Here is a 72,089-nt window from a genome sequence, read left to right on the forward strand (position 1 = left end):
GACAGCGATGAGGTTGCACGAGACTCCTATACAGGATCCTGGGTTGGGAGTTCAACAAATCCATGCGCAGCTGCAAAACTTATGCTTGGAAATGCAAAGCTTGAAACAAGAAAAGGCACCCCGGTTAGAGGCGCGCGTAGAGGTATGGTGCGTCAAATGTAAGGGACAAGGTCACGATAAGGATCACTGCCCCATATTCACGAATTATCTGGCGGGAGGAGGGTCGGTGCCATTAAGGTTGGAAGTACAAACAGGGCCAAGTGCGGCGCCCGCCCTCTGGTGTGCGATTTGTCAAGTAGGAGGCAAGCACACAACCAACAACTGTCACTTGTTACAGAAGTATACCCAAACTCCACAGCAGCTGTATTGTAATTTCTGTAGGTCAGTTGGGCACGATGAACAAACATGTCGAAGCTACGACTTAATGATGGAGAGAACCCCAGCCTATTGAATGCAGACTGAGACGCGGGGCTTCGACACAGCTGCGAGGCCGTGCGATGGATTTCTAGGACGCGGACGCGGAAGAGGAGGTATGGGACCAGGGCGAGGCCGAGGACAGCTGATCTGTTATAATTGCGGAGGGCCAGGGCACTATGCATGGGATTGCACCAACCCAACAAGAGTATCTTGTCCATACTATGAACAATTTGACCATGAAATGGTAGACTGCCCGACGTTGATCGCCCAAATGCACGAAAAAGGGGTGTTACAACCATCTCCGACTCAAAACATCCAAATGATGAGATCTGAACCCCGCGAAGAAGAACCTAGGGTAAACATGGTGCTCAGAAGTAGCGCGACCACGGGGGAAGACACGATGAATCAGCCTGGAAAGGATTCGCAAGGCCACGAAGTTCCAATAAAGGAACCTGGATCTGAAAAGAATCAGGCAAAGGAGGCAGGCAAGGAAGCTAAGGAGAGCTTCGCAAAGGTCTCTACTCCAGGTAGTAAGGCCCAACTTGAGCTGGGATTGGATCCGTCTATGCTTACTACCTTTCTAGAGACATGTACAAAGCTGCTACGTGACACCAAGGCAGTAAAGGGACTGCAAGAGCTAATCTCAAGATGCTCAGGGTAAGAAGAGCCACACGTGATTCAGAAGTTGGGAAAGCACGCGTTGCATACCAGGTGAGAGATGTGGCTGACGGTGCAAATTGGGGACTATGAGATGGATCAGGTCATCCTGGATTTGGGGTCTGACGTAAATGTATTACCAAAATAGACGTGGGAGCGTATGGGTAGGCTAGCACTGCAGTGGTCCCCGATTCAATTGCGGATGGCCAACCAACAAAAGATCTTACCCATGGGATGGCTGTAAGGGGTAACCGTCGACATTGAAGGTGTAAGTACACAAACAGAATTTGAGGTGATAGAAATTATGGACGACAGTAACCCGTACCCCGCATTTCTAGGTATAGACTGGGCCACGGACATGAACGGGGTTATCAACCTGAAAAAGCGAAAGATGATCTTCGAGAAAAAGCCGCTACGAGTAGTAGTTCCGTTGGATCCCGCTGAAGGTGCATGCTACACCGAACCTGTACGCGAAGAGGACAACGATGATGAACTAGACTGCATCTACTAGATCACAGCACGGGACCAGGACCGGGTGTAGCCGACAGCGGATGGGAAAACCTCATGGGAGTGCAACAGTTCTTGCACAGATGAAGAGATGGAGCGATGGCAGAACCGATTGCAGGAGGTATCCACACTAAGTTGTAATATGATGACTATGTCTCTGCGACATGTGACGTCCGAGGTATGGGAGGTGCTGACCCATGAGGGCACAACATGCATGGCGGAAGCTACAGATCGATGGAAAAAGAAGAGACTGGCACGGAACAGGTACGATGCGCGTCCGGTAGCATTGCGTGCGACCACCGCACCAGGGAGGACTAGGCAAGTTAACGGACACAACACCCAAAGGCGGAGAAACGTTGTGCGAACGCCCACCCGACTAAGGATTTAGAAGTCGATTCTACCGTGAAAGTAGGAATAGCCACACATTCCAGCTGTATGTGGCAAAGTAATCGGGATATTAAGGGGAAGCATGCACAACGGTCGCACACGCAGACAAGTCACTAAGAATCTGCGCATACCAAGGTGTCGATGGAGTCACCCAACCAACCGCACACGACGACGGGTGAAGGTGATGAGACGAGATGGGACTACACAGACTGAAGAACCTTCCCCGCTTATAAACACTGCGGAAGCCAGGAATGAGGAACTCCGACGATTGCTTGAAATCATTCAGCGTGGCAGCAAAAGGCTTCGCAAAATCAACGAAGAATGCACACAACTGGAAAGAAAAAGTACAGAGCTGGATGAGGAAATCAGCCGAATACAAATGGAAGTTACACAAACCGGCCAGGTGAACGCGAAAATAAGAGAACTGGATTTGGCCAGCCCTCCTATCATACTTGAATGCTCTATGACCTTGCTATCATGGTTGCCACCACACCCTCCTAAACGCACAAGACGCACGACGCAAATCAGTTCAACGGTCTGCGAGGGGTGCGCGTAGCCCAGGCTAGCAGGGAAGAGGAAGGTGCACACGAGGCGTGCGCCCACCTGACTATCCGTAGGAGGCCCAGTCTCAGTGCTCCACGTAGTTGAAAGAGGGCGCGGGACTTAAAAGAAGTCTGTAGGCAGGTTGCGCGGATCGGCCGGGGCAAGCAGGGATAGGGGAAACCAGAGACTGGATCCGTGTACCAGGGACTATGCTGCCATGAGGACAGGATGAAATATGACCGTTGTAGATACTATTCATGATAAGATGTCCCATTTAAGACACCGAGGAGTAGGCGGCGGGCCATCATGGCACAGGAAGGAAGGACGTTACCGCCAAATTCGCATTAATGAGCCACGAATGGAGGGAACGGTCGAGTTTAAATTCGAACGTGCATATAAAGCGTGGATCCAAACCACCTTGGGCACTTTGCATCTCCCGCCATACTGTTATCAAACTGACAACAAGACGATGGATGAGTCACTCCTAAGAAATAGCCCGTGGTTTAAAAGGTTGCTGAAAGACATGCAGGAGAGCCTACTTAGGGTGCAAGAAGTGGCCAAAGAGGCACCGCAAAACCCCCCACCATACGAAGCAGCTACCGCTGAGATTCCTAAATCGCCTCAGACACCGCAAACCAGGAAGAACACACAGGCAGTAGGACTGGTCCACACATCCCCACGCAACCCACGAATTGGCAAGTTATCGATGGAAGAAAAAGGCAAGGTTGTTACGATTGAAAGCGATGACGAGGAAGAGGTCCCCGCGACCGTGATTGAAGAAATAGACCCTGAGGAAGAGAGGGAAGAAGTCCGAACTCCAGCGAAACGACCGAAGTATGTTCCTCCAAGGAAAGGGAGGGCCCCTGTCCCTAAAAACTTGGATGACATTAATACCACACTCATCACCCCAACCCTCCCTCTAGGGATCCCATTCGAAGGATCGGCGACCGGACGCATCCTGATCATCAAATTTGAAGACTGGGATTTGGTCGATACAGAAAAATTCCCCCACTTAGAGAACAGTGAACTGATGAAGCGACGCACAGAGGGGGCAGTTACGACACTACAGCCGCGGAAATGGCTACGGGAAGTAGAGGCGGTTGGTTTACTTTGCCTCCTGTCAATTCCACATTTTCATTGGCCCCCCATTACAATACTGGTCATTAGATAGTTACTATGCTTGGTACACGATGGATGCTTGTGGATAGATACACCCGTCCCCATCATGACGGAACTTATTCACATGATTACTCAGCTTCCCTGTGACGGCAGGGATCCCGCAGAGATAGTTGATATGAAAGGTGCCCTGGCAATGACGGAAGCCCTGAAGAAGAAATTCAACCTGGAGAAGAAGCAGCGAGGGTATGCTATTGATAGTATCATGGATAAGGGGGTCCGCGTGGCTACCTAGTTGTTGGCAGGAAAAATAATGAGGAAATGTCGCGGCAACGAGGTCCCAGCAGTGGTCATCGCGTTGGCTGAGAAATGCGCAGCAGGGGAGCGGTTTAATTGGGCACAGTTTCTCTGTGAAGAATTCCTCACCAACTGCAGGGAGGCTCAGGAGGAGGGTAAGACCTTCCACTACCCATGGTTGTTGTTATCCATCCTGCTAGTTACAAGTGAACTACCTGAGGAGTCTCAGTTTCCCTCATTGGATCAGGAGTGGCCGGAGGCCGCAAGATTTGCGTCGCTTTGGGCGACAAAGGACACCAAAAGAATCATCGACATCAAGATCTTCTGGATACTTATGGACACAAGCATTCGACAGTGGATTAACCAGCAACCCCGTCTGTCCATAGAAGTATATGAAAGTGTGAAGAGCATCACCGCCTTTAAAGCGGATATGCACCACGTATACATCAGGGCGCACAAGTACCCCGCTCAAACATGGACCAAACTTCCCTTTATTACTACCGATGAAGCTATTTATGCAGTAATGGAGTCTTGGCCACCAGAATGGCATGGACCAGATGCAGTGGGACGCGATGAGGCTGCTATTCAAAAATAGAAGGCAGAAGCTAAGCGTGTAGCACAACAGAAACGAAACCAACAGCACGCGGCGGAAGTACGGATGGCCCGGGAAACGGCGCAGACGTCCACAGGTAAGGCAACCGCAGGAGGCGCTACTACAACAGGGGGCGAAAGCGAGCCACAGGTAACCCCAGAACATGAAAAGGATGTAGAGATAGAAGGTGGAGCACCATCCTCCACTTGTTTGCCCCTAAAGCGGCTGCATCTGAGAGAACGCACGAAGGCGCGGAAGAAGACCAAGGCCTCCAAATTGGAAGCGGAACTTATCTCACTAACAGAAGGTGATCTGCATGACATCAGTGATACAGTCCGCGATGTCACGCGGGAAGTGCTCGACGAGGCCATGCTGGAGCAAAAGACTGTGTTGGGGGCGCTCAGCGCGCAGCTACAGGAACTGGGAGCACGCACCCTCCAGCCAGGAATAGTCGCTACCCCGGGAGATATGGGTATGTCAGCAGCCGAGCAGCTGGTGCAGGCCAAAATCGCTAATGCTATCGCACTACCAACAGGAGCGGTCACGGCAGACAACCCGACGGACAGAGAGGTCGTAGGATGACTTACAGGGCTTGGACTCAATTTAGCTGCTCTCCCCCGCGAAAGCTTATATTTGCTTCAGGACGGCATCACTAAAGAACTCCGCGCAAGGGAAGGACGGGCAATGCAGGTACTTAGCGAGCAGCGTATTAACATTGATCAGTTGAGTCTCCAGTGAGATGAAGCAGTTGCGCAAAATCGGCAAACGGAGAAAATTGTCGGCGAAGCAGTTGGTCGTGTTCCTGAGCTCGAAATTGCAACAGATTTACCTATCGGTATCCAAATCCATAAGTTGGCTAGTGGGTTCTGCGAGGCAAAGGATGAAGCAACAAAGACCCAGTTGGCCCTCAGCTTACAGATCACTAAACTGCACCTAAAAGTGCAGCCCTCAACGCCCCCAGAGGTCAAGGAGCAGTGGAAGGGTACCATTCAATCCGCACGGGAAGAAATAGCACGTGCCATGAAGGAATGTGCTGGCCTGTTGGAGCAGTCCATCAGTACGGTTACTTCCCTCCAGGAAGACCCAACTCTGCAATGGTTGGAAACTGAGGCAAGGGAGCTACAGCAAGCTTATGATAACGTCAAGGGAACCGCGCAGACGGTCGCGATTACGCAGCGTCTGGCCAAGATGAGGGAGGCCCAGGCTCTCAAGATCCAAGTAGACGCGGCGCGACAAAAGGAGGCACTGATTAAAGAGTGCATTCAGCCGTGGCTTGACGAGGCATTTGCGGTCTTCGCAACTATCGAGAAAAAGGTGGCGAACATGCAAGCAGTATATGAACCCGGGCAAGCTGAGACAGATAGTGATGTATCAGTGGCACGTGTAGAGCAGGTACAGAAGATGGCAGAAGATTTTGGAGCAAGTATAAGCGAAGCACAGACATTGCTGAATGATCTCCGGGCAAAGATTACTGCACCAGCCGAGTGACTCGGGACGAGTCACCATGATTGTGTTGGGGGCTTGTTGGGTAGCGGATCCCCCACGCAAGGGTTTTGGGGCCTAAAGTCCGAAATTTTGGGTAAGAGTAGGGTAAAGGCTCCGCGAAGTGCACAGAGCGTGATATGTAATGGGTTGAGTCAAAGGGTTGTCCACCTAAAAATAGGGTAGAATAATAGAAGTTGAGTCGGTCTGACCATGAGTCGCAGACCATGGAAATGTATAAATAGAGCGAGGCTCTAAGGGTAGAAGGCAGTCTTATTTTTGGATCTTGAATGTATGGGTTATTGGAAGCAAGGGCAAATCTGAGTCTGTAAGTCCGAGTCAGGTTGGATAGTAGTGGGATAGGCTCTGCAGCTGTGTGCGCAAAGGCCTGGTAGAGTCCGCAGCTGTGTGCGCGGACCCCTGCAGCTGAGTGCGCAGGGCCAGACGAGGGATTGTTCTGAAGTGAAGGAAGTAATAAAGCTAAGTGATTCTGAGATATTGCGGATCTGTGTTTATTCTATCTTATGCATCTGTTATGATTTCTGTTTTATGATTATTAATGTGAATCTATAATCTGTTTGGGTACGCGCCCTGGGTAATATTGTCAAATGTTTTCTTAAAAACCCTAAAAGAATAGATCTAATTTGTAATAAACGCAATAAACGGTTAAAAGAGTGATCTGTTCTGGATCCGCGTGAAGGTCTGACATTAGTGCAGTGTGGCACGAAGTTGCAGGCTTAGTCGCGAACATTCCAAGTTCTCATCAAGACATCCCTACGATGCGGAAACCTAGTTCCAACACCCCCCCCCTGCTACCTCAGGTGAGACCTCAGTCCTCGCTCCACGCACTATTGCCGAAAGGGCCGGTAGCATGGGTTTTGCTTGGCTAAATAGCTCTTCTGAACCTGGGTCAGGCCCCAATAAGCCAACACTATCCTAGAAGGTCTGAGGTTAGTCGTTTGCTTAAGGGGACTTCAAGAACTCCTGCTGTACTTAAAGAGCCTTTTCCCTCCCAGCAAACTCAAATGGTGGTCAATCAACCTCAGTCCTCTTCCACTTTTGGCTCCCAAGTTTTCATGGCTGGGACTATCCCTATTCATGTGAGTACTCGATCGAAAGAATATGCTCCATCTACTGGCAAGGAACCTGAAGTACCTTCTAACGTTCCTTCGTCTAGTTCTGGCCCTCTTCATATTGAACAGCCCAGCACCGAGTTTGTCATTAGACCTCCTACTAAGGGAGTTCTCCGTAAATCTTCCTATAACCCCAATGCTCATGCCACGCAGCACTATAGTATTATTGAAGACTTAGCCCAAGCTCCTTCGACTATGTCCACCTTGGAAGTTCTCTAGAGTTGTCCCCCCAATGGAAGTCTCTGCTATCTGCCATTGGTGGCATTGATCCAGCCAATTCATAGTTAATTACATTCGATCTTGAAAACCATGTGCCACAATTGCCTCATCAAATTACTTTTCTCATTCAAGTCATCATTAACTCGAAGAATATTCATCGTACTGTTATTGATGAAGGCGCCTCAACTTGCATCATGTTTGTTGCTTGTTGGAAGGCCATCGGTTCCCCGTCTTTGAGTCAATCTCCTAATACCTTGGAAGCCTTTGATGGAAGAGGTTCTCGTCCATTTGGTATTCTCCCGCGCTTTCCTATCACCCTGGAGGGGAAGACAGTCGAAGTCGAAGTCGAAGTTGTTGACACTAATCTGACTTACAACCTTTTGTTAGGTCGAAGTTGGACATACGTTATGCATGTCGTGGATTCGTCATTATTTCGTGTACTTCGTTTTCCTCATCAAGGGAAGATTTTCACGGTCGATCAACTTTCCTTCTTCGCTTCCTCTTCCTCGGATGGCAATGTTCCATTTGTGGAGCATACTAGTATTCCCTATGAGAGTGTAGGTGCTAGACTCTTTAAATATCCTACCCTTATGGGTGTTTTTTCACTCCCACCTCCTAATGTCTCCTCGGTTAATATGATTTCTATCAATCCTGATCCCTAGGTGATTCCCCCCATCGATCAAGTGGATTCATGGGGTGAGGTTATGCCGTTGAGCCCTGCCGAGCTCAACTATGTTGAAATCGTTTCGGCTTCGATTTCCTCTTCTGATTCTACTTCTTTGAGTAGATCTCTCGACACGTATGTGCAATCCCCTTGGCTTGGCAATATTGCTTCTCCGGATCCATTACAAGAGACGTTTCCTTCTGATGAGGCAATTCTTGAGACTCTGTCTTTTGAGGATCCTCCTTGGCTCGATAATCACCATTGTTCCTCATTTCTCCCAAGCCATGGGGCCATGACTGCCTGTCTAGGTAAGTTTGCTTCTTGTGTTCCTTCTCAGCCACTTCAGATGCCCATCTTGACTCATGAGGTTTTTTCTGAGGGGAATATGGGGAATATTACGCAAACCATGCCCATCAACATCTCTGTTAAACTAGGGATTGTTGAAAATATTCACATTGGAGTTACTTGTTCTCCTGAGGAGATCCAGCTTTACACCAACCTTTTCCGAGATTTTTGCGACGTGTTCGCCTGGTCATATGAAGAAATGCCCAGTATTGATCTGAATATTGTATTACACGAGATACCTACATACCCTGGTGCAATCGTCAACGTTTATGTCTCATAAACCCAAGAAAGGCCGCGGCCATTAAAGGAGAAGTTGAAAAACTTCTCAAGGCAGGGTTTATTTACCCTATCCCACTGATAGACTGGGTATCTAACATTGTCCCTGTGACCAAAAAGCAGGGCACTATTAGGGTTTGTGTTGATTATCGTGACATCAATCACGCATGTCTGAAAGATAACTATCCTACTCCCTTTATTGACCAGCTTATCAACGACTGTGCTGGGAGTGCGATATTCTCTTTTATGGATGGCTTTTTCGGTTACAACCAGATCAATATTTCACCTACCGATCAACACAAAACTGCCTTCATTTGTCCGTGGGGTACTTTTGCTTACAAAAGGCTCCCTTTCGGCCTAAAGAATGCCAGTGCAACTTTCCAGTGAGCAATGTCCTATGCTTTTCATGACATCTGACACATTGTTCAGCCTTATCTGGATGATCTTCCGGCTCATTCAGCTAAACACGCAGACCATCCGAACCACCTCCGCCAAATTTTTCTTTGCTGTATACATTACCGTATTCATCTTAATCCGCATAAGTGTGTCTTCTGCGTCGAATCCGGCAGAATTCTTAGGTTTGTTGTTTCTAAAGAGGGTATTCATCTCGATCCCCTCAAGGTCGAAGCTATTCTGAATCTCCCGCCTCCTGCTTCTTTGCATCAGTTGCAGAGTTTGCAGGGGAAGGCTAATTTCCTACGTCGTTTTATCCCTAACTATGCCGAGATTGCTAAAGGTTACACGCGTCTCCTTAAGCATGACACTCCATTTATTTGGGATGACATCGCCCAAAGGTCATTCGAGCAACTCAAGACACTTCTTGTTTCTACTCCCTTGTTGCGTCCACCTGACTATCATCGTGATTATTCACTTTATCTAGCTGCCGCTGATAGTACTATTGGTATGGTTTTGGTTCAAGACGACGACGATGGTTCCGAGCATGTCATCTATTATCTTAGCTGCAACCTTCTTGACACCGAGACTCGTTATGCTTATGTCGAGAAGCTCGCCTTGGCAGTTGTTCAAGCTGTCCAATGCTTTCGTCATTATATTTTGTTGCACATGACAACCGTGATTTCAGATTGCAACCCGATGACATACATTCTGTCACGTCAATTGCTGGGGGGAAAATACTCAAAATGGATTGTTATCCTTCAGGAGTTTGATTTGGAGTTTAACACTGCCAAGTCTAAGAAGTCACTGGCCTTCGCTGAGTTGATTTTCTCATTACCATCTGCTTCCACTCCCTCTCGGATAGAGGACTGCATTCCAGACAACACGCTTTTCTTGATCAGTACCCTCGATCCCTGGTACGGTGACATTATTGTTTACCTCCAGACGTCTTCATTCCGCCCTAATTTGTCTAAGGATGCTCAGCGACACATTTTCCACCATTCTCAGCCCTATCGTATTGTTGGAGACACTTTATACCGTCTCGGCATTGATTCAGTTCTCCGTCGTTGTCTGACTTTTGAGGAAGCTGAAAAAGTCTTAAATGACTACCACTCTGGCACCTGTGGCAGTCATATGTCTAGCTATGCTACTACCCAAAATATTCTTCGTGCTGGTTACTTTTGGCCCTCCATTTTCAAGGATTTCATTCTAGCTGTCCATTCCTGTCACGCGTGTCAAATTTACCAGAGGAAGATGTGTGCACCACCTTCCCTCTTACATCCTGTCATTACCGTCAGCCCTTTTGCTAAATGGGGCATTGATTTTATGACCTATAACCCTTGCTCGGCCGGGGGGCATGGGTATATCATTGTTGTTGTCAATTATTTTACGAAATGGGCTGAAGTAATGCCTACATTGTCTAACGACGATAAGACAGCTTCGGAATTCCTATTCAATCATGTGATTACCCAGTTTGGAGTCCCTCAGGCTATAGTCACTGATCATGGTTCCCATTTCCGTGGTTATATGATGACTGAGTTGACAACCTAGTTAGGCTTGCATCATGATAGTTCGACGCCTTATTACCCTCAGGCCAATGGCCAAGTCAAAGCAGTAAACAAAGTGTTGGTTACCATGCTTCAGCGTACCATTGGAATGCACAAGTCCAACTAGAATTTGATGTTGTTTTCCGCCCTATGGGCCTACCATACCTCAGTTAAGGATGCGACCAGATTCACACCATTTCAACTTGTTTATGGTCTGGAAGCTACCCTCCCGATTGAATGCGAAATCCCTTCTCTCAAATTAGTTGTCGAATTTCTCCCGAATACTACTCCAGTGGAAGAACGCCTTCTTTATCTAGAACGGCTTGACGAGACTCGTTGAATTTATTCTTTATTCATTGAAGCACAAAAGAAGAGAGTCAAAACTCACTTCGATCAGACATTCAACCCATGTTCCTTCATGGAGGGAGATTTAGTCCTGTTGTATGTGTTATAGACATTTTTGTGCCTTACAGCATTGAGCATGAAATGTCCATAATCTAAGGGATCCAAAGTCCCTAAACATGTTTTTCCTACCCCTAGAGGAACAAGGCTAACAAACCACAGCAATTCACAGAAGTTCTCCACCAGAAACTGCTCAAAAACAAGTCAATTCAGGATCATTTCAGTGGCTACACTAGCTGTTTGCGCTGAATGTCAAAGCCAACACTGGCTACCTGCATTGAATGTCAAAGGGAACACTGGCTACCTGCGCTGAACGAGAGTGGACATGTGGCAAGCTCATTTCTCAAGGTGTCAAAACCCAGGAAGCTTCCAAAATGACACTTGCCTCAGGGAATTCGACTGGTGATGAGTAAGAGGTTCCAAATCTCCAAGTGGAAGCAAGAACCTCCAAGTGGAATCAAGAACTGACAGAGGGAGAGGACACTAGTCAGATCTCAAGCTGACTCATCCTCTCTCCAAACATCTATATATGGATCTCTCCTCCATGAGATCTAAAGGTTGGAATTTTGTTATTGCAAAGAATTGTTGTTGGTTTGAGATTGGAATCATTGGGTGCTTAATGCTTTGAAGGGGGTGAAGATAGAAATTCCATTTGTTGGGAAGGAGATGCTGGATTGGAGCCCTCTTGGTTGTATCTCTTCTTGAACCTTGTTATTCATCAATAAAGCTATCTTGGTTTCTCCTATACGCTGATGTATTTTTGATGTATGAATGCATTAGTATGTTTAGTTTATTTCTAATCCTAAACTAGTTATGAATGTGAATATCTGTCTTTGTGTAGTGTTCTTCTCTTGTCGCAAGTAGCTGTTCTCTTGTGATCTTACAGGAACCTGTTGAAGCTGGGCGAGTGAGAAGGCAAGTAGCTGTGAACTCCCAAAGAGAAGAGAGACCGGATCGAGGGACAAACGGAAGACACCGTTAAGTCTATTGATCTCTCTTCTTTCACATTTCATAAAGGAAGAAACCAGAATAGCTGTCTATGTTTGTTGCTAAGGCACTGTCACACCTTAGGTGGATAGGATCGTCCTGCATAGGCATTTTTCCCCACAACAAATTGGCGACTCTGCTGAGGAGATTTGTTTAGTCATTTTATTTGTGTTTCTATAATTGTTTGTTTCATAGACTCGACAGCAACAATCGAACTGCATCTGCTACTCCCAGATGCAAAGTAGACAGTTGTTGCTTTGATCCAATCACTGGACTTGTCTATGATCTGAACAATGGACTCACAAATGATTTGATGATCCTTGTGATAGATCTTAGTAGCCCCTCAAAGCATCCCTTTGATTACACCTTGCTTGTTGCTTTTATTTGGCCTAAAACAGTGAATTAAATAGCAATCTGTGACCCAGAACCTGTGGGAAACGAGAGTTTCTCCTTCAGCGCAGACCCAGTGAAGGGATTCTGCATTTCAATGCAGGTCCCGTGAAGGCTACCTGCGCTGAATGTCAAAACCCCTGTGTTGAGGTTGCGCTGAACCAGTTTGCCCTTGTGCAGCTGGGGTTCTCTGCTCTGTTTTGCCTTGTTTTGATCTCTGATTTTTGCAGCCTGTAACCAACATAGGTACCAGTCTGATAACTCCTTTTCTCTGCTTAGATTCCGCCTCCTTTTGTACAAAAAGACTGTGAGTGTTTTTATGTGTTTGTGGCGTCATTTACAGTTTTCCTTTGCATGAGTGAAATAGTCATCCTGTAGCCCTTGATTCAAATCTGTTGATTGTGATCTTAGAAGAGAGTTCATTGGCTGTTTGCAGATTGATTATACATTTACTCTTGCTTATTGGTTTGAGTTTGTCTCTTTTAAGTGTCAAAACAAGTCTTCATTTCGAAAATCGTTAAGTGTTGTAATCTCTTCTACCCTCTCTGATTTCGAAAAAAGTAAACTTGTTTGTATTTGTCATTTAAAAGCAAATTCAAAGTTGTACAAAAAGCTTTCTTTGTAGGCATCAATACTAATAAAGCGGAAAACAAACACCTGCATTGTGCATTTGCATTTTGATAGTTTGCATGTCTGATTTAGGAAAAGTGCATTAGAGTGTGCTGATTGCTCTTTGAGAAAAGATGGTGTCTTTCTTTTCCCTTAGTAGCTAGGATTTTCAAAGTTGAAAAGATATAAAGCTTTCTTATCATCTTTAAACTGCATTTAGGAATTGTATCATACATCTCGTGGTGAACCTCAAAAGGAAAACTTCTAAAAATATCAACCTAAAATAAATTGAATGAACTTAACAGCGCTTTGCAACATAACCCACAACATAGAGGTCTAGGCTAGAGACGTGTTCCGGCGTCGTAAAGCCTGGTGACTGTCGATCTCGTTGATGGTGGGTGATTCCTCCTGAGAGACGATAGCGCCAGTACGAATTGTGCTCCCACGTACCGTCGCGTATATATTGGGAGACCCCTATAGGCATAAAAGCTTTATCCTTAGGAATCCGTGTCAGCCGCCCTACTGATCGCAATGCACTGAAAACATCATTCAGGAAGATCGACCGCCCGTACCCTAAAAAGTATTCTGCGGTTTTGCGAAAAGTTTGGCACACCCTCTGCCTAGAACTCCAGAGCAGTTCCTTTTGGCCTTTTTCAAACTCTATAACGGAAAAATTCCATCCGAGCATTTGTCACTTCGGGCTCGTTAAAACATCGAAGGAGACTAGAGTCATCTTTAGCTTTTTCTCGACTCTTTAAAATTGAAAAAGCAAGTTGTGTCTAAAAGCGTCTAAAAAATTCATTTAATTCGGAAATACACTTTCCCCTTTTGTATTTTGGTTGATCGAGTAATCCGCAATCGTGGAAGAAAGTCAATTGAAACCCCGTCGTTCGCGGAGGCTTACGAGTCAACCATCTTTGTCTCCGGAATCGAAAACAGTACGTACAAAGCGAACTCATTTAACCGGTTCGAAATCTCCTATCAAATTTAGAACAAGTGTTCCAACGACATCTGAGATTCCGGTTACTCCAAACATTTCTGGAAACCCTGCCTCTATAGAAGAAGTTCAACAGCCACAGAGGGACAGTAACACTGATCCTAGTCTGGGAGCAAATACTTGCGTTACTGAACCAGTTCCATCTGTAACCGGTTCAGAGAGTCTTGCTCCTCAAACAACTGTTGCTGTCGATTCAACCCCTTCTTCGGCACCAGAAATATTTTACGGACCTGACGGTCTTCCCCATCCACCAGGTTTGATTGCGATAGAGGAAATTGTAGAGGATCCGCAAGTAAGTACACCAACACATTTTGGGGTCGGGGTCACTCTATTTCCTTCGACATCAGAAGTTAGTCCATCACCAGTGGAAGTTCCTGTAGAATCGCTAGGCAATCTATTGGATAGACTCAAAATGTCTGAACAACCGTCAACATCTAGGACTGTGTCGGATGACACAGTGACAGCAGAACTCCCTGCCGTCACTCCGACAATGTTTGCCGGCACACCATCTGTCCCGACTAGCTCACAACCGCTAGAAGGAGTCCACCCAGAGACTATTTCGACAGTGTGGTCCGTTCCAGTTTGTTCCTCCGGAACAATATCCGGCAACTCCTATGTTGAAACTCGCCAGATTGATCCATTTGGAGGTCAATTTGGGCAATCCAGTCCCCAAGGACAAACAATACCCTTGAATTCCGGATTGCTACCGTATGAAGGGCAGTATGCCCTTTCATTACCCCCTCCGGGAGGATATCCATACGGGAGTTCACAACAGTATTCAGGCTATACTGGGGTTACATCAAGTGGTTGGGTACCTATGCTACCTCAACAACTAAGGGTTGTATATTCTATGCAACAATGTGTACCTATGTCGAACATCCCGACCACACCGGCTATTGTGACAGTGTCGCAAGTTCAAACGTTGCCTGTTGTATGTCAACCTCAGATTTCTTAGGTTGTAATGCAATAGCCCCTTGACCCTGTGACACAACCACAATCGCCAACTGGTGGGGCGACACAGGTCCAAACGGGTACAATCACCCCACACCTTGGTCCAACAGTTAGTATAGCGCAACAGAACATGGCTTCACAACCGTAGCTGGTGCAATACCAACAACCACAATTCCAACAAGTGTACCAAGGTTCTGAGCAGCAGATCTTTGCGAACAGTGGACAACCGTATATTCAAAACTGTCAAAACCAACCGCTTTACAATGGTCAAGTCCACCAACCGTATCAGTCATACCAACATCAGTTGCATTATGCTGGTATGCAAAGGCCAACTGCTCAGGCAATTCCATCGTACCCTGGGTATGCTTCACCTAACCTGAATCAACAGTTACCATTCGTGGCAACTTTAGAGTTACTCGATTTACACCAGTTGACAAACGATCCAATTGCTTATGCCCCTTGGCGGCCTGCGATTCCTCACAAACTTCCATCGGACATTCCTAAATTTAATGGAAATCCAGGTGAAGACCCATCGAATCACGTGATGACATTTCATCTATGGTGTTCATCAAACACCCTAAACGATGATTCGATAAGGCTTCGCCTTTTTCAAAGGACGTTAACTGGTCCAGCGGCAAAATGGTATATTGAATTGCCTAGAGCTTCGTTCAACAACTTCAGTACCTTAGCCACGACTTTCTTAACCCATTTTCAATTATCGATAAGGTATGAAACGGGAACGGAACTCCTAACCAACTTCAAACAGACAACAGCCACTCACATATCTGATCATATACATGAGTGGTGACGTCGTCGTAGGATGGTAAAAACGTACGTTCCCGATCAGCTATTAGCTGAATGGTTTATCAAATCCTTACTTCCTACAATCACGGAAGATGTGGCAAAGGGAGGAGTCGTAACGGAAGAGCAATTCATCGCTCGTGTGCAATATCTGTACTTGGTCTATACTCAGTCTGGCACTCTCTACGACAAAATACCTGACGCCCCTAGACCAGAATTCTCAATTCCTCCTCCTCCTAAATCAAACAATGACTCTCATGCCATCGATGGTGTGATTGGCACGACAGACACGAAATCGACAAAGGCTACATCTAAAAGGGCCCGTAAGATTTCCAGTCAAAATACAAATGAGGAACTTCTTGCCTCGGAAGTAAATGCCGCGTCGACCGACAAGGGCAAACAACTGAAGCAACCAGGGGGCAAGAAGAAAAAGAAAGGGAGAAAAAGGAAACCCCCTGCGGGGTGTCATATATGCGATGAGGATCATTGGATGAGAGATTGTCCACATATAGCTGAAGTTAAGAAACTCTTTAAGAGTTCAAAAACCTCAGCAGTATTGACTGATCCGTTTCCAAGCCCGGGTACCAAACTGGTTGCTAATCAAAATGCTTCCAGATCCCAAGTGCTTATGTTGTCTATCTCAAAGCAGCAAAATGATGCTTTGATTTCGACAAGGAACAAAGATTACGGGAATCCGCAGCTGTCGAACGACAAAGGTAAAGATCAACCTATTAGTTCGACAACAACTTTGACCAAAGTTGGGCCACCCACCATTCCTGAACAAATGATAAAGTCTCCAAAGGGAGTAGTGTACAAGTCGACATTTAATCCTCGTGCAAAAATAGCACAGAATTATAATATAATAGAGGACCTGGCCCAATCGTCGTCTGCTATGTCGACGCTTGAGGTACCGCAAAATTGCCTCTCCCAAGAGCAAGCTTTATTATCAGCAATATGTGAAATTGACCCAATGGACTCCAATCTTGTGGCCTTTGACCATAAAGGATATGACCCTCAGTTACCAGCTCAACTAGCTTTCCTTATTCAAGTGAAAGCCCTCAACAAAACTGTTCATCGAACAATTATTGATGAGGGGGCATCTACGTGTATTATGTCGATGAGTTGCTGGAAGAATTTAGGCTCACCACCCTTGTCGAGATCGTCAACGACGTTAAAAGCATTTGATGGACGATCATACACTCCATACAGGATTTTAAGTAACTTGCAAGTTGAACTAGGGGGCAAAACAGTAGGAATTGATGTTGAAGTAATTGATGGAAACCTCGATTACAACATCCTACTGGGAAGGCCCTGGATATATGCCATGGCTGCAGTTGTGTCGACCTACTTCAGGAAGATTTCATTTCCCTTTCAAGGAGGAATTACAGTCGTCGACCAACAAACTTTCCTCCCCGACAGTTCACAAGTTACGGGAAGCATTCCAATGATCCATGGAAGCAATCATTCGCTTCAAAATATTGGAGTAGGTCTCCTAAAAGACCCTGCCTTAATGGGTACTTTTGCCCTACCGCCTGCAAGTAATCTGGCGGAAGTGGCCACAGTGGAAACCTACAATATGAAATCTTCTATATCTAATGGATTCGGAAGATTCCTAAACATTTTGTCAGCGTGGATCATCGCCCTGATAGAAATACTGTAAATACAGTGGGCTCCGAGGACGGTTCTAATCTCGTGTCAACCTCGTTAAAAAATGAAACAAGGAGTCATGAGGATAGTTCTTTTACTGTGTCAACCTCATTAAAAAATGAAACAATCTTCTTTCCAAATATCAAAGGTAAACCTTCATTCCAACCACCAAGTTGAATGCAATGAAGCTTGGGGGGCATACACCTTGATTTGCGTTGTTATGCTGGGGGCATGCAAACTTATCATCGAGCAGTTTTAGCACACAGTTCATGCTCATTAAAAAATAAACGCAAGATCCGAGCAGTTTTAGCACATAGTTCATGCTCGTTAAAAAATAAACATAAGACTGAGCAGTGTTTTTCCCGCGTTTAAGCTCATTAAAAAATGAACTATCCCGGTAAATAACCACTGTGAATGTAATATCATCAGCCATTAAAGCCTTGGTCGTGTTTGCACCGTCACCTCCACTTTTCCATTGGCCGATCGTTCACCTCCATATGATTGTTTACCCATTTTGAGGAACAGCTACGAAGAGTGATTTCACCTAACCATCCTTGTGACACTGCCGTGATTGGAAAATTCCAACCTGTACCTGGAATCAGCTGCTAACCCTATTTATCACTCGTTCCTCAAAAGACGAGTCTTCTTTAAGCTCTTTTCAGCTAACTCGTAAAATATGAAAAGATTGCCGAGTCCTTGGCCTTCCAGCTCGTTAAAGGGACAGGAAGAGCTATCCCTCCTCTAGATTTTAATCTTTTTGGACCTGAGGGATTATTGCACAAAAATATCGAGCGCTTGTTTTATTCGGCTCGTTAAAATTATCTAAAACTCATCCCTTCTGTATTGTTTTATACTTTTTCGGACTTATGGGATTAGATGACGAAAAAGGACTTTTGGAGTTAACTTTATGTACCGTTTCAGACTCTCTAAAAATGAAAAGGACCGAGTTATCCTTGTCGTTAGATTTGTTAAAACCATTAAATAGCGACAAACTTGTCTTTAGACGAGAACGAGTTTCACTATCGCTAGGCTCGTTAAAACATAGCGATGGGCTTGCCCGAAGGGCAGGTTATAGAACAAGCATATGTTATCCTCCTCAAGCTTGACAAAAATAAAGAGGTACTGGTCAGCAATGACTGGGGAAAAATTGGGAGAAACTAAAGAAAACTTTAATGGTAGCAAGTCGCTCTTGAACATGACACTTTTCCTCCGTACCACAATCGGGTTGGGTTGTTTCATTCACCGGTCACATCCATGGTCTCGCCATACCATCCATATTTGGGGTAATGCTACCAATCCATCGTATCAGTGTCGCCATATGTTCAAGAGAAGTCATTCAGAAAAGTCAACCGTGTCCCATCCACTGCCATACATTATCCTTCATCATTTCATGACCGCCACCCTGAATCATATGTCACAGATCGTTTTCACCTCCATTAAAATCATTAGCTCCGTTCCGTGTCACTGATGTGGGATTCATTAAGGCCCTCCTTTGACGAATCGCTTCTTGTCGACATCAGCTCATTATCCAAGAAGTTGATCTAGGAACAACCCCTTCAGTACTTTGAAGCTTGCATGCCTCAATGGCAAGTTTCTCACTTCCGGCGATAGGTATACATCAATGACCTTCGACCGAAAGATTTTGCGTGGTGTTCGACGCCAAGTCCTTTATTCACACCACGTGAATTATACTGCAGTACCTTGAGGGTCATTATCATTATCGGTGATTCCTCTCGCGCTTGTTAACGGTTTACATCATTGACGGGTAATCAAGCGATGTCTTTCCATGTTCGACTTCAGAACATTTCTCACATGGATCGACTTGTACTTAGAGTGAAGATCAAACGAGTTTGAAGACCTCGGATCTAGTTTCATCCATCCGGGCTGCGATATATATTCAGGAAAGATAAAGACATTGACATGTACATCATTGCAGCAGATAATCATCCTACTCAAAGGATGATAATTTCATCAAAATTATCAGTCTACCATCAGACGATTGTCTGTTCTATGTACAGAAAAATGAATTTATAAAGTTGAGCATGGGAATGCCCGCCTCAGCTAGATCATGAAAGCAGTATGAAAAATAATGTATTGTATTGTATCTTATTACAGGTCTCCTCTCAGCATTGGATGAACTTCGGATCCCCCTGATAAAGCATTTCACCCGATAAACAGCCTCATACTTTAGGGGGCAACTGTTATAGACATTTTTGTGCCTTACAGCATTGAGCATGAAATGTCCATAATATAAGGGATCCAAAGTCCCTAAACATGTTGTTCCTACCCCTAGAGGAACAAGGCTAACAAACCACAGCAATTCACAGAAGTTCTCCACCAGAAACGGCTCAAAAACAAGTCAATTCAGGATCATTTCAGTGGCTACACTAGCTGTTTGCGCTGAATGTCAAAGCCAACACTGGCTACCTACGTTGAATGTCAAAGGGAACACTGGCTACCTGCGCTGAACGAGAGTGGACATGTGGCAAGCTCATTTCTCAAGGTGTCAAAACCCAGGAAGCTTCCAAAATGACACTTGCCTCAGGGAATTCGACTGGTGATGAGTAAGAGGTTCCAAATCTCCAAGTGGAAGCAAGAACCTCCAAGTGGAATCAAGAACTGACAGAGGGAGAGGACACTAGTCAGATCTCAAGCTGACTCATCCTCTCTCTAAACATCTATATATGGATCTCTCCTCCATGAGATCTAAAGGCTGGAATTTTGTTATTGCAAAGAATTGTTGTTGGTTTGAGATTGGAATCATTGGGTGCTTAATGCTTTGAAGGGGGTGAAGATAGGAATTCCATTTGCTGGGAAGGAGATGCTGGATTGGAGCCCTTTGGGTTGTATCTCTTCCTGAACCTTGTTATTCATCAATAAAGCTATCTTGGTTTCTCCTATACGCTGATGTATTTTTTATCTATGAATGCATTAGTATGTTTAGTTTATTTCTAATCCTAAACTAGTTATGAATGTGAATATCTGTCTTTGTGTAGTGTTCTTCTCTTGTCGCAAGTAGTTGTTCTCTTGTGATCTTACAGGAACCTGTTGAAGCTGGGCGAGTGAGAAGGCAAGTAGCTATGAACTCCCAAAGAGAAGAGAGACCGGATTGAGGGACAAACGAAAGACACCGGTAAGTCTATTGATCTCTCTTCTTTCACATTTCATAAAGGAAGAAACCAGAATAGCTGTCTCTGTTTGTTGCTAAGGCACTGTCGCACCTTAGGTGGATAGGATCGTCCTGCATAGGCATTTTCCCCACAACAGTATGATCAAGCTAATGACAAGCTGGGGGTAGGCAAATTCGAACCCATGTGACATGGGCCCTATATTGTCAAATGTGTGTTGCAAAAAGGGGCTTATGAGATAATTGATTACGAAGGAAACCCTTTAGATAAGCCCTGGAATGGGCTTTATCTTAAGAAATACTATGCATGAATCTTTCGTGCATTGTTGTGTACATAAGTGTGTTTTTCATTTTGTACGTGTTTGGCTTGGTGTGTAAGCATTTGCCACTTATTGTGTCCTTTTTGCTTCTTATGCAGATGTTTGTTGCACCTTATGTCAGTTTCGCTGATGGTGCCTGTCGCAGTACCCAGAATCTTTCCTCCACGGCATGGGTTATCTACGATCCTCACGGTGAGTTGGTGGATCTTCAAGGTGTTTGTCTAGGGTGTACCACAAACAATGTCGCTGAATATAGTGCAGTCATTGAATTACTAGCTGAGGTCGTTGTCCTCAATATTCGTGCATTGGTTGTGAATCTAGACTCCCATCTTGTTGTTCTTCAACTCAACAGGCACTATTCTGTCAAAAATCCTCAAATTTTAAGGTTGTATTTACGTGTTCGTTTACTGGAAAGGAATTTTGATTATATTACATATCGACACATTCCTAGAAGACTAAATACATTAACTGGTGCATTGGCAAACCATGTATTAGATAGACATTTGCGACATTTATGAAATTAAATCATTAAAGACATAATAAGTCATATAGCAAAAAACATAGGTATATATATATATATATATATATATATATATATATATAGCAGGAAAACGATTAGAGCTTACCTGGACCGGACGAATTTGCTGACAGTCTGCTGATCTTTCTCCAGTCGACCATTGAAATTTCAAATGCACGAGGGTAAATTTTTCACTCTGAGGTAAAATGATGAAAAGTAATTTATTTTTTACCAAATGACTCTTTTATAAGCCCTTTTGGTCAAATTAGGGTTTGTAAATTAGGGTTTTTGACTATTTCATGTATTTTTATATCAAAGATGGATCTTACGCTTATTTTTGTGCAGCAACAGGTTTCGCGAACCCTGGTGACTACCCTGCGGGTTATCGGACTCGGTAAAAACACGAAAAAGTCCCTCTTGGAATCATCTTTAAGCTCTTTTCTGACTCTTGAAACATGAAAAGACCGCCGAGCTCTTGTCGCTTTGAACTCGTTAAAGGCTGCAAAGCGTCATCTACCCAGTATACGTTTACCCCTTTTTCGGGTTGGGATAGATTATTTACGAAAAAGGTATACGTTGATCTTTCATGGTCAATAGGTTCCCTTGGATATTATTTTCTACCTTTTCAGGTTCGAGGGACAAATTTACGAAAAGGGACCTTTGGAGTTTTCTTTTCCGTGTCTTTTTCAAACTCTCTAAACATGAAAAAGACTCCGAGTTTTACCTATGTTGGACTCATTAAACCCTGACGACATTGGACTTGTCATCATGACAAGATCGAGCTTCTCCTTCCTAGGGCTCGTTAAAACTCACTAGGTTAGATTCGTCCGAAGGATGAACTTACATTACAAGCATATGCTATCCCCTTCAAGCTTGTGTTTCAAAAATAATTGGGGTACTCACCAGAAATGGTGGGGGAAAATTTGGAAACATTTTGTTGATCATATTAGTTATTACAGCAGCTTGTCGCTCTTGGACATCGATACTCTTTCTGCTTCGTGTCAGGTTGGGATATCCTCATTCTATCATTGGCCTTCCGGGTTTTAGGTTATTCATTTTGCCTCATCCCCTCTAATCCCTGCTGCATCGTCATGACCTTTGATCCCTTAGTACCAAAATGCTGCCAAATTCTGGAGTCGTGTCGCCGATATGTTCAAGAGCTTAATCCTTCTGCAGTTTGTAGCCTTACACACCTTCCTCAGATTCTCTGTCTCATTCACAATCATCTTGTTCCTTTGTCTCGCGTCAATGATGTGGGAAACATTATGGCCCTCCTTCGATCGGTCGCTTCTTGTCGACTTCAGCTCATTATCCGGGAGGTTGACCTAGAGACTCCTTTCTGGTACCTTGGAGCTTGCATGCCTCAATGGCAAGTTCTTTGCATTCGACGACAGGCTTGAATCATTGGTCTTCGATCGAGTGATTTCACAAGTGTTTGACTCCAGATCATTCTTCACACTTTGTGGATTGTACTAGCAATACCTTGAGGACCATTGACATTACTGGTGGTTTCTCTCGCGCTTGTTAACGGTTCACATCATTGGCCGGTAATCAAGTGATTTTCTAGTGTGCTCGACTTCAACACATCTATTCGCATATTAGAAATTGTACAATGGTCAGGTTGGGATTCAAGACCCTGGGCTCAGATTACACAAGTCCAGGTTGTGTGGATTGATTTATACATGACTCTTTTGATTGGATGGCTGCAACCATACCTAAGTCGTTTTTGTGGTCTTTCTGATTGGATGGTTGCATCCATACCACAGACCATTTATATTTATCTTCTAGATGGTTGTGCCCATGCCTTATGCACATGTATTTCCTTTCACTATGTACTCATGTATCAGAGATATCAGTTGTACTTGCGTCTGCAGGTTCTCCACGAGGACGTTCTGTTTCGATTATGGATTCATAAAGCATTTCACCCCTCCCACTCTCTCGGCCTTCATGCTTTAGGGGGCATCTGTTACACAGTAATTTGTCACCGACTCTGCATTCCCTGATCCCGGATACTGCCAGTCCATGTTACTGACATCTGTGTTGTGTCATGTTGCCAATTATGTGTCATTACCTTCCTTGAAATCTCATGAAGAGTGTCTCATTTCATTATCCCTGAAGAAGACCCTTTTTACCTAAGTTTCTAGGTCATTGCGAGTCAAAAGTTATCCCCCTCGCAAAGATGGTCAAGTTAACACTAGCCCTAGCGAAGTCTTCGCTTTGTCCCTATGTTGCACCCGCGACGAGCCAGATTTGGCAAGTTTTTCAACAACTTATCGAAACTTTGAGATGAAATTGCTTCATGGGCAGTCCTAGGGCTAGTTGTTGGGTCAGTTGAGCTCGCCTTTCTCCTCTGGGATAGTTGTTCCACCTTTTGTGCAACCTCCCTAAGAGATAAACTCTTCCTTCCTTCTCTTGTGGGACCTCTCCCTCCTATAAATATCTCCTCCATGAATAACATCAGCTAGCTTGGATGTAATTGGATGATAGCTAGATGTAATTTGATAGTTTCAAGTTTCTAAGAGAGGAGTAGAGGTAGAGAGTGTTATTGGAGTGTGGAAGTAGCCTCATTTGTATTTTGATTTGATAGATGTTTGAGTAGAGTTGGCTTGAGAGCTTTCTAGTATCAACCCTTTTGGACAGAAGAGAGAGTCATATGTTCCTTTGGGAGACGGTTCATAAGTAAATGCTTACGGAGACATACCGATAGGACCCTTCAAGGAGGCTTACGATGTCAAGGCTCGGTTGTAAGTTTTACTTTGATTTATATTAATACAAATTAATAGCTTGTTTCCTATATCGTGTGTCAAATTGTATGTCGATAGCTTGAGGTTCCTTGACTCTTCAAGTAGATTGTTTGGTTGTTTTCTATTGCGTTTGTGGTGTTTCTCTACATCTTGTTTTTAGGTATGAGCGATTAGAAGAACAAGAGCTGGAGAAACACGACGAGGACTTCATCGAACGTCGAATTGAAGGTAGGTCTTCATAACACCAACTTTCTAAGGAAATTTTCTTTGGTATTGTCTGTGCAGTGACTAGACCCACTCTAGGGCTAGAGGGGTTGCCTCTGTCCGCAGAGGGAACTTACCTGTGTCACAACAGCACCAACTACTTCCAATGGGTGTCCTACATGGAGGATTTACTTAGAAGTAAAGGTCTTTATAAAATAGCCTCAGGCCAAGAGTCTAAACCTAAAGATGAAGATAAGCAAGCCAAATGGGAAAATAGGCAAGATCAAACACGTGGCTTGATAGGGATGTCTATTTCTCTAGACCTTAGATTCCATATCATAGAACTTGATACCCCTGATGAAGCAATGAAACAACTCAATAAATTTTTTGGAATTAAAAATGAAATTAGAGCCCATCAACTCGAAAATGAGTTGCTTACATTGGACCCTAATAATTTTTCTTCCATTGAAGATTTTTTGTCCAAGTTCAAGACCCTTAGACTTCTCTTGGAAGATGTTAAGGTTAAGAAAGAAGATTGTAGCCTTATCTATTCCATTCTTACTAAGTTGGGACCAGCCTACTATGTGTTTGTTTCCACCTTCCATTCTACTAGAGAAGCCTTTATTTCTCAAGGACAAGACTACAAGTCCCCTCCTTTGATGCCTTTTGTGATTCTTTAATAAGAGAACAAGAAAAAATCTTACATCTTGGTCTTCTTAATCTTGGAAACTCTTCTAAGAAAGCCTTAGCTACCCAGCAGAAACCAAGTTCAAAGAATCATAAGAAGCAGCATCCTAAAAAGAATGGTCCTAAACCAACCAAGGGTCCTAAGCATTTTCAGTCTCAAAATGAAAAATCAATTCAACAAAATGATAAGGCAAATAAAAACAAAAGGAAGAAGATTGATAGACATTGCAACTTTTGTAATCGTGATTAACACTTAGAATCCAAATGCTTTGAAAAGATGGAAGCCTTGGAAGCAACAATGAAGAAGCATAACATCCATTTGGAGCACTCTTCAACTTCAAATTCATCTTCAGGAATAATACTTTTTGCATGTGGTTTTCAAGCATCTCGGTCTGGTTATGCACTAAATGTATCTTCTTCTTCTCATTCTCATGAGTGGCTCATTGATTCTGGAGCTTCTTATCACATGGCCAAAAACAAAGCCATGTTTTCTTCTTTAAATGATTGTAACACCAAAAATATATACGTTGGTGATAGATCTCTTAGTGTTGTAGGGACTGGAACTATTCATCTAGAAAATAGTCAATTTAATGATGTATTATGTGTTCCAACCTTATACTGCAACCTGTTACCGGGAAAAGTGTCTATTTAGAACTGCTCTATCCCACTAAGGTGTGACAGCTGCCTTAGAAACAAACAGAGAAAACTACTTTTGTATTTCCTTTATGAATTAAAGATAGAGGGGGATAGAAAGAACCGACCTGTGTCTTGCACTAATGCTTTGATCCAATCCCTCTCTTCTTTGACAACTTCCAGCTACCTGCTCCCTTACTTGCCAAGCTTCACCAAGTTCCTGTAAGATCACAGAAGAAGAAAACTATACAAATACATGGATCTATATTCATAAACAGCTTAGGATCAGATTTAAGCTAACCATACAAATGTAACAAGCATCAATGATACACAAGCATGTAGGAAAAACTCAAATAGTTTTTATTGATATACAAGAAGATCCAGGAGGAGTTACAATCGATGATTCCTGACCCAGCATCAACCTCCCAGCAAAGAAGACCCTCTTCACCTCCAACAAAGCATAAATCACCCAATACTCTGATATCTATCTCAAAACCAACAGCAATTCCTTACAATGTGCAAAATTCCAGCCTCTGGATCTCTGGGATGAGTCAGCTTGTGATTTGATTAGTGTCTTCTCTCTGTCAGTTCTTGCTTCCACTTGGAGACTGAAAGCCTCTTACTCATCCTTGGTCGAATTCAGTGAGGCAAGTGTCATAGGAGAAGATTCTGGAAGCTTCCATTGTCTTTCCACCTCGCGGAATGGCACTGCCATTTGTCATTTCCCGCTCAACGCACCCTCATAGTGCATTTAGGTGCGTTGCAACGCACCTATCTAGTGTGTTTAGGTGTTATGCAACGCAGCTAGCCAGTGGAGCAGCTGAAATGATCCTGTTTTGACTTATTCTGAGCAGTTTCTGGTGGAGAACTTCTGGGAGAAGCTGTAATTTGTTGACCTTGTTCCTTTAGGGGCTGGAACAACACTTTTAGGGAATTAGGAGCCCTTGGTTTATGGACATTTCATGCTTGGAGCTGCAAGGCACAAAAATGTCTATAACAGTTGCCCCCTAAAGTATGAGGCCGTTAATCTGGTGAAATGCTTTATTATGAGGATCCGAAGTTCTTTCAATGCTGGGAGGAGACCTGTAATAAGATACAATACAATACATTATCTTCATACTGTTTTTCATGATCTAGCTAAGGCGGGCATTCCCATGCTCAGCTTTATAAATTCATTTTCATGTACATAGGACAGACAATCGTCTGAGTGTAGACTGATGATTCTCATAGAGCCATCATCCTTTTGGTAGGATGATTATCTGTGCTGCAATGTTGTACATTTAATGTCTTTATTTTCCTGAATATATATCGCATCCCGGATGGACGAAACTAGATCGGGGGTCTTCAATCTCGTCCGATCTTCACTCGAAGTACAAGTCGATCCATGTGAGAAATGTTCTGAAGTCAAACATGGAAAGACATCACTTGATTACCAGTCAATGATGTAAATTGTTAACAAGCACGAGAGGAATCACCGATAATGATAATGACCCTCAAGGTACTACAGTACAATTCACGTGGTGTGAATAAAGGACTTGGCGTCGAACACCACGCAAAATATTTCAGTCGAAGGCCATTGATGTAAACCTGTCGCCGGAAGTGAAAAACTTGCCATTGAGGCATGCAAGCTTCAAAGTACTGAATGGGGTGTTCCTAGACCAACTTCTTGGATAATGAGCTGATGTCGACAAGAAGTGATCTATCATAGGAGGGCCTTAATGAATCCCACATCAATGAGACGGAACGGAGCAAATGATTTTGATGGAGGTGAAAACAATCTGATGATATACGGTTCAGGGTGGCGGTCATGAAAGAATGGAGTATAATGTATGGTAGTGGGTGGGACACAGGTGACTTCTCTGGATGACTTCTCTTGAACATGTCGGTGACACTGATGTGATGGATTGGTAGCATTAACCCCAAATGTGGATGGTATGGCATGACCATGGTGATGTGACCGGTGAATGAAACAACCCAACCCGACTCGGACACGGAGTGGAAGTGTCATGTTCAAGAGCGACTTGCTACCAACAAAGATTCTTTGAGTTTTCTTCCCAATTTTTCCCCAATCATTACTGACCAGTACCTCTTTATTTTTGTCAAGCTTGAGGAGGATAACATATGCTTGTTCTATAATTTTCCCTTCGGGCAAACCCATCACTATGTTTTAACGAGCCTAGCGATAGTGAAACTCTTTCTCGTCTAAAGACAAGTTTGTCGCTATTAATCTTTTTAACGAGTTTAACGACAAAGATAACTCTGTCCTTTTCATTTTTAGAGAGTCTGAAAAGGTACATAAAGGTAACTCCAAAATTCCTTTTTCGTCATCTAATCCCTTAAGTCCGAAAAAGTATAAAACAATACAGAAGGGATGAATTTTCGATAGTTTTAACGAGCCGAACAAAACAAGCGCTCGATATTTTTGTGCAATAATCCCTCCAGTCCAAAAAGATTAAATTCTAGATGAGGGATAGCACTTCCTGTCCCTTTAACGAGCTGGAGAGGCCAATGGCTCGGCAATCTTTTCATATTTTACGAGTCAGTTGAAAAGAGCTTAAAGGAGACTCGTCTTTTGAGGAGCAAGTGATAAAACGGGTAGCAGCTGATTCTAGGTAAGCCTTGGAATTTTCCAATCACAGCAGTGTCACGAGGATGGCTAGTGAAATCACTCTTCGCAGATTTTCCTCAAAATGGGTAAACAATCAAATGGAGGTGAATGATCGGCCAATGTAAAAGTGGAGGTGACGGTGCAAACACGACCAAGGCTTTAATGGCTAAAGTACTACATTCACGATGGTTATTTACCGGGGAATAGTTCATTTTTTAATGAGATTAAACGCAGGTGGAAACATTTGCTCATGTCTTATGTTTATTTTTTAACGAGCTTGAACTATGTGCTAAAACTGCTCTATTAATCCAGTCGTATGATAAGAATGTCTCATATAAAACGGCAATTTTTAGAGTTTCGCCCCACATCCTTTCTTTATGCAAGTTACGAAATGACCAATCCTACGGGTTTAAATGGTTAGAGGTCCTAAAAATTTAAAAAAATAAATAGTCGCTCTTCGCTTGCATTCCAAAAGGTTTGCATGCCCCCAGGTATAAAACAGAGTTTCAAAGTTACCCCTTCTTTAGTCCGTTAAAATATTTGTTTTACCGAGAGAGGCCTACCTCTTACAGGTTACCCAAATATTGTTCTATTCGTGGTGCAAACAAAACACTTCTTCGGCGATGTCTACTGAGATAAACAAAGGTGAGTGGCGGCGCTCGCCAACTTACATAACTTTGACAAGAGAATCCTGTACTAGAATAACCCCCTCTTCCACTCATGGATGGGGGTACAGGCTAGGCATATTCTCCCGCGGAAACCTACTCTATACCTGAATTTTTCCTGCCGAAGCAGACCAGGATGCATGCCCCCTGGGTTTCAGTCATATCCCTCCAAATTACTCGCGCTCATCGGGAGGACGGACTGGAAATTGAGACATTTCTTGCGTGAAAAGACCATTCAGGGATGGTATATGACTATTTGCTCTGTATGATCCGGGAAATGAAAGTTGGTCCACGAGCTTGACCACTCTTCCTTTGTGCGGAAAACACATTACTCTAAAGAGTGAGGAGACAATGGCTCTCATGCAATAAATATAGTCTCGTCCAAGGAGTAGATTGTAATCTAGGGGTCCTTGAACTACCATTACGTTCATGCGAACGGTTTTCCCTCTCAATGTTATGGGCACATCGGGAAGGATCCCTAAAGGTTGACTGGTTCCTTTATCAAAGCCTGTCAGATTTCTCGTCTCAGGCAAAAGCGATGGCGAACCAAGTGCTTTCCAAGCATTTGAGGAAAGGATACTCACAGAAGCCCCCTCATCTATGATGGTACCAGCCATAACCATTCTATATATTTGAACGATAATTCGGAATGGTATACTTGCTGGTAAACGGGGTCTGCCTAGTTGATTCCAATCGAAGGAGACAACTAGGTTTCTTGGAGGTGGGACCGAATAGACGGCCGGGTACGACTCTGACGAACTTCCTGCGGTAAAGGAACGGGTATATTGCCCCCATGTTCGTTGGAGTCTGTGTTTATGAAAAGAATTTGGACGGTGTCATCCTTGTTCTCCTCAGTGAGTGTATCATCTGAAGATGAAACCTCTGAAGGCAAGACCGGGTCAACTGCCGCCTCAACCTTTTGACTTTCATCTGGTATGGATCCAGATGGTTTATTTTCAATGATAGGCGCTTCAGCCGACCACTTGAGCGGGCCAGCCGGATTTTCAACTAGTGACGGACTCGGCAAGAGTTTTTAATATCCAGGAGGAAGTCGTAACGGTGAAACCGGACGATCATCCAAAACTCTTTTAGCTTCGTCTAAGAAGGGACAACGGTGGATGGCATGATCGCCTTCACACAGTTTACAAGGAAATCTATATTTTCCTTTTTGTCCTGGGACTTCACTTTCACTAGTCGACGGTGTGCTTTCAACATGATTATCAGAGGTTGACGACACCGAGTTGTGCAATCTAGGAGACCAGTCCCTTAATATCCGAGGGATGCAAGGACAATCTCTGTGAAAGTGGTCTCCTTTGCAAATGACACATGGCGATTTAGGCCTGGTCGGTGCAGTGTGTGGATTTTCGTTAGACGACACTCATTTTCCCCCATTCGCCTTTGGCTCCTTCTTCTTCTTCTCTTTCTTCTTCTTTTCCTTCTTCTCCTTAGGAACTTGACTTTTGGCTTTACCAGCCCCATCAAGCGAAGAGGAAGGAGGAGAGGAAGAATTAGATGAAGTAGAAGGTTGGTGGGCAACTCTGGACTCGTCTAATTACTGATTCGATTGTTCAGGAATAGTGGTGTTCTGAACGACAGAGGTTGAGAAGAGCCATACAGGCAAACCAATTGTCAGTCCTGGAAGCGACAATGTGGCCATATGGGGCGCACCAACATCTCCCCAAGAGGAGAAGGGACTAGGATTTCCTCCAAGGGGAATTCCTTGGTTGGTAGACTCCATTTTCTCAACCCAAGATCAACGTAGGAAAGGGTAATGAATATTCTGTTTAAAATAAATTTTTAGACACTTTGACACAACTTGTTTTTTCAGTTTTTAAGATTCGAGAAAAAACAAAAGATGACTCTAGTCTCCTTCAATTTTTAATGAGCCTGAAGTGACAAGTGCTCAGATGGACCTTTTCCGTTAAAGAGTCTGAAAAGGAACGAAAGGGACTGCTCTGGATATCTAGGTAGAGGGAGTACCAAACCAATCACAAAACTGTAGAATACTTTTTACGGTACGGCAGTCAATCTTCCCGAATGCTGTGTTCAGTGCATTGCGATCGATAGGGCGGCAGACACGGCTTCCTATGGATAAAGGATTTAAGCCTATAGGGGTCTCCCAAAATATACTCGACGGTACATGGGAGCACAAGTCCGTACTGGCACTTATCGTCTCAAAGTGGAGGAATCACCCAACCATCAATGAGGACAACAGTTACCAGGCTTTACGACGCCGGAATACGTCTCTAGCCTAGACCTCTAAATGTTGTGCGTTAAGTTCCAAAGCGTTGTTAGATTCATTGAATTTATTTTAAGTTGATCTTTCTTATGAAGTTTGCCTTTTGGGTTCACCATGAGATGTAGATGTAATTCCTAAAATGCAATCTAAAGATGATAAGCAAACTTTTATCTCTTTTCTGCAATGAAAATCCTAGCTACTAAGGGAAAAGAAAGACACAGTCTTTTCACAAAGAGCAAAGAGCACACTGTAAATGCACTTTCCTAAATCAAGCCAAACAGACTGTCAATATGCAAATGCACATATGCATGTATTTGTTTTCGACTTTCTTAGTATTGATGCTAAAAAGAAAGTTCATGTACAAATCTGAATTTGCTTTCAGGCGACAAACACAAACAAGCTTCTTTTCGAAGTCATAAGATAAAGACGATTACGACACTTTAAGATTTTGAAATAAATACTCGTTTTTGACACTAGAAAGTCACAAATTCAGACCAAAGGCAATAGTACAAGTATAATCGACCATCAACAGTAATCAAACTTTCTCCTATGATCGAAATCGACACTTGCGACAGATCTAAATCAAAGGACGACAGTACGACTATTCTACTATTGCAATGGAAAATTGTAAACGACTCAACAAACACACAAAAACATCTACAGTTCTTTTGTACAAAGGAGGTGGAATAACAGCAAGGAAAAGGGGTTTTTGAACAGACACATATACTGATCACAAGCTGCAAAAATCAGAGACAAAACTGGAAAGAATGAAGCACAAGAACCTCAGCTACACAGGGCTAGTCTGATCAACGCACCTGTAACACAGAGAAACTGGATTGCAGCGCAGGTTTCCCTTTCGGGAAGTGCGCTGAAATGCAGGAACTCTTAACAGTGCCTGCGTTGGGCCAGAAACGAGGATCTGTCCGGGTTCTGGGTCACGGTTTGCAGTTCAATCTTTGGTTTTTGGCCGAGTAAAAGCAATCAGTAATGCACAATCAGGGGGTAGATCTAAGGAGGGTCTAAGAGCTATCACAAGGGCAATCAAATCATTTGTGAATCAGCTGTTCAAATCATAAACAGATCCAGTGAATGGATTGGAGCAGCAGATGTCTACTTTGCATTTGTTGTGGCAAATGCAGTTCGAATGCTACTTATAAGTTTATGAAACAAACAACAACAAGATACACAAACAAACTAATTAGACATTCTCCCCAGCGGAGTCGCCATTTTGTTACCGGGAAAAGTGTCTATTTAGAACTGCTCTATCCCACTAAGGTGTGACAGCTGCCTTAGAAACAAATAGAGAAAACTACTTTTGTATTTCCTTTATGAATTAAAGATAGAGGGGGATAGAAAGAACCGACCTGTGTCTTGCGCTAATTCTTTGATCCAATCCCTCTCTTCTTTGACAGCTTCCAGCTACCTGCTCCCTTACTTGCCTAGCTTCACCACGTTCCTGTAAGATCACAGAAGAAGAAAACTATACAAAGACATGGATCTATATTCATAAACAGCTTAGGATCAGATTTAAGCTAACCATACAAATGTAACAAGCATCAATGATACACAAGCATGTAGGAAAAACTCAAATAGTTTTTATTGATATACAAGAAGATCCAGGAGGAGTTAAAACCGATGATTCCTGACCCAGCATCAACCTCCCAGCAAAGAATCCCCTCTTCACCTCCAACAAAGCATAAATCACCCAATACTCTGATATCTATCTCAAAACCAACAGCAATTCCTTACAATGTGCAAAATTCCAGCCTCTGGATCTCTGGGATGAGGGATCCATATATAGATGTATGCAAGGAGGATGAGTCAACTTGTGATTTTATTAGTGTCTTCTCTCTGTCAGTTCTTGCTTCCACTTGGAGACTGAAAGCCTCTTACTCATCCTTGGTCGAATTCAGTGAGGCAAGTGTCATAGGAGAAGGTTCTGGAAGCTTCCATTGTCTTTCCACCTCGCGGAATGGAACTGCCATTTGTCATTTCCCGCTCAACACACCCTCATAGTGCATTTAGGTGCGTTGCAACACACCTAGCAAGTGTGTTTAGGTGCTATGCAACGCAGCTAGCCAATGGAGCAGCTGAAATGATCCTGTTTTGACTTATTATGAGCAATTTTTGGTGGAGAACTTCTGGGAGAAGCTGTAATTTGTTGACCTTGTTCCTTTAGGGGTCGGAACAACACTTTTAGGGACTTAGGAGCCCTTGGTTTATGGACATTTCATGCTTGGAGCTGCAAGGCACAAAAATGTCTATAACACAACCTTCTACCTGTATATCAGATAACTCATTCAGGTGAAGGTAAAATCGTTGAATTTTCACCTCACAATGTTGTAGTTAAGGACCTAAGAGATCCTAGACATATTTTAGTTACTGGCATCATTGATGATTCTATAAGGTTGTATAAGTTTAACAACTTTGGGTCATCAACTCTTCCCTCGGTATTTGTTGCTCATAATGATGAAGTGAGCAAACTTTGGCATGAGTGATTTGGTCACTTAAACTATCGCTCCCTTCAAAATATATGTAAAGAAAATATGGTGACAGGTCTTCCTATGGTATCTTGCAGAGATGGTGTTTGTTTCGGATGTGTACTCGGAAAACATCATCGGGATAGTTTTGAAAAATGTGCCTCTTGGCACACCTCAACCCCTTTACAACTTGTGCATAGTGATTTATGTGGTCCAATTCCAGTTGTTTCATTCTCTGGCTACAAGTATTTCTTAACTTTCATTGATGATTTCTCTAGATGCACTTGGGTATACTTCTTAAAACTCAAGAGTGAAGTCTTTAACATGTTCTTGGCCTTTAAGGCCTTTGTTGAGAAACAATCCTGACATCAAATTCTTAAGCTAAGATCTAATAATGGCAGAGAATATGTTAACAACAAATTCATCAAATTTTTCACTAAGAATAGAATTCAATTGCAACATATTGTTCCATATACTCCACAACAAAATGGTGTAGCTGAAAGGAAGAATCGCACCTTAAAGGAAATGGTTAATTGTATGCTTCAATCTAAATGACTTAGTCTTAATTTTTGGGCAGAAGCAATTAACTATGCAAATTACATAGTAAATTGCACTCCTACTAAGGTTTTAAGGAATATCACTCCAGAAGAAGCATGGAGCTTAATTAAACCAGATGTAAGTCACTTTCGTGTTTTTGGAAGTGAAGCATGGGCCCATATTCCAGATGAGAAACATAAAGCCTTAGAACCTAAGAGTGAAAAATGTATTTTTCTTGGATATTTTGAAGATGTCAAAGGATATAAACTTCTTCAACCTAAATCCAAAAATGTTATCATTAGAAGAGATGTAAAGTTGTTGAAAATATATTGGCCTACGAGAGTAGTTCGGCAGATGTGCCACCTCTTTCTATCCCTTCTACTTTTGAAAATATTCCTTCTTCACATGATGACAGCGAGGATGACAATCCTGCCCCACCTTCTCGCTATCCTCCTTCAACTCCTTAGCTTCCAAAATGGGTCTATACTACTCGAGATGTAGTAGGTGCTCTTGCAGGTGATCCTACAAATCAACGTCGTACACGTTCTCAATTCGATAGAGCCTCTTCTTTACTGGCTCAAGCTTCAGCGAATTATGATTGTGACACCTTTGCAGAAGCTTTAGGCCATCCAGATTGGGACACAACTATAAATGAAGAATATCATTCACTATTAGCAAATGATACATGGGACCTTGTTCCTCTTCCAAAGGGATGAAAACTTGTTAGATGAAAATGGGTTTACAGAACCAAGTTTGGACCAGATGGAAAAGTTAATAAACATAAATATTGCCTTGTTGCTAAGGGTTTTTAACAAGTTGAAGGCATTGAATATACTGAAACCTTCTCCCCTATTGCAAAAATGAACTCTATCTACCTTGTTCTTTCCCTTGTTGCCTCTTTCAAATGGGAAGTCCATCAGATGGATGTTAAATCTACCTTCTTACATGGGGACTTGCATGAATAAATCTATATGGAACAACCTCTTGGCTTTATACAAACAGACTCCAGCCTTGTATGTCAGCTTAAGAAATCCCTTTATGGTCTCAAGAAAGCCCCTCGGGCTTGGTATGCCAAAATGGATAGCTTTCTTTTAGATATTGGCTTTTCTAGGTGTCATTCTAACAATACTGTCTACACCAAGAAAGTGGGTAAGTCTCTCATCATTCTTGTTATTTAAGTTGATGATCTTATCCTTACTGGAAGTGATCCCAACCTTATAAACCATGTGAAGTCCAACCTTAAAAAGCAGTTTGAAATGACAGACTTAGGACACTTGCATTATTTTCTTGGTCTTCAAGTCTTGCAATCCAAAGAAGGTATTTCCCTTTCCCAACCCAAGTATGCCTATGATCTTCTACACCACTTTCACATGGAAGACTGTAAGCCAGACCCTTCTCCCTTTCAGTCTGGAGCCAAACTTTCAGTCACTTGTACTTCCCCTTAAGTTGATGCAACCTTATACCATCATCTTGTTGGAAAATTTTTGTATCTGACCCATACCCGTCCCAACCTTTCCTTTGTTGTTGGCCTTGTTTCTCGGTTTATGCAAAACCCACATGAAAGTCATTGAAAAACAACTAAAAGAATACTTTGTTATGTTCGAGGTACAGTTCAGTTTGGGATTCATTACAGTGCATAAGCATCTCCTCTATTAGTTGGTTTCACTGATTCTGATTGGGTTGGTGACCCTAATGATCGGAAGTCTATTGCAGTTTATGTCTTCACTCTTGGTTCTGGACCTATTACATGGGCTTGCAAGAAACAAAGTGCCATTTCTCTTTCTTCAGCAGAAGCAGAGTATCGTGGCATTGTTGAAGCTAGTAAGGAAGCCCTGTGACTTCGTCAGATCCTTTCAGAGTTTGGTTTTCAGCAACAACATCCGACTACACTTTAGTGTGATAATCAAAGTGCCATTCAACTATGCAAAGATCCAGTCCAACATCAACGTAGAAAACACATTGAACTACACATGCACTTCATCAGAAAGCTCATTCATGACCACGTCCTTGAAGTGCAATATTGTTCAACTGACGATCAAGTTGCAGACATATTTACAAAGGCTCTCACAGAGGCGAAGTTTACTAAACTTCAATTTAGGGTTAGAGTGCAGGAAGTTGTGACTAAGGGGGATAGGCTCTAATGCCTCCTTCCTTCTCCTATTGTGTCATCTTTGTACATTCTTCAATCATATCCCAAGTTGTTCTTAAGGGGGGATGTTATGATATTCTGACACATAGGAAATAACTAAGTAGAACTTGGTCTAGCGTATAGTTAGGTAAAGTGTGTTCTTTAATATTTACTTTTGTAACTTATAATCTGATGGTCACAATATGCTCTAGACATGAAGTGATCTGATGGTTCATTCTCTCCTTGGTATTACCGACACTTGATCCTTGGCTTAACACACGATTGGTCCATGATCTCTATTTAAAGAGCATGGAGGGTCATTTGTTAGGTGACCATTCATGAGATAAGATTATGTAAATTTTCTTTATTTTACATTAATAAATTGCCTGAAGTGGTCGCGTTGGCTCAGGCCGTGCACTGTTTCCTTCTTTGAGGGTTTTAACCACGTCAAGAAGACTGGTGTACTGATATGTGATCTGTTTGTGAGCGGTGTCCTTTGGTGTTCTATCTAAGGAACTTACCCTGTAAATTCCTACACCAATTATGATAATGTTATTTTTACCCTAAGTCAATTTTCTTCCAAATCAATTTTATTTTATTTTTTATTTTTTATTTTTTTTATTATTATTATTATTTTTTATTTATTTACTTATTTTTTCTGAATTTGTCTACTCCTATATTGATACAAAATAATTTTACAAAGAGGCCTCGGCCTCGAGAAGTCTAGCCCAGAGATGCGGCATGCTCACATTACATAGCTGAACACTGACCAAAAAGACCTGCTGAAGACCGACTAGAAGGGCTTCTAGGATCATGACCATGACTAGTTCATAGAAACAGAAAACTCCAATATCGAAACTGAAGACTGACCAGAGGTAATTCAGCAACCAAAACAGGATACCTGGGCCCAGGCAAGAAAACAGAGAAGCGCTACCCAAATCAAAACTGAAATCAGACCCCAAAAACAACTGTAACCGAAATCGAGACCCAAATACACAGCCAGAAGAATGCCGCCCACGCAGGGGAAACCGGCAATTTGACTTTGGAACAAAGGACTGAGTGTGAGAACTGTATAGCATATAATGGCGATAAAATAGGAGGGAATTGAGCACCTTCGAGCAATGGAGAAACAAAAACCATTGAACACCAGACCTCATTAAGCTTCATGAGAGGTGGAAGGTTTCTCTTCAATGATGCAGCACCCATAATTGTAGGGGTCTTCATCCTCAGAGGGATGGCCCTCTTTTCCTGAAGAACTGCCACTAGTAGGGACGCTCAAACCAGCTTGATTATTCATGACCTGGGTTGTAGTGCCCTTACTCGGACCAGGATCCTTACTCTACTTGTTGTCAATCTGAGAAGTGCCATGCCTATCTTCCACCCTCGTCTCCAGAGTCACCCTAGGGGTCACAACAACCTGACCAGAAGTAACCTCTCGAAGCTCAATGGTGACTGAAGCTAAGAAGGAGAAATTACTGAGAGTACAGGGGAACTGAAAACGAGCGGTATGAGATGGAGAATTGAGAGAGCGCGCTGCTGAATTAAGCTGCCCATGACCCTGTCCACGACCACTTCTGGTAACAGGATAGCGGTCAGAGCAGAAGTCCGAGGAGTATGACGAGGAGTCTGTAGTGGAGGAGGAGGGCTGGCGGATAACTCGCCCCCGGGAGCTTCCCCTCCTGCAACTCATTCTCTAGCGCAATCTGGGCATAGTGAGAAGAACAGGAGGTTCTGAACGGGCTGCAATACTGTGGAGGCAGAGGGGGACTGAAAGGGGCTTAGCTTCAGCACATAGAGGGGCACTGGGAAGGACAGAGGACGAGCTACTATTGAAATTGCAGAAAGGGCTATGAGAAACATGAAGGCCCGGCGATAAATCCACACATCGATCCAGAGCCCAACATTTCCCTGGGCTGGTCCGAAAGCGCGGCTCTACGACAGTAAGGGAATAACGCGAGCGCAGGGGAGGAGCGTGAATGAATCCAAGGAGGAGCGCCATGATCGAAGAATTAACAGGCTGGTGTGGAGGGACGAGCTGCATTAACGCAGCATTGAAATTGAAAGCAGAGGAATTAATGACCATCATTGTGCGAGGCCGAGTGGCGGTGGTAATAAGCCACGCGCCAACCCACCAAGCCGCCCACGTACCGATCACATTGTTAAACACCCGGATCCGAGAGAGATAGATCTTGTTGCACCAGAAGAGTGCAGTCTCGTTTGAGTTGTATGTCATTAGAACTGCTCAATGGACCAAAGAATAATGGGAGTTGCTGATCGGCGCCTTGATTAGCCAGTCTATCGGCTACCTTATTAGTTGTTCGTCGAATGTGCTTGAAGGTGATGCTGCGTGGTGCCCTGAGCCATTCTTCAATTTGTTCCAATCTGCTTAGGAGCTGCCAGCTCTAAGTGATCTTTGTTGCTGAAGTGCCTGAGTGAATCCGAATAACAGCCTCTATCAAGATTTGAGAATACCCTTCTACCTCTAGAGGGAAAAAAATTTCTAGTTCTGCTATACAAATGCCCTTCCATAAGCCTTCAAGTTCGGCAGCGTTGTTGGTGTCTCTTCCAAGCGAACCATGATATATGTGCAGAACATAGCCTTCAGCATCTGAAGATACCACCATATCTAGCCAGCCCAGGATTGCCCTTAGCAGCTCCGTCAAAGTTCAGTTTGTAAGAGTGGATGGCAGGAGGAGACCAGAATTGGGGAGACTCAGTGTGGATGGAGGAGTTGGGCTTGATTTGAGCTAAAAGAGTGAGGTCCAGGTTCCAATTGTCCAGAATCAGGCATTCCTGGGGTGAAGCTGGCAAATCTAAGTCTTGCCAGTGTCTTAGAGCTAGAGTTTCTTGAAGGTTTTGTTTGAGAAGTAGCCAAAGTGTGTCAAGGGGCGTGATGTGATTTTTAAAGATCCTGTTATTTCTTTCCTTCTAGATGATCCAATAGACAAAGCCCGGTAAGAGGTTCCAGAGGGAATTGAGTAGTAGACTTTGGAAAGGATGCCGAGGCTAGTTCCTGATGGTGTTTAAAATATCTCCCACACGTCTGCCCATTCTTCTGTTGCACTGTGTTGTTCTCTCCCAAAGTTGAGCTGCTAATGGGCAGGTATCCAAGAGATGTAAGATGGTCTCTGTGTGAAGATTGTAATTGGGACATCTGGAAGGCCCAGTAAATCCTCGCTTTTGTAGATTGTCCCAAGTGAGGATCCGTTGTTTGCTTAGTAGCCAAAGGAAAGTAGAGACCTTACGCCAGATACTTGGTTGCCAAACCTGATCCCATAGCTGATCCTTTATGATCTGCGTGGGTTGATAGAGAAGTTGGTATGCTTCCTTGGTAATGAACATACCTTTGGGTGTATATCCCCATCGCACTTTTTCCTTCTGATAAGAGAGTTTAATTTTCCTGAGTTTGTGCTCTTGATCGATCTCTTCATAAGGTTCCTCCTGCCAGTTAGCCTGCCAGGTGTTAGCTATTCTCCAAAGTTGAAAACCTTGAGGGGATTGCTACTGCCAAACTTGATGGACATGGATTTGATCATTGTGTTGCATAGTTGCTTGCCACTTAGGTTTGTGAAAGAGAGAGGCGAGTTTGGGAAGTTGTTGCCAAGAGTCCTCCAAAAATCTTGCTGTGGTACCCGAGTGGATTTCCCAGAAGCTGTGCGCTTGAATAAAGGCACTATGTTTCTTGGCCGCATTCCAAATCAGCGAGCCAGGGGTGGTCATGCTGATGCGGATGAGATCCTCCATTGGACTGCCTGGAGCATATTTGGCCTGCCAAAGACGTGCCCAGGGAGTGTGCAGTTTGGAGATCCAGTTCCACTAGATGTAGGCACCCATGGTGTTATTGCAGTGGAGGGGATCCCTTAGACCAAGCCCACCAGCTGACTTCGGAAGAAAAACCTCAGTCCATTTGACCAGAGCCCATTTTCTATTGTGGCCAGAGGAACCCCAAAGAAAGTTTCTTTGAAGATGGCGGATTTTTTTAAGAACCCATTTAGGGGCTGCCAATATAGAAAATAAGTACAGAGGCATGGCTTGGAGAACGGATTTGATTAGGATAAGCCTGCTAGCAATGTTGAGCGAGCGGTAGGTCCAAGAGGAGAGCCTGGTTTCTAAATTGTCAAGGAGGGTTCTCTAGGAAGCATGTTTGATGGCTGAATCAAACAGGGGAGCTCCAAGATATTTTGAAGGAAGCATAGCTATTGGGAAGCCCAAAATCCTGGCTATATTTCTCTGAGTGAGAATGGGAGTATGGAAGAAGAAGAGCTGGGATTTGGAGGCATTGATAGTGGTGCCAGAAGCTTCTGAGAAGAGATTGAGCAGGGACTTGAAGGCAGAGGCCTCTTGGACTGACGGATGGCCAAAAAGCATATTATCATCGACAAACTGTTGGTGAGAGATGGGGGTTTGACCATGCAAAGAAATGCCCTTTAAGGAGTGTGAATTGATAGCAGAATGAAGAAGGCGACTAAGTCCTTCAGCCATGAGAACAAAAAGGAACGGGGAGAGAGGATCGCCTTGACGAATACCCCAGGAGGGACGAAAGGGCGAGGAAGGAGAACCATTAAGAAGGATGGAGAAACAGGGGGAGGAAATAAGATTCATAATCCAACGAGTCCAGGTAGAATTGAAGCCGAATGCAAGTAACATATGATTAATATAGGTCCAACTGAGTTTATCGAAAGCTTTAGAAATATCTAATTTGAGAATCATACCTGGCTTTTTTAGAATCTTGAGTGAGTGGATAACTTCATGTGAGAGAATGATACCATCCAGAATCTGGTGCCCTTCTACATAGCCTGTTTGCTCTGGCGAAATGAGGAGAGGGAGAAGAGGTTTGAGCCTGTTCGCCAAGACGTTAGATATGAGTTTTTAGATTACATTGCAGAGTGTGATAGGCCTATATTTATCAGGTGTATTGGATTCTTCCACTTTAGGAATGAGTGCTATGAAGGTCTTGTTTAGGGAAGAAAGGATCTAATGCATCGATCGTGATTCTTCCACGAGCTCCCAGACCTCTGTTTTGATATGCTCCCAGAAAGCATGAAAGTAGTTGGCTGTGAAGCCATTAGGGTAGGCGCTTTGCCATCCTTGAGTTGGGCCATTGCGTCCTCCACTTCTTGCATAGAGATAGGCTAGACAAGCATATTGTTGTGGCCCGCGGTGATGATTTTAGGAATGTGCTGCGTAATAGATCAAATAGCTTGATTTCTGTAGCCCGGGGGCTCCCGAAGAATGTCCTGAAAGTATTCTTTGAATTCCTGTTCCACTTCTTCATGCACCTCCAGACGCTCCCCTTGCCAATTATTAATGAAGGCGATGTTATTGTGCATTCTCCTTTGAATGGTAGACCTATGAAAGAATTTGGTATTTTTCTCCCCATCCTTAAGCCATCTGATCCTAGATTTTTGACGCCACAGGGTCTCTTCTTGTTGCCTTCGTGCTTCAATCTTGGTCAAGAGGGCCTGCTCCTGTTGCGCATAGTCTTCCGTTCTTCCCTCAGAGATAATACACTGTTGCAGTGTGTTCATTTGCTGCTCCAGCACTTTCCGATGGTCAAAAATGTTACCAAACTGAGTGCGATTCCATGATTTGAGAACTTGTTTGAGGTGTTTTAACTTTTGTTGAAACTAGAACATCTTGGCTCCTTCAGGGGGAGTGAAGGATTTCTAGGCATTGTTAACTACTTCTTTGAAGTTAGGATGAGAAAATCAAAATGATTCGAAGCGAAAAGGTCTATTTCACTTAGAGCCCGAACGTGACCACTGTAGCATTATGGGCCAATGATCAGAGCCCACTTGAAGCATGATGGAGGCATGAAAGTCTCCACCCAGGTGAATGGCATTATCCGACATAAGGAATCGATCCAGCCTGGAAGCTATATGTTGTGGTCCCCTTCTTTTATTGGTCCATGTTTTCATACCATTAGAAGTTTGTAGGTCCATTAACTGATTTCTGTGGATGAAGTCTTTGAAGCCGATGCTTTCACCTTCCAGCCTTGATCTTCCTCCTGATTTTTCCTCCAAAGCTGTGATGATGTTGAAGTCACCACCACAAATCCAAAGGGGAAAGCTCCTGACAGAGTTGAAAGTTGTGAGAGTGTCTAGTAGATCCAACGTTTTTTGTAAATCTTGTGGTAAATACACATTAGAGAGATGACCATGGATATTGGTCCCAATTAGGTGGAAAGTTGTCTGAATAAAGTAGTGTGAGGCGTGAAAATCATGAAGGGAGAGAACTTGAGGGTTCCACGTGATTGCTAGCCCTCTTGAAGCCTCTGAAGCATCCACTAAGACTGAACGACATCCCGACCAGGCTTTATTTAGAATCTTTTCTAGTGCAGTGCTATTGCATTTTGTTTCTTGTAGAAAGACTAATGAAGGCTTATCTTGTTGGATCGTATTTTTTAACATTCTACGTTTTGCGGGGCTGTTAAGCCCTCTCATGTTCCATGAGATGAGCTTCATGAGGAACAGTGGGGAAGAGATTTGAAAAACTTGGTCAGCTTGGGGAATCTACCAGATTCCACCAGCATTTCTCCAATAATAATGGTCCTCTGCAGATCCGTTTTACGCCCGCGTTTCTTCGTGTCTTTCAGTATTTTTTTCCATCCCAAGGACTGCCTGCCTGAATACCAAGACATTTGTTATGTTGTGCTCTAGCTAAAACTACTTCAAGTCTTTCGATTTGCCGGGGGGGTATAGCACTGAATTCTTTTTGTCGACACGCTGTTTCCAGGCTGAGAATGTCCAGACCTCCCAGATCTACACTCTCTGGTTCCTCATCCATGTGTATCGGTATGTTCTGTTCTTCCTCGTTTGGCTTTTGATGGATACTGAGAGCTAGAGCTGCATCTATCTCCATGTTGGAAGTTTGAAGGGCTATATCTTGATCTTTATTATCAGAGGAGGTAGAGGCGGGGATGATGGTGAGATCGAAGGCTGAGAGCGGAGCTGAAGATTTTGGAAGAGGAGGGGGTGAAGTAGGAGGTGGATCTGAAGAAGGAGGGATAGAAAGGTGATCCTCCAAGTTATTTTGAGAGGTCAGGATTTCGAAGTTGTTCTGTGTTTCAGGTTTCTTGAGATTATCTGGGGCGACTAGAGATTTCTTGGCATGCTTTCTTCGACTGGTGACCTTTGTGAATCCCTCAGCATCTTTGCTAGTCTCAGTGGCCGGGGCTTTAGACTGAAGATTCAGTGGGCAATCCGTGAAAAGGTGGCCATGTTCATGGCATGTTGGAAATAATACTGAGAGGGGGGTGAATCAGTATTATCAGATCAATAAAACTTTTTCAATGCTCAGAAACATATACGCTACTTCAGTTAAGTGAACCAGCGTGTACACGCTACTGTGTCTAAAGAAAACAACGTATAACCAGAAAACTTATAATTCAGTTAGTTTATCTTCAGTTAAGTGCATCAGGTCATTATTCACCATATTAAGAGTAAACAGATGCAGTATAACAGAACAGATCATCACACAAAAGCCACACACATGAACACCATGATATAAGGTGGAAACCCAATGTGGGTGAAAACCACCTGCTGCAAGTCGTCTCTATCTTTCTTTAATAAGAACTTCAGTTTACAATCTTTTGTATTGGTGCAGCCTTATACCAGTACGCAGGCTACAACCTGCAGAAGGCTTCAACCTTCTCTCGTTCTCCAAACTTCCTTGGAAGGGAGCTCCAACCCCCTTTGCTCTTGTACTAGCTAAGATACTAGTACGTAGGTGCTGGCCTACAATCTTCTTTCCTTCAGGTACCACTTTTCATCAATTTTCAGACTGGATATTCCTGAAGCACAGCATTACAATCTGAAGACTATGATTCATTCACAAATCATTGAAGCATAAAACAACCAATACTAGCATCATCAATCTTTGAATCACTGAACCACTGAAACCCTGTCAACACCTGTCACCAGAACACAGAGCAGACTACAGAACTCTGTAATATCAGTCAGACCCAACTGCAAACCCAAAAATCATGCTTCAAAAGATATACGCTACTTCAATGAGAGAAACCCGCGTATACACACGCTTTTACCGAAGACAACCTGCGTACAGATCTAAAAATAAATTCTCTTAACTTGCAGCTGTACCAGACATCAGTTAGACCCAGAACATAACATTGCGTCAGTATGTAGATCTAGAAATACGCATAATCAACCATATCATAATAGAACTTTACAAACCATTTGATCCCGATCTCTCCTTAGATCTTGTTCTTCATTAACCGGTGAGATCTCTCCTTAGCTCATATCAAGCAATGCATCATCAACCCATAACCTGCATACTGGATCTAATACTTCCTCAGATGTTTCAAGACATATCAGATGCACTTGCCTAATGATTTCCTTCTCCTTATATAGCCTTAGGCCTTGTTCAATACCAAGAGCCAAAACCATAGAAATCCAATACCATCAACTTCAAAAACTAGGGATCAACACGTCCGTCGAGACACCAAGGTTCAAAACCATAGGCACAACTTCTAAGGAATAACCGCCGTGGACCAAAGATAAGTTTTCCACATACACGCGCTTTTACTGAAGCCAACCAGCGTGTACACGCGACTTGGTATATAACGAACCAGCGTGTATATATTTTTCTTCATACTTGTAGACTGATCATCAATTCCTTGCTGCTATCCTTCTGCACTATGATTTGTCATCAGTGTGATTTGCCATCAAGGACAACACTTGTCTCATAATGCCAACAATCTCCCCCTTTGGACTTGATGGCAACAACACCAAATCAAATCACTCTCCCCCTTTGTCATCAAGGGCAAAGGGTTGTGCTCCCCCTGAGTACATGCTAATATCTTTGCTTGGCTGTGCTGAAACATGCTCCCTCTGACTATAGGCAAGACCTGCAAGAGATGTTCTTCAAAAGAACTAAGACTTGTACATCATAAAGGACCTTCCTATCACCAAAAGACTCAATACATACATCCATACTCCCAACCAAGAGGGGATACATCAGAAATTTACATATAATAACCAATATTCATCCCAGGCATAGTGGGGAAACCAACATAGGTCGTTACATGACCTTGACACCATAAAGAGATATCACAAAAGAGGTACATGACATAGAGACGAAAAAATCTAGACCAAGACTTATGAAAGACACCAGCAGCATCTGATAAACATCTTTTATATCAGCAGCTAAGATTTCCTTCTGAGCTCCTTCTCCTGAAACTAACAACAGTTGTGAAACAGGACCAAAAGCATCTAAATGCCAACAATGCTTTATGAGACTTTAAGCTGCTCCCCCTGAACCTGTGCCTGCTGCACCCCCTGAAACTGTGCCTGAAGAATTCTGGCATACCCATCTCAGACCTTCTCCAACCAGAGTCTGCCCTTGTTGTTCAGAACTCCATATACGCGACTTCTCCTGCATAAAACGGCGTATGTACACGGATATAATTTCTGCAACACGCGTACACCATACACGCGACTTTCCCTACATAAATCGGCGTATATACGTGGATATCCCTTACACAACTCGCGTATACCAACTTTTCTGTAGAACAGACAAGCTTCAACAGCAGGATGAAGCATCAATTACTCCCAACTTTTGTCTGAGATATTCAAAAGTTTCCCTAGGCAGTGGTTTTGTGAGAATGTCAGCAACTTGTTCCTTAGAAGGAACATACTCCAACTTGACCTTCTGCTCAAGCACTTGTTCCCGAAGAAAATGGTACTTGATTGGTATGTGCTTGGTCTTTGAATGCATGACTGGATTCTTTGAAATGTTGATTGCACTTGTATTATCACATAAGATAGAGACTGGTGGAGTGCAAGTGATTTGAAAATCCTGCAAGGTCTGCATCATCCAAAGAAGTTGTGTGCAACAAGATGTCGCAGCCACATATTCTGCTTCAGCTGTAGATAAAGAAATCGAACTCTGTTTCTTGCTGAACCAAGATACTAATCTGGAACTCATGAAGAAAGCACCACCACTTGTGCTCTTCCTATCATCTACACTTCCGGCCCAATCTGCATCTGTGTAAGCATGAAGAGTGAGATCTGTATCTCTAGGATACCATAAGCCATAGTTTTGGGTCCCTTGAAGATACTTGAAGATTCTTTTGACTGTCTGAAGATGAGTTTCCTTTGGGTTGGCTTGAAATCTTCCAACAATTCCTACTGCATGCATAATATCTGGTCGGGTACCTGTCAAATAAAGCAAACTCCCAATCATGGATCTATAAGTTGGTTGATGAACTGCTGCTGATTCATCATTTTCACTGAGGCTGCATCCTATAACCATGGGTGTACATACTGGCTTTGAATCTTCCATGCCATACTTCTTCAAGATCTGCTTGAGGTACTTGGTTTGAGACGAGAAAATACCTCCTTCATTTTGTTGAATTTGCAATCCAAGAAAGTATGTCAATTCTCCAAGCAATGACATTTCAAATTCTTTCTGCATAACCAAGGAAAAGTTCTGACTCATAGCCTCTTCATTGCTGCCAAAGATAATATCATCTACATACACAACAAGTATTAGCAATTTGTTATTTTCAACTTTCATATAGAGATTTCTATCTGCTGATCCTTTTGAAAAACCTTGTTGGTGAAGATATTTGTCCAATCGATAGTACCAAGCCCTTGGAGCTTGTTTGAGACCATAGAGAGCCTTTTTCAATCTGCATACAAGGTTTGGATCATTCCCAAGAATGAAACCATCTGGTTGCTCAATATATACTTCTTCTTCTAAGTCTCCATTCAGAAAGGTTGATTTCACGTCCATTTGGAATACCTTGAAGTTTTGAAAGCTTGAGAGAGCAAGGAACATTCGGATGGCCTCAAGTCTTGCAACAGGAGCAAAGGTATCTTCAAAATCTATTCCTTCTTGTTGCGCATACCCTTTACAAACAAGTCTGGCCTTGTTTCTAATTACTTCTCCATTTTCATTCAATTTATTTTTGAAGACCCATTTAGTCCCTATGACATTTTTATCTTTTGGTCTAGGAACCAATTCCCAAGTATTGTTCTTTTCGATCTGCTCAAGTTCTTCATCCATTGCTTTGACCCAACATTCATCTTTGCATGCCTCTTTCACATTTTTTGGTTCAGTGGAAGAGAGTAATGCCAAATAGCTTGAAGCTTCTGCAATTCTTCTTCTTGTTTGTATTCCTGCTTCTTTCTGCCCCACAATCTGAGATTCTGGATGATTCTTTTGAACATATCTGGATGGAGTCTTTTCTTCTATTCTTGTCTGCTCCTCTGGTTCTTCTTGAGGTTCTTCTTCTTCATCATTCTTCCTTTGAGAATAGCCTTCAGCTTCTTCAATGTCTTCATGATGAACTTGCCTAGGAATATATCCCTTCTCATCAACCACTACATCAATGCTGTCAACAATTCTGCCAAGTCTTTTATTGTAGCACTTGTATGCTTTGCTATGTGGAGAATAACCAAGAAGAATGCCTTCATCTGCTCTTGGTTCAAGTTTGCAAAGTTTCTCATCAGTATTCTTAATATAACATTTGCTCCCAAAGATTTTGAAGTGGTTCACCGAAGGAGTCTTACCAGACCAGAGCTCATGAGGAGTTTGAGTGCTATTTACTCGGACATTTGTTTTGTTGAGAATAATAACTGCAGCATGTGCAGCTTCACCCCAGAAAGTTGCGGGAGTACCTGACTCATCAAGCATAGCACGAGCCATTTGTTGGATTGTTCTGTTCATTCTTTCCACAACTCCATTTTGCTGAGGAGTTCTAGCTGTAGAGAATTCTCTTCTTATCCCATGTTCTTCACAGAAATCGAAGAATTCATTTGAAGTAAACTCCCCACCTCTGTCAGATCTGAGGCACTTAATTTTGTGTCCTGATTCATTTTCTGCCAAGGCTTTGAAGGATTTTAATTTTTTGAATGCTTCATCTTTGTGCTTCATAAGTCCTAACCAGACAAACCTGGAGAAATCGTCAATGAATAATATCAAATATTCTTCTCCTCGAGGTGTCATTTTCCTAAATGGACCACATACATCTGTATGGACTAGCTCAAGAGGTATGCTGGCTGATCCTTCCTTCTCTGGAAAGTTAGTTCTGGTTTGCTTTCCAAATTGACAAGATTTGCATACAGTGTTGTCTGGAATTTTGATATCTGGAAGACCGCGAACTGCCTGATATTTGCATGCTTTCCTTATTTGTGAAAAACTTAGATGCCCCAACCTCCTATGCCATAGCCAGTGTTCATCATCCTTGCTCAAATAGCATTGTTGTGGTCTTTCTTTAAATATGTATAGATTATTTGGAGTCCTTCTTCCTTTGATCACTGTTTTGCCTGTATCAAGATCACGAACACAACATCCATTTGATCTAAATATTACCTCTGTTCCTTGATCGCACATCTGACTGACACTCAGAAGATTATGCTTCAATCCATCAACATACAAAACATTTCCAACTTTGACCTTCTCTTTCAATGGAGCAACACCTTTTCCTTTTATGGCTGCAGAGATATCGTTTCCAAAAGAAACTTTCTTCCCCTTTTCTAATGCGGTATATGATTCAAGCTTTTCTTTGTCCCCTGTCATATGCTTCGAACATCTGTTGTCAATGTACCATAGACTTTCTTGACCTTCTGCATAAAAGGCTATCCCACATCTTTCTGGTTGTGGTTCCTTTATTCTCCATGTTCTGACATTTGAGTTTTGCTCCTTCTGAATTGTCTTCCGGAACCTGCTCCTGCATTCAGAGTCTTCATGACCAAAGTTATTACAAATAGAGCATTCAACTTCATTTTCAAGAACCGAAAAGTTGTTATAAGTCCTTTTCATGGTTTCAGTCATTCTCCCTTACTTTTGAGTTTCTCTAGTCATGATTGTCTTGTAGGCAACACATTGAGCTGCTTTGTGACCGAAGTTATGGCAAGAAAAGCATTGGCCATTAAAGAAACTTCTGCGATAATCAGATCTATCATCCAACCGATTGTAGCTTCTATTTATTCTTGGAGAAAATTGGGAAGATTTTACGTGTGGCTGATTGTAGCTTCTGTTTGTCCTTAAGGCAGTTTGTCCCCAAATTTCTTGATGGTCTTTATTTGTTCTTGAGGTAAATTGTCCCTGATTCACCTGATTACTTTTATTTGGCCTTTGCTCGCTTCTCCTTGCTGCATCAAGATAACTTTTAGAGGTAGAGGCTTGATATGTTTCTCCATTATATCCAAGACCTGTCTTGATCAGAGGAGATCGCTGCACATTGATAATCTCATCCAAGGTTTCAGATCCTTTAACAAATTTAAGATTAATAGCTTTTGTTTTCTCAATCTCTTTTCTAAGACCAACAATTTCACCTTCTAGTTTTTCAAGATGTTTTTCCTTTTCATCAATTTGAAATTGTAGAGTATCAATGATCATATTCTTTTCTTCTATACATCTCTTGAGTCTAGTAATTTCATCATAAGGTTATCTACATCTATAGCATCCATATAATCATCATCTTCAAATGCCATTAAAAACTTATTTTCATTACCTCGTTCATCTTCATCACTATTCGATAGACCATCACTATCTTCATGAGTGTAGTAGCTTTTCTTATTTGCACTTTGTTTCTTGTTCCATCTAGCAGGTTCCTTTCCTTTATCCTTATAAGGACATTTTGCAACATAATGACCTACTCTTCCACAAGCAAAGCATTTAAAAGGTAACTTACCTCTGAACCTTCCAGAACCCCTTTGAAGATTTCTGACAAAATTTGATTCTTCTTCCTCTTCTTCTGGGACGTGGCTTGCTTCATAGTAATCTTCTTTGCCTGATGCCTTGAAAGCAGCTTCTCTTCTGTCTGAAGGACCTCCCTTTCTCATTTCATAAGCAGTTAGAATTCCATGTAGCTGAGACATAGTAAGAATTCGTAGATTTTCCTTTTCTTCTATTGCAGATACTTTAGATTCAAACTTGGGGGACAATGATCTTAGAACCTTTTCAACCACTATAGCCTCTTTTATTTCTTCACCCAAATTTTTCATACAATTAACAACCTCATCTACCCGAAGAAAATAGTTAGCCACACTTTCATCATTATACATCTTGAGAGTCTCATACTGAATCCTGAGAGTTTGAAGTTTAGCACGATTTACCTGTTCATCTCCTTCATAGCTCGTGACAATTTTGTCCCATATCTCTTTTGCAGATTTGTAGTGCATTACCTTCATGAATTCCGTTTGGGATATACATCCTAATAGGGTACTGACTGCTTTCGCATTTGTTTCATACTTCTTTTTCTCAGCTGCATCTGTAGGAGTAGCTGAAGGAAAAGCGTAGCCTGTTTCTACGATGTCCCAAACTTCTGTACCAAGAGATTGAAGATAGGCAGTAACTCTTACCTTCCAATAATTGAAGTTTGTCCCATCAAAAACCGGTGGCCTGATTGATGCTTCTCTCTCGTAGTTTTTCATGATGAACGATCTACCTTCAAGCGATCAAGCTTATCTGAAAGACCCGCTCTGATACCAATTGTTGGAAATAATACTGAGAGGGGGGGTGAATCAGTATTATCAGATCAATAAAACTTTTTCAATGCTCAGAAACATATACGCTACTTCAGTTAAGTGAACCAGCGTGTACACGCTACTGTGTCTAAAGAAAACGGCGTATAACCAGAAAACTTATAATTCAGTTATTTTATCTTCAGTTAAGTGCATCAGGTCATTATTCACCATATTAAGAGTAAACAGATGCAGTATAACAGAACAGATCATCACACAAAAGCCACACACATGAACACCATGATATAAGGTGGAAACTCAATGTGGGTGAAAACCACCTGCTACAAGTCGTCTCTATCTTTCTTTAATAAGAACTTCAGTTTACAATCTTTTGTACTGGTGCAGCCTTATACCAGTACGCAGGCTACAACCTGCAGAAGGCTTCAACCTTCTCTCGTTCTCCAAACTTCCTTGGAAGGGAGCTCCAACCCCCTTTGCTCTTGTACTAGCTAAGATACTAGTACGTAGGTGCTGGCCTACAATCTTCTTTCCTTCAGGTACCACTTTTCATCAATTTTTAGACTGGATATTCCTGAAGCACAACATTACAATCTGAAGACTATGATTCATTCACAAATCATTGAAGCATAAAACAACCAATACTAGCATCATCAATCTTTGAATCACTGAACCACTGAAACCCTGTCAACACCTGTCACCAGAACACAGAGCAGACTACAGAACTCTGTAATATCAGTCAGACCCAACTGCAAACCCAAAAATCATGCTTCAAAAGATATACGCTACTTCAATGAGAGAAACCTGCGTATACACGCGCTTTTACCAAAGACAACCTGCGTACAGATCTAAAAATAAATTCTCTTAACTTGCAGCTGTACCAGACATCAGTTAGACCCAGAACATAACATTGCGTCAGTATGTAGATCTAGAAATACGCATAATCAACCATATCATAATAGAGCTTTTCAAACCATTTGATCCCGATCTCTCCTTAGATCTTGTTCTTCATCAACCGGTGAGATCTCTCCTTAGCTCAGATCAAGCAATGCATCATCAACCCATAACCTGCATACTGGATCTAATACTTCCTCAGATGTTTCAAGACATATCAGATGCACTTGCCTAATGATTTCCTTCTCCTTATATAGCCTTAGGCCTTGTTCAATACCAAGAGCCAAAACCATAGAAATCCAATACCATCAACTTCAAAAACTAGGGATCAACACGTCCGTCGAGACACCAAGGTCCAAAACCATAGGCACAACTTCCAAGGAATAACCGTCGTGGACCAAAGATAAGTTTTCCACATACACGCGCTTTTACTGAAGCCAACCAGTGTGTACACGCGACTTGGTATATAGCGAACCAGCGTGTATATATTTTTCTTCATATTTGTAGACTGATCATCAATTCCTTGCTGCTATCCTTCTGCACTATGATTTGTCATCAGTGTGATTTGCCATCAAGGACAACACTTGTCTCATAATGCCAACATGGCATTTCCTGCAATGAAAAGGAACATGCTCGTAGTCTATTGTTTGAACCCATTCAAAATCGTCATGATAAGACTTACCGAGTCCGTGAGTGCTTTGGTGAGATGCATGTGTACATAGATCTGTTACACTAAAAAATGTCACCATGGTTATTTACAGTTAGTATGGCTCTATCAACAGTCATGCTATCCTCCTGGGCAAGTCTTAAGCCTCTGCTCTCCATGCCAAACTCCAAAAAGAGAGAAAGTCTTTGTAAATGTGCTTATCTCTGGGTACGCAGATTCTCTCGGCCTTACCTGCGTATACGCACCTAATGTTCACAAAAACTGCGTACTTGTACGCTCTGTATGTAAAGGGGTAGGTGCGTACCCCTGTAAAGGTCAAAAGGCGCAAGTTTCACTCCAAAAAAGTTACTTGTGGTCATTTCTAGAGCATTCTAGAAGGTTGTTCGACGTGTATTGAGCGCCTCCAGATGGTTCATGTACCCCTATGAAAGAGGAACTTATCCCATCAAGAGAGGAGTTATCCCATCCAAAGAGGGGATTATCCCATTGATGGTGGACCTGATTAAATTCCTCTTGAGCACTATAAATACAGGCATTGGGCCAGAAGGAGGGGAGGTTGAAAGCTAAACATTTCTAAGGGTAGATGCTGCTGGAATTAGGACTCCCATTTAGAAGCTTGTGAGGAGAGATTACCATCTTTGCTTGTTCTATTTGGAAGTGGGTGAGCTTTGTCAAAGTAAAGAAGAACTCTTGATGGACCCTGGGAGGAACTTGCACAACACCAAGGCTCAGGTTGTAATTGTTCCTTTTGTTTCCTATTAATGCAAATGAGTCCATTCTTCTCAATAACTTGTTATTTATGAGTTGTTTCATGTACTCCTTGGTCTATATGTTAAATATGTTTTATTTTATGAGATTATCAAGTGCTATTTAATCGTTTGATTGTTAGTGAATGCAGGTTTCGAAGTGAAGGAGGAGCTCATCCGGATCGGCGAGGCTGGACTACTACAACAGCGTGGGACTATAGGTAGGATCTAAACACTTGATTTCTTGTATAGTAAATGCATGTTTAGAGAAGGATTGCTCTTGTTTGTCTTGTTTGTCACTACAGAGTCTTAGGCTCCTAGGGAGGTTGGTTGTGTCCGCACTATCGACTCTTTCCGCCTGACAAAATGGCGACTCCACTGGGGACTCCATTGATGTGAAAGTTTTTTCCTTTGTATGCAACTTTGATCTGAGAAAAGTCATTTATTTTCTGGTTTTTGGCTGTGTGACTTTGTATTTGGGTGGGTTAGCTTAGGGTTAGATTGAATTTAGTTTTTCTTGGTTTTTCCAGTAGTACGCACCCTCTGAGTATTGCACAGTGCGTACCTGTACGCACTGTTGCTGTGTGCACAGAGCGGGCCCGCACCTGTCTTAACAGGTTGCCTGCGTACCCTGCTAAAAATTAAGAAATTTCCATTTTTTACATTTTTCCTCTTAGATTTTGCTTTTTCTTAGTTTTTACTTCCCAGATCCATTAGTCTCCTGTCAAAGATCTTCACCTGAACTTGTTTCGATAGCATTGAGTGTTTTAGTGGATTTCATAGAAGTTTAAGCCCTAGGGTTTGATTTTTGAGTAGGTCCTGTAGTGACTTTGGCGGTAGAAGTTGTCAAGCCTTAGATCTCTCTGGTTTTGTCAGCCTTCTTAGGAGTCAAACCTGTCATAAAGTCTACCTGTGAGAGCAACTTACCTTTGAGCTGTCTCTTTGGCGAATTTCGAAGTGCTTGTTGATTGAGTATTGAATTCTATTTTACAAAAAGAACAAAAAGATTTGAGTTTTGTTTTGACTGGTTTTTTTATTCTGCATTGGCTGGTCCTTGGCTTGATTGTGGTCAAGTAAAACAACCTAGAATCATTCTTGTAGGCTTTTGCCTCGTTAGGTTTGCTTTAGAGTAAATTTCCTTTTGATTTGCTTGTGAGTCAATTTTTCATAGATTTTATAGATTTTGAGATTGATTTTCGTTAAAATAGATTTATATGCTTTATTAAATAAGAAAAAAAATACAAAAACATCTCCTTTGAAAAGTTTTGTTTTGAAAGAGAAGGGATTTTTCGTGCACGTAATGAGTGGTCATGTTTGTATGCTTGGAAAGATAAAGAGTTTTATTTCTTTGATTTTCGTTGCCAAGAGAGTTGTTTTTATATAAATTTGCATTCTCTAAACTTTCTTAGCTAAGAATTTCATTGAAAAAGAGAAGTAGCGTAAATCATCTTAGGTGCATCTTTGTAGTGGTTGCGAGTTGAGTCTACACACCATTGGTTTCATTTCCGCTACCTTTTGTCTTTAAGAAAAACCATAAAATTAATGCTTAAAGTAAAATCAATTTAGTAACTTTTATTTACTAGGGCTCTGAAACACCAATTTAGATCAGGCTAGTGTCTTGGAGTAGGAGAGTAATTAACTCTCCAAGACAACAAAACCAAACAAGTAGCTTATCTTGTGATAGAATAAATCCAATTGTCTCATTTGTACTCTGGGAAAGCTCCTCTTAAAGGAGAAGCACGAGCTCGTGTCCGAACCAGTGAGGGGATCAATCCTCCCTCGTTGGGAACGACGCCAGACACGCACGTATTACAAACGGTAAACCTCGGATTAACCATTGTCGAGGAGCCAAGGGTCACTTGTTGGTAAACCTTGGATTATTGTCAAGGAACCGGCAAGGGGATTGAGCTTGATACTCTGCCCTTGCGTGCTGTCGGAGTGTAGACTGTTCCCCCAGGTGCATTTGTTGCGATTGGTAACCTTAGTGACCACTATCTTTAGGATTCTACCGAGGTGACGGTGGAGGGAAGATCCCACTGTACCTGGAGAAGACGTCGGCTAGACTCACTTGGATTTTCCGGGGGGTTCACTTCACTCGAGACGGTTAAAGTGGAGGAACTTGTGCCGGTCTATTCATTAAGCAGGTTGCCGGGGTAACTGTTCCACCCGCCACTTCTGTACTGAATCCAGCGATGTTGGGTTTCATCTCCAACTAGCGTTTTCGGTCTGGAAGGCTACTGTTTGTGTTTGGTTTGACGCCCTAGATTCTTTAGGCGTATGATTCAAATTTGTTTGGTTCTTTAGAGACTTTAGGTGGTTTGATTTGAGTTTTTACTTTGTTTTCGTGTGTAGTAGTTAAAAGTTTTTAGCTGTGGCGGAATTACCGAGACAGTCCCATAGACTTCGGGGCAAGTCACCTGAGATTGTTACCGGAACTGATTTGTTGAGGAAACTCCGTAGATCGCGGGGTGGATCTCCTGAAGACGTCCCGGGTCAGTACGAAGGATTGAAGGTCCTTGTAACTCCTCCTAGTGGCAGTAGAGTAGGTTCACCTGAAGAAGGAGAGTCTTCCTTGGTAGTCCATCCAAATTACCAAAGTCTAGAGACAAGTTATAATCCCGAAGCTGTTACAGTTTCTGAGCTTGCTGGTAGTTTTTCATCTACTAGTGATATAGGTGAAGAACCTGAAATATCTGAACCTGTTACTCCAACTTCTAGTGTACCAGATTCACCCAGGGTAGAAAGAGTCATCACCGAAAATCTTCCTACTGGTTTGATAGCTATTGAAGAACTTGCTCCAGAGGAAGAATTAGGCGTATCTACCCTTGAAGATCAACCTACTATTGAGCTCAGGGAGCATGAATCTATCTTTTACAGTCCTCCTAGAAGTACTACTTGGTACCTTTCGTTAACCAATTATTTAGACAACTCAGGGCTAGGTTTTTCTCCACCTCGTACTCATTTTCCACCTGGAGGTATTTATACTCCTGTAAATATGTCTAGTCAGTCGTCCGTGTTCACTCAATCTCCTGAATCTTTCTTACACGGCGGTCCTTCTGTTCCCACCGGGTATCAGTCACTTTTTGGTACCTTTGCGGGGGCATCTCCTCAACCCATTGATCATGGGTTATTATCTGGAAACAATGGTAATAAACTGTTGGGTGTAGGAGACATTTACATGATGTCAGGTTCAGTTCCCGTTTCTCAACCTCAAGGTGGTCAATTAACGCCTAGGGGACAACCTCAAGGTACACAAATTGTGTCTGGGGGGCAGCCTCAAGGTCAGTATGTACCTATGGTGCAATACATGCCTCAGGGTCAACCCCAGCCTCCATATGTACCCCAGGGTCAACCTCAGTATCAATATTTACCTCAAGGGTATCAACCCCAAGGGTATCAACCTCAAGGTCAAGGTCAACCCCAGTATCAGTATTTACCCCAAGGTTATCAACCCCAAGGTCAATACCCGAGTCAAGGTTATCAACCACCTCAAGGTCAATCATATGTTCAAGGTATGGGAACTATGCCTTTCAGTTATCAATCCTATCCTCAATCCAGTTATGGATCTCAGTATTCTCAACCTGTTACAGGTCAATACCTCGGAATGATAGTGTGGGATCCGTCACAAGGTCAACAGGTGTTGCAGCCAAGTATACAGTTGGTACCTCAAGCTGGACAACCCGTAGTTTCTGGTCCACCCCAGCAACCGCAACCTGTCCAGTCAAATGTTCAAACTTCTGTAACTTTGGTAGTTACTCAGCCGCCAATTGCACCTAGTACTCCATCTCAAACGGCTGCTGCAACTACCGCAACATCTGCCACACTTACTTCTGGAGTATCGACAACTCCTGTTTCTACTGTCTTTGTAACTACTCCTCAGACATCTTTACCCTTATCTGGATCTACGATTCAAACTACGGTTCAGATGCCTGTAGGTCAGCCTGGTATAAGTACGGTTGTCACTACTCAACCTCAATTTGTTCATCAACCGTACCAGGGACAGTACCAATATGGGCAAGTTGTCCAGCAGTCGGTTTACCAGTATCAACCGTATCCTGGGTACACTTATCAACAACCCCAGTACGGTCCGGTTAATCCCGGCTTTCCAGGAGGATATAATATCCCTAATGCGATTCCTATTCCTAGTTATCCTGGATATCCTCCTCCTGGGACTGGTCTTGTGACCCAGAGTTTTAGAGATCCTAATCGGCAATTACCGTTTATCGCAACTTTGGATTTACCAGACTTGACGCGCCTAACGAACGATCCAATTCACTATCTTCCGTTTTGGCCGCCAATGCCAAATAAGTTGCCCAGTGATATACCCAAGTTCGAAAGTAAGTCTGGAGAGGATCCGTCCAATCATGTGATGACTTACCACCTCTAGTGTGCTTCAAATTCTATCTCAGATGATTCGATCCGCTTACATCTTTTCCAGCGTACACTCATTGGTCTCGCGGCCAAGTGGTACATTGAGTTACCACGGGCCTCTTTTTACAATTTTAGCCAATTAGCTACCTCGTTCTTAACTCACTTTCAGTTGCCGGTCAGATACGATAACGACACGGAATTATTAACTTCACTAAAACAATCGACGTCCACGTATATTTCTGATCACATTCATGAGTGGAGACATCGAAGAAGGTTAGTGAAAGTTTTTATTCCGGACCAAATCTTAGCTGAATGGTTTGTTAAATCATTATTACCGAAGATTACTGAAGATGTAGCTAAGGCCGGAGTAGTTACTGAGGAGCAAGTCATTGCTCAGGCGCAGTACCTTGACTTAGTTTATACTCAGTCGGGTGCGTTGCACGAGAAGATCCCAGATCTTCCAAAATCAAATCAAATCGCTGCTGCTCCTTCGGGATCTCATGCCGCTGATGGTATGATTGGTACGGTGAACACAAAGAGCAAGAAGAAATCTTCCAAGAATTCTACTACTCCTATAATCACCTTGCCTGATTCCCCGACAGGAGAGTCTTCTCCTGAACTTTCCGCCGATATTCACGCTGTAGAGTCATCTACGGCCAAATCAAAAAATGGTGGAAAGAAGAAGGCTAAAGCAGACAAGGCTCCAAAGGAGAAAACAGAAAAGTTGGAAACCAATGACGAAAAACGCAAACCTTGATATCCTTGTCTTATTTGTGAAGAAGATCATTTTACAAGAGATTTCCCTCATCGGGCCGAGGTTGTAAAAATAGTCAAAGGTTCTCCAACTCCTGTTGTGTTGAAAGTTCCATTTCCAAAGCAGGAGAGTAAGATGATAGGTTCTTCCTCGACTGCCAGTGAAGAACCCATTTTGATGATGTCTCATGTGAGGATTGCAACTCGGTCGCAAGATTATGGTAGTAAGAATCCTGTTGATGGTAAGGAAGCAGAATCTTCTCATTCTAATCCATCAACCTCAGCTCCTGGTTCCGATCCACTACAGATCGAAAAACCTAACCCAGACTTAGTAATCAAACCGCCCGCCAAGGGTGTTCTTCGAAGGTCTGCTTTCAATCCACATGCGAGAGCGGCCCAGAATTACAACATTGTTGAGGACTTAGCTGTTTCACCCTCAGCAATGTCGGCTTTAGAAGTGCTGCAATCATGCCCAGCACAACGAAAATTACTCTTGTCGGCTATAGGAGCTGTTGATATTCAGGACCCGAACCTGATAATCTTCGATCTAGAAAATAGTACACCGCGTCTCCCTCATCAAATGGCTTTCCAGATTCCAGTGATAGTAAAAAACAGGCCTATTCATCAGACTGTAATTGATGAAGGAGCTTCTACGTGTATTATGTCGATTCAGTGTTGGAGATCGCTTGGTTCTCCTTTGCTGAACCAATCCCCGACCATCCTTAAGGCCTTTGATGGCCGTGGGTTCTGTCCGTTTGGTATTCTACAGGAATTGCCTATAGGGGTAGAAGGTAAAACCGTTAGTCTGGATGTGGAGGTGGTTGATGCCCCTCTAGACTACAACCTTCTTTTGGGTCGAAGTTGGTCATATGCTATGACAGCGGTTGTTTCATCGGTCTTCAGAGTAATAAAGTTTCCACATAACGGCAAGATCGTGACAATTGATCAACTGACATACTTTTCATCCGACCCAGCCTCTTCAGAGAGTATCCAGCATGTCGGTAAGACGACAATCCCTTATAGGGACGTTGGCGTAGGTTTAGTTAAAGATTCCGGTTTACTGGGAACTTTTCCTTTCCCTCCAATCAACGCAGACCCTTCATTCGCATCAATTCATATGATTACATCAGACACCATTATTTACGACGATCCTTGGATTGTCCCATCTGAATCTGAGATGGACTCATTCGGTGATGCTATGCCTTTGAGTCCATATGAAATTGCTTATGAAGCCGTCGTGTCTTTTACCGACTCGTGTTCAACCCAAATCGACCAAATGAATGTGGTCAGTGAGGAATCACTTTTCACATCAACCTCAGAACGGATAGCGTTTCCCGAAGTCGTGTCATCTGACGAGCGCCTTCGCGAAATCCTAAGTGTAGACGATCTACCATGGGAAGATCTCCATCATAGATCTTCGTTTTTACCTGAGAGTGATGACTTTGAAAATGATTTTTCATCTATTTTTACCGCTGAATATGTCAAAGACACTCAGAATCCAACGAAACATCCTGATTCAGAGTTAAATTTAGGGAATATTTCTCGCACTATTCCCATTGACATTTCAGTGAAGCCCGAAATTGAGGAAAACATTCATATAGGTGCCTCATGTACAGAAGATGAAATTCAAACTTACAAGGCCCTATTCCAAGAATTCCGCGATGTGTTCGCCTGGTCTTACGAGGAAATGCCAGGAATCGATCCTGCCATTGTTGTTCATGAAATAAAGACCTACCCGGATGTTAAACCCGTCCGGCAACGGTTGCGTCAGATTCACCCTAGAAAAGCGGCTGCGATTAAAGCAGAAGTCGAGAAGCTGTTGAAATCAGGTTTCATTTATCCAATCCCGTTAACAGATTGGGTATCGAATATTGTTCCGGTTAACAAGAAACAAGGAACAATAAGAATCTGTATCGACTATAGGGATATAAATCGAGCTTGTCCAAAAGACAACTATCCTACGCCTTATATCGATCAAATTATTGATGATTGTGCCGGAAGTGAAATGTTTTCCTTTATGGATGGTTTTTCGGGCTATAATCAAATCAATATTCTACCTGCCGATCAACCAAAAACGACATTCATTTGTCCATGGGGGACATTTGCTTACTGCAAATTACCTTTTGGGCTTAAGAATGCCGAAGCCACTTTTCAACGGGCAATGTCTTATGCATTTCATGACATCAAGCACATTGTGCAACCATACCTCGATGATTTACTTGCTCATTCTTTACATCGAGCTGATCACCTTGTCCACTTACGAGCAATCTTTATGAGGTGTAGGCATTATCGTATTCGGTTGAATCCGCACAAGTGTGTATTCTGTATAGAAACGGGTCGATTGCTGGGATTTGTTGTTTCAAAAGCCGGCATTCGTGTCAATCCCTCGAAGGTCGAAGCTATCATCAAATTGCCTCCTCCTTCGAGTTTGCGTCAACTCCAAAGTTTGCAAGGGAAAGCAAACTTTTTACGCCGATTCATTCCAAACTACGCCGAGGTCACTAAGGGTTTTACACGGTTGTTGAAACAGAACGCTCAATTCTTTTGGGATGAGATTGCCCAACAATCTTTTGATGCACTTAAGCACGCGTTGACCCATGCACCGTTGTTGCATCCTTCCAACTACAACCAGGACTACTTCTTATACCTCGCAGCTTCGCATTCCACTATTGGAATGGTGTTAGTCCAAGAAGATGAATTCGGAACGGAACATGTGATATATTATCTTAGTAGGACGTTAAATGCCACTGAGCTAAAATATTCGCATGTGGAGAAATTGGCCCTGGCAGCCGTTCAAGTTGTCCAGCGTTTCCGTCACTACATTCTTCTCCGTAAAACTACAGTTATTTCGGATTGCAACCCTATGATTTATATTTTGACTAAACAACTGCTAGGGGGCAAGTATTCTAAATGGATCGTTATCCTGCAAGAATTCGACTTGGAGTTCGAGAAGTCCAAGTCTAAGAAATCCTTAGTTTTTGCGGAATTGATGTGTGATTTCCCGCAGAAGACTATGGCAGAAGAGTCCATTGCGGACGAATCTTTGTTTCTTATCAATACTTTAGATCCGTGGTATGGGGATATAATCATCTATCTCCAAACCCAAACCTTTCGGCCTGAAGCTTCAAAGTCGGAATGTCGAAAAATTCGGTTTCAATCCCAGCAATACAGAATTATTGGAGATACACTTTATCGCCGGGGTGCAGACTTAGTTTTTCGACGTTGTTTAACTCACGAAGAGGCTGAGAGGGTTTTGAATGATTGTCACTCTGGAGCGTGTGGCGGTCATATGTCTGGGTATGCCACAGCTCAGAAGGTGTTGCGTGCTGGCTATTTCTGGCCGTCCATGTTTAAAGATTGTATCATTGCGGTCTGAAAATGCCACAACTGTCAAGTGTTTGATCGCAAGATGCGCGCACCACCTGCTCCTCTCCATCCTATAATTGTCGTTGGTCCTTTCGCCAAATGGGGTATCGATTTTATTACTTGTAACCCTCACTCGGCCGGGGGGCATGCGTATATCATCCTCGCGGTTGATTATTTTACTAAATGGGCCGAGGCGATGCCTACATTCGACGCAAGCGGCAAAACAGCTGCAGTTTTCATATTCAATCACATTATAACTAGGTTTGGTGTCCCGCAAGCGATCATCACTGACCATGGGAGCGATTTTCGAAACATCATGATGACTGAGCTTACAAGCCAGCTTGGTTTACGCCACAATAGCTCTACTCCTTATTATCCGCAAGCCAGCGGTTTGGTTGAGTCTATCAACAAAGTTCTGGTTATCATGATCCGACGAATCATTGGTATTCATCGGTCGAATTGGCACAACATGTTATTTTCAGCATTATGGGCATACCGAACCTCAGTGAAAACTTCAACAGGGTTCACTCCTTTCCAGCTAGTTTATGGCTTGGAAGCTGTGTTACCCATTGAATGCGAAATCCCATCACTTCAAATGGTTGTCGAATTACTCCCAGCTACTTCCGAAGAGGAGAAACGTTTATTATACTTAGCTCAATTAGATGAGACTCGACGTGACGCTCAATTGGCAATCGAGACTCACGCAAAGCGAATGAAAGCTCAGTATGATAGAAATGTGACCCCTCGAAGTTTTTCGGAGGGAGACCTAGTGCTATTATATGATCAGCTAACGATAAGCTAGGTGCTGGAAAATTCGTTCCTATGTGGCATGGACCCTACATTGTAAAGCGAAAGCTAGCAAAAGGGGCCTATGAGCTGGTAGATTTTGATGGGGACTCTTTGGGTAAACCCAGAAATGGACTTTACCTAAAGAGGTATTATGCTTAAATGATGGGTATGGAGAATTTTTAGTTAGGTTAGGTTTTCTTTCTAGCTAGTATGTTTGTTAGTTTAGATAGTGTGCTTAGCTTAGAAAGTGTGTTTTTCGTCGTTATTCTGGCTTATCTTGGTTTTACTCTTGATATTGCAGATGTTGACGCCTCTCCAAACGTACATTGAATTTGCCGATGGTGCTTGTCGTAGTACACGGAATATCTCTTCCGCAGCTTGGGTTATCTATTCGCCCTCTGACGAGTTAGTTTCTATGCATGGGGTGAGCCTCGGTCAAACGACGAACAACATTGCAGAATACAGTGCAGTGGTTGAATTATTGTCTGAATCTATTTCATTTGGAATTCGACGTTTGATAGTGAGGTTAGATTCTGAACTCGTTGTATTACAGCTTAATAGAGTATATTCCATTAGAAATCCTGTGTTATTAAGGTTGTTTTTGTGAGTGCGTCTCTTGGAACGTGAATTTGATTACATTGAATATCAGCATATTCCAAGGTCTTTAAATACATTAGCAGATGCAATTGCTTCTCGAATGTTGGACAGAAATTTGCGATAATCATGCAAGTAAATTTAAAAACATTTCATCACATATGTTAAAACAAGATAAGCCGGTAATAATGATATATATATAGAGATAGGAGTGTGTCAAAAATATACATCGTCTTCGATCATAGGTTGAAAAACACCTTATGATCGGCAAAAATGATAGGTACAAAAAACCAAAAATGTCATATGTGTCTACAAAAGTGACTAGCCAATCACTGGTGGTTCTCTCTATACGAGACCACTGCCCGCGCTACCCTACACAGGAACCTCCTAAAAGGTCCTGGGACTGTGACCACATAGCGCTAAAGTCGAATAGGAATGTCATCTATGGTGGTCTCTGGTATACCCGCCGTCAGACGCTCTAGATCCTGTTCCAGCTCGGCTAAGGTCTCTGCGGCCGCATCCTGTGGGGCTGGTGCTGGTACAGCTGGTACTCTCCTCTCAAAAGCCCGGAGGTTGGCCGGACGTCGTGGACCTACATCTGCATTTTGAAAATTTGTGCTATCAGTTTTGAGGCGATATATAAAAACAAAAAAAATACATAATTTAAAAACTTGTGAAAAATGAAATACCTCTGTCGTCCCACTGTTCTCCCTGTGGAAGAACCATGTCCGGATCATTCCGAAAATCCATTCCGGCATAGGGAAAATCCTGAATAGCAAAGACCTAGCCCTCTAGCCAGTGAAAGTAACCATCAGGAAATCGAACAACTGTCGCGCCCTCATCAGGATGCCGGGCCATTACCGCAACCCATCTCGTCAGCTTAGGCTCCCGAGGAGCCCCAACTGGAACAGTAAGATGCTGGGGGATCAGCATTGGAACTCTCTCTAAGGCAAAGCTCACAACTAAAGGCCCATATCCAAAGGTCTTCAGTTGTCCGTTCTTTGCCCTGGTTAGTTGACCCTTCATATTGGCCAACACAGCATCGCACCAATTGAAAATGGTGCCTCGGTAGCAATCTATCGCCATCCGCATTTGGGACCCGGTGGCAATGTGCAAGGCGGCTGCGCCGCAGAGTCTGGTAACAGTAAAGGCTATCACCATAAGTTCGGGCACGGATATGTACTTGATTTCTATCCCTTTCTCCTGGTTCTGATTGTTGCACCACTCTAGCCAGAGGCTAGCAAGGGATTGGCCACTCGGCCTAGTCCCGGACAGAGTCAGTTGCTCGCCCCTATTAGGCAAGCCAGAGAGAAAATATATGTCGGAGGGCTCTATCTCGAGCTGGTTCTCTCCGATGTAGAAGCATTGATCCTGAATGTTCCACCTTTCAACCAGCCACTCCAGGAATGGCACCTGGCCCCTCATGCCAGGTATGGCCCAGTATTTGTACAGTCCGCATGCTTTCAACACATCAATAGAAGGTTGATGACCAATTGCGGCCAAATCAACGTCCTCGTGTTCTCTTTCTCTCCAATCTAGCATGGTGAATGCCCTACACACCAAAAAACAATAGTTAGAATTCATAAAATAAAATTTGGTTGGTTGAATTTGGAGTTTGGGGTTTCAAAATGCATGTTTCACGGGGTACGCACCCCGCGTTCAGAACACAGAGCGGCGGTACGCAGCTGGTCTGAAGGCGGGCTGCGTACCCCGACCTTTTTCCTATATACAAAAAAGGTCGGGGTATGCAGGTCGCCCATAGGGCACCTACGTACCCCGAGAAACATATCCTAAAACCCTAAACCCCCTAAAAAATCAAACTAAAACCTAAAAATGCATTTTAAACGGATGGAAAGCAAGAGGAGGATGTTGTGGAATACCTGAAAGAGACGGCACTCGATTCTGACGGTCGGATTCTCCGCAATGTCCACAGGAATTTTTCTTGTCAAAAGCCCTTTTCTCGACCTCAACAGTAAAATGGTAAAATGACATGGTAAAAAGTCTTTTTATAGGTTTTTTGGATGAATGAATGCTAAGTTTGTTTATTTTTCACCATGGAAAGATGTTTTTCAATGTATTTTTGCCCATCTTAAACAGGTATGAGTAATGTGTTGTTTTTGTGCAGGACAAAGGGACTTTAGGGTAAATTATCATTTTTCACGAACCAAAACATCAAAGTCATCTTTTAAGCTCTTTCCTGACTCCTAAAATATGAAAAGATTGCCGAGCGTTTCTTTTACACTCGTTAAAACGGAATTAGAAGACGGTCCCCTTATAGCTCTTTTCTGACCGTAAAAAACAGGAAAAGATTGCCGGGTTTTTGTCGTTTCAAACTCGATACGGAAATAAAACGACGTGTCCTTGATTGCTTTTTACTTTTCAGGTCAGTGGCACTAATTATGAAAGTACTCCTTGGTCGCAAGATCAAGCGGTTCTCCCATGTATTATTTTATACTTTTTCGGGCTTGGGGGACACAAATTTACGAAAAAGTTCAACCTGGAGTCTTCTTAAGTTTTTCAGACTCTCTAAAATTGAAAAACGCCGAGTTTCTCCTATACTGGGCTCGTTAAAATTTCACAGTAAAGGACCTGTTCAATTACAAACAGGAACGAACCCCTCCTTCCTAGGGTTCGAATCAAAACTAGGTTGGACTCATCCGAAGGATGAGCTTATAATCAAGCATATGTTATCCTCCTCAAGCTTGTTAAAAATAAAGAGGTACTTGCCAGAAATGGTGGGGGAAAAGAGAGAAGAATGAGCCTATTTGTTATCCTTTGTCTCAGAAGAAACCTTATTACCACTCTTGAACACGACACTTTTCATTCACCTGGGTTGGGAAATCCTTTGCCTCACAGTTGATCAAACCACATTGAAAGTCTTCAGCCGGGTTCCGGGGATTAACTTTGAGTCATTCGTTACCAAGCCATCTGTTGTGTCGTTATGTGTTCAAGAGGTCTGCAAACAAAACTTTCATCTGCAAAAATACTTGTCATCCATTTGACCATCCCTGAGTCAGTCCTTACAGCAACATTTCTTCAACTTGAACAATGATTTCGTGTTGTGGGCTTGCCTGCAACGGGTCGCTTTCTATCGACATCAGCACATTATCTAGAGAGATGACTTAGAAATCGTCAATACCTTGAAGTCTGCATGCATCAATGGCAGGTTTCTCGCCTTTGACGTCAGTTTACATCATTGACTTTCGATCGAAGGATTCCGTGAAATGTTCGACATCAACTCATTCATTCACATCTCATGGATTGTACTGGGTACTTTGAGAACCATTGACATCACTGGTGGTCTCTCTCACACTTGTTAACGGTTTACATCATTGACTGGTAATCAAGTGGTTTCTACCATGCTCGACATCAACTCATTTCTTCGCATGGCTAGAATCGTACCAATTCGGGAAGTAGAAATGAAGACCCTGGATCTAGTTCCCACCATCCAGGCTGCGAGGAGTTTTGTATTCATTATATAGTAGACCAATTATAAACAGATGGCTGCATCCATACTGTATCTACGCAAGTCTATGATTATGATGTACTACAAGATCATTCCTGTATCAGAGTAGTTAGTCTGTTAGTTAAAGTTTTGATCTGAGTATGGGAATGCCTACCTCAGCGATGATATAATCTTATACATGTATTTTGTGTTGAAAATTGCAGGTTCTGACCAGGCTCTCCACGAGATAATCCTTGAAATAATAAAGCGCTTCACCCTTCCTAGATAATACAAAACCCTAATCTACTACAGGCTTCGCACTTTAGGGGGCAATCTGTTACACTAAAAAATGTCACCATGGTTATTTACAGTTAGTATGGCTCTATCAACAGTCATGCTATCCTCCTGGGCAAGTCTTAAGCCTCTGCTCTCCATGTCAAACTCCAAAAAGAGAGAAAGTCTTTGTAAATGTGCTTATCTCTGGGTACGCAGATTCTCTCGGCCTTACCTGCGTATACGCACCTAATGTTCACAAAAACTGCGTACTTGTACGCTCTGTATGTAAAGGGGCAGGTGCGTACCCCTGTAAAGGTCAAAAGACGCAAGTTTCACTCCAAAAAAGTTACTTGTAGTCATTTCTAGAGCATTCTAGAAGGTTGTTCGACGTGTATTGAGCGCCTCCAGATGGTTCATGTACCCCTATGAAAGAGGAACTTATCCCATCAAGAGAGGAGCTATCCCATCCAAAGAGGGGATTATCCCATTGATGGTGGACCTGATTAACTTCCTCTTGAGCACTATAAATACAGGCATTGGGCCAGAAGGAGGGGAGGTTGAAAGCTAAACATTTCTAAGGGTAGATGCTGCTGGAATTAGGACTCCCATTTAGAAGCTTGTGAGGAGAGATTACCATCTTTGCTTGTTCTATTTGGAAGTGGGTGAGCTTTGTCAAAGTAAAAGAGAACTCTTGATGGACCCTGGGAGGGACTTGCACAACACCAAGGCTCAGGTTGTAATTGTTCCTTTTGTTTCCTATTAATGCAAATGAGTCCATTCTTCTCAATAACGTGTTATTTATGAGTTGTTTCATGTACTCCTTGGTCTATATGTTAAATATGTTTTATTTTATGAGATTATCAAGTGCTATTTAATCGTTTGATTGTTAGTGAATGCAGGTTTCGAAGTGAAGAAGGAGCTCATCCGGATCGGTGAGGCTGGACTACTACAACAGCGTGGGACTACAGGTAGGATCTAAACACTTGATTTCTCGTATAGTAAATGCATGTTTAGAGAAGGACTGCTCTTGTTTGTCTTGTTTGTCACTAGAGAGTCTTAGGCTCCTAGGGAGGTTGGTTGTGTCCGCACTATCGACTCTTTCCGCTTGACAAGATCCTGGCATAGGAGGTGTATCTTCGATGTTTAGTTTCCTCAGCGACCTTGATAAAAACCCCCAGGCCATTTCCTATGTCCTTTAGGGTCTCCTCGTCCCAGTATTCCAGGGGAAGAGAGTACATTTGGATCCATACTGGAGCCCAGTTGAAATCTTCTTTGTCTGGATTGAATCTCTCTATCCAGTCACGAAGGTACAGGCCTGCAGAGTTGAAGAAGTACGGGCCTCCCTCAAAGATACGAGTTCTGTCCTCCAGACAGTTGAAAATAGCAGTGAAGAAGCCTTTGGGACCAAGTTGTAGGGTAACTTGTCCTTTGGGCTTCCATTTGGAAGCGATCCATCCTTGCAAGGCCTTTTCAGTAGGCCAGAGTCCTAAGAACTTGCCTATGAGTGCATGATCCCTCATATATTGGATTTGGCCATTGATTCGTTGACTGGGGAGATCTATTTTGGTTCTTTCTGAAGCTTTGGGGATGCATGTAGCTGAGGACGCCTTTGGCTGTGACGTCAAGGCAGTCTGGTCTATGCCCTTGTCTTTAGCGGCCGCGGAGCCTGTAGCAGAGTTGCCAGCGTTGTCAATGGCAGGATCGGTAGCATGGGCGGCCAGTGGGGTGGAGCCGGGACTGGCATTCATATCTGCGCTTGCAGAGTTGTCAGGAGAGGTACCGATGGGGGGAGGGGGGGTCGTGCCCACCCCTCCAGAGGGCGGTTTCATGGAGAAAGAGTCAGCAGAGAGGCGGATTCAAGGATGCAGTGTGCACAACGGAGAAGGGCGGCAGGGTTTACGCAGGAACCCTAGCAGGAGCATCGCTCGGGCATCACTCCGTCTTCGCAGTCCATATTTTTCATTTGTTCATGTTAGGAGAGTTCTCTTCCAAATCATTAGATGAAATGGTAGAAACTCTTTTAGCAGAAGAAAAGAGATTAAAAACATGTGATGTAGAGGACAACTCACAACCTAAGATGGCACTATTCTCTAGGGGCAGGGTCCATTGATCTACCAGCTACATCACTGCTACTCGACCTATGACTACGACCTACAACTTCAGCCCTGAAACTCTTGGAGAAATCCTAATTTTACCTCCTTCTAAGACTTTCTAAGAGAAAGACAACTCTTCCTAAGGTCGGAAAGGCCTAGACAGAGTTTCCTTCTACCAGCTACCAATTTATGCACTTCATCCTACTCCAACTTTGACTTCCCCCTACAACCCAAAAACCCTAGAATTATGCATGTGTGAGAGAGACATAACCAAAAAACCAAGAAAATTATCCCTTCCTACTTCTTGACCTTCGCTCTCCTTCTCCAGCTTCCCAGCTACAGATCAAACTCTTTCTTGAGATATCGAACTTGTGAGTGAGTGTGTATCAAAATGAAGTCGAACTAAAAACAAGAACTCAGTCAAATGTGTTTATTACCAAAAACATGGACACACGACATTGAATTGTAAGACTCGTGCCAAATATCTCTTAAATGGGAAATTAAAAGAATCTGCTAACATAGCTACTTTTGAAGACTTACCAGATGAAAACTTCGAGGACTTCTCAGATTATGATAGTGATGATGAGTTTAATGTAGATCCTCTCAGACTCTTTAAGCTATCAGTGATGTATGTTGTAAGTTATATTTGGTGCAGAACTAATTAATGAACAATGTTGCATAATTCAAATTAATTGTTCTTGGCACTCGGAAACCCTTGAACACATCACTTGTTTGGTTGTGTTTACACTATTATGGTTTGTTGTTCTTGGTGCTTGGAAACCCCTGAACAATGGCTACAGGTTACAATATGAGATCCATGTGTATGAAACAGGTCAAGTTGTTTGATCAATTTTTGAACACATTCAGTATTCAGACCGTCTTCCTAGCAATTGATGGATAGCTGAAAGCGAAATATTCGACAAATGGTGATTGGTCCATAGGATGGTTCATTGCTTGACAACTCTTATCGTGGAAGCCCCGACGAGCCAAGTTGTCAATATTGTTGATCTTGCAAAGTTCATCAATGATGGTCCGAGGCAAGCATGTGTTAAATGGAGTTCAAGTGACAGCTCGAAGTAGTGGATGAAGAAAGAATGATATTCACAAGATTTCAGAATGGATGTGGGTGTTGATGAAGATCAGTGAGACAAAGACCCGTTATATTGTTGTGGTATATGTAATAATGTAAGCGTTAAAGGGGGGACTTGAAACTAACGCTTACTATAGTAGGTAGATTTGGTTGAGTTGTTGAGATAATTTCTCAACAACCAATCTTATTGTTTTGGAATCACTTAGATCTCACTAGCACCATAAATATGTGATGTATCTGTGTAATTTGAAGAGTGTAATAGAACTTTTCCTTTATGTGTGCATCTTTGTTTTTCTACTAAAATATCAATAATAAAATATTATATATTTACTAAAATATGAGAGACGTAATAATATATATTCAAATAAGTAGTATACACCTAATTAATGTTACAATATAATATATATGTTAAAGTATGAAATATCTAATAATACATAAACTAGATTACATTATGGTATAAATGCAAGTTTCCTTCTTTATGTATCATTAAAGAGTGTTTTTTTGGAGGAGTGTAGTGCTCTTGGGATAATATTCATATTAGTATTATCTCCATGTTAGTTATGCGCTTTCAATTAATTTATCTCAAAATAATTAATTAAAGAAAATCTCATATCAACATGTGTTATATTGGGCATATGGTATTAATAAGCCATGGTATTGCAACAAAAACTATTTACAAGTTAAAAATTTCCATGGTAAAATGAGGTGAATCTACATTAAGAATATTATTTAAGTGATGTTTTATAATGTAGGTGTTTTGATTTTTATCATGATTAGATGCATATAAGAATTTACCAATCATTTAATTTATATGACTATGATAATAATTATAAATACTCATCACTTTCAACCATTAATCACTATAATTATTATTACTTAATAAATTTTATTAATCTATATATATATATATATATATATATATTTATTAATACCATATTTATTATTAATTACTCATAAAAATAAAAAGTAGAGAGAGATATGAAAAGACATAATTTAACCAAATCACAGCCAATAATAATGACACTTGAACTTATTAAAACATATTTCTCTTATCTTCGTATTCAAATCCATTGATTGCCTACCACCACATCAGCAAAAGCTTGGAAATTACTTAAAACAAAAGTTAGAAGGGACAACGGATCGTGCGCATCATCGTCATGAATTGATCGCATCTCCTTTCGGCGTCATAGATTTATCTCATGTATATTTCCCATTTTATATGTTCACCTACCATTCCCTTTCCCATTTTATATGTTCACCTACAATTCCCAAAGAAAAGAAATATATATATGTAATTTAAAAAGTTAAAGTTAAAGGAATAAAAAAAAATGATTTAAAAATAAAAATTAGAAAATTCATGAAGTAGATTTTTAATTTTTTTTAAACAAAATTAAAAAAAATAATAATAAATAATAATGATGATGATGGTTAACGTTTACTGAGACCAAAATTTGTTCTATCGGACCTAAAGAAACGAATTATTTAGTTTGATTTAAGATTTTATTCCTATGCTCAAAAAGCTTGGAGAGAAGCCTCCTGAGCTCACTGTAATTTTGACAACGTAAAAGGCTAGGAAGGTCAGTATTGCAACAAAGATTTTGAAACTGAGATCCGGGCACTCTAAGAGGAAGTGATTTTCATCCTCGATGTTCGTATTCTCACAGAGATGGCAAAACCTTTCCATCCATGGTGTTTTAGGAACTGCCCAACGACCCATTTCACTATGGAGCTCATGAGAGTTCGTTCTAATCTTGCTATATTAATTTTCTTCTTTGAGCTAGTTAAAACAAAGAGATACTTTTGATCTTTTAGGGTGGGGTTGATGACCTCCTTATAATATCTTAATTTTCTTTTAGCTACTAAATCTTTCTCACACCACATTTTTCTTTGAACTTAGAAGTAACAATATTTTTAATGTTATTAATGTTTTGCAATGCAACATTCTCGTCGATCTCCCAATGGTTTAACCAGGCCTTGGTGTCTTTATACCAACCTCGTTTGAACCTTAGGTGGTTTTGGCTGGAATTTAAAGCTAGCTTAGGAAGTCTATGGTCTCCTATGTTATTGAGTTTGTGCTTGTACAACAGAAGCCTAGTCATAGCTAGGCTCTCGATAGGGGAAAGACCGACTTCTATAAGGAGAATAGGATAGGGTGTGTTGCTTTTAATTTTGAGGTTATACGTTATAAAACGCTTCTGGATTTGCTCAATCTTTCACTAAGATTCTCTAGAGATGCTACAACCCCAAACCTCACATCCATATAAGATAATCGGAGTGACTGAAGTTTCAAAGACGAACTTCTTTCTA

The sequence above is a fragment of the Pinus tabuliformis genome, chromosome 8, assembly GCF_031772625.1.
Source record: "Pinus tabuliformis cultivar Carrire ecotype Pingquan chromosome 8, CPIR1, whole genome shotgun sequence".
In the NCBI taxonomy this organism is placed as follows: domain Eukaryota; kingdom Viridiplantae; phylum Streptophyta; class Pinopsida; order Pinales; family Pinaceae; genus Pinus; species Pinus tabuliformis.